Source organism: Ranitomeya variabilis, chromosome 1 (assembly GCF_051348905.1).
Source record: "Ranitomeya variabilis isolate aRanVar5 chromosome 1, aRanVar5.hap1, whole genome shotgun sequence".
In the NCBI taxonomy this organism is placed as follows: Eukaryota; Metazoa; Chordata; class Amphibia; order Anura; family Dendrobatidae; genus Ranitomeya; species Ranitomeya variabilis.
The window spans coordinates 24,233,337-24,289,711 of NC_135232.1; the positions used below are offsets into that span (position 1 = coordinate 24,233,337).

At 50.9% G+C, this 56,375-nt stretch overlaps 1 protein-coding gene across 2 annotated transcripts; it reads left to right on the forward strand.

Annotated features, from left to right (window-relative positions):
• Positions 1-20,464: 20,464 nt before the first annotated feature.
• MAP3K1 (mitogen-activated protein kinase kinase kinase 1) lies at positions 20,465-54,484 on the forward strand. 2 transcript variants are annotated; one of them, XM_077281398.1, is made up of 20 exons: positions 20,465-20,764; positions 39,288-39,438; positions 39,714-39,908; positions 40,179-40,379; positions 43,923-44,039; positions 44,837-44,985; positions 45,973-46,094; positions 47,269-47,350; positions 47,435-47,630; positions 47,746-48,030; positions 48,107-48,228; positions 48,313-48,404; positions 48,626-48,815; positions 49,053-50,313; positions 50,675-50,827; positions 51,105-51,267; positions 51,352-51,483; positions 51,595-51,737; positions 51,818-51,949; positions 52,059-54,484. In XM_077281398.1, the coding sequence occupies exons 1-20, from the start codon at positions 20,508-20,510 to the stop codon at positions 52,206-52,208; spliced, it is 4,293 nt and encodes a 1,430-aa protein (XP_077137513.1). In that variant the 5' UTR covers positions 20,465-20,507; the 3' UTR covers positions 52,209-54,484. The 2 variants fall into 2 exon arrangements, with proteins under 2 accessions (XP_077137513.1, XP_077137514.1); XM_077281399.1 differs by having other exon boundaries at positions 47,438-47,630.
• Positions 54,485-56,375: the final 1,891 nt, after the last annotated feature.

Sequence of the window (56,375 nt, forward strand, 5' to 3'; positions counted from 1 at the left end):
ATAGCACTTGGGCATGGCGTTGGTGTGTTATTTGTGCACTGTGGGGTAGCTTTGGACAATTCTCCCCTGTATAATCTTTTAATCCTTCTTTTCCTGTAGACTGTTTTTTTCACCTATGCTCCCTGTTCTCCGCACAGGCGCTCTGGCGGTTGTTATCCCCCTTCCCTATCAGCTCGCTTTCCTGTTTCACCTTTTCCATTGTCATATGATTTGTGTTAGAAATAATAATAAAAATATTCTTTTCTACCCCCACTAATATCGTGTGTGACCCCCTTCCCCCACCAACCCCGGGCTGCTGTGAAAATCTGGTGGGAGCATTAAACCAGGTTGCATTTTGCACATCAGTAAGCAATGAGAATGAAGGTAATGAATGTAGAAAAGTGGGAATTATATCCACCCTGATTCCAGTAAAACAAGTAAAGCTTCCTTATCCCTGCATAATACGACATGCAATGAAGTCTGCACAATCCCTGCATGGCTCTGTATGAAAATGGAGGCAGTAGGGTGACATGGAAATCTATGGGTGCCCTATTACGGCTCTGTAGGTTATGTGGTGTAATAATATAAGTGGGTGCATATGAGAATAATTAACTGCAACTGAGCATTATAGGAAGTGGCAATGCCTGACACACTTCATAAATTTGATGTTCAAAATGTTTTAAAGGAATATACCCGCTTGAAGAAAGTGATGGCTGTGGTCATGACAGTGACTGGACATTTCAACCATTCTTATGTGGGAAAACACGCTCTCCAGACTTTACAGAAGCAAAATGGCCTGCCAGAACGCCACCTGATTTGTGGCATGGCAACCCATTGGAATTCAATGCTGCCTATATACGAGCAGTGTAATGCGGTGAGGAGCTATGTAATGCAGCGAGCAAAGGGATCACTATGAAATCCACCACTGGCAGCTGACGAGGGACGCATGTTACCTACTGAAGCCCTTAGAAGAGGCAGTGAAATTTGTCAGTAGGAAGAACGGTGACATCAACTATGTCATCCTCTTCATATTTATAGTAGAGAAGTTATAGGGATGGAGAAAGAATAGCTAGCTCTAAATGTTCATCGCCACAGGGAGCTGCTGGGGACCCTCATGGTCAATGTTATATGCAGCAGGATGTGGAGGAAGAGGAGATAATGGAGCAGGAGAATGTGGACACTGAGGACAAAGCTGACAGTATGAAATTGATGAAGATGATCATGACCTTGTCCTAGTTCTACTGACTTGTCCAGCCTTCAGTGTACTATCACAAAGGGCATTCTGCATTGAATGTGGCTTTGTCAAACCTAAGCTTTGTCCTTCAAAACTTCACGTTCGTCAAAATGAATAAGGCATGCATCACTGAGGATTGTGATTTATTTAACAGCTGATAACAATGATTAGTTCCAGGAATAGCACAGATTTTTAGAGTAGATTCTCGTGATGCCGTTGCACCCCGGAACATCGATAAGAGTGGGTGGGCGGTGACAAAATGATGAGCCAGTGACTGAAACACAATGAGCCGCCACCCCTATGTCTGAGAAGGTACTATATAACTATACAAAGTGAATTTTGGAGACGATTCGAGCACCATTGGATTGAAAATAACGTGTTAGTGATGCACATTGCATCACTAACAACACACTGGAGTGAGGTTCCATTTAAACAGGCACGTCTCATCCGTGTTCACCAATGAACTGACTGTTCCAGGGATCATTCAACAAGGCAAAAATCAAAGTTCACCACCTAATATAACTAGTATAATAGAAGAAGTACGCCTGCGTCTGAGCAAATTAAACATTGATAACTCCCCTGGCCCAGATGGCATTCATCCACGGATACTGAGGGAGCTGAGCTCAGTAATTGACAGACCGCTGTATCTCATATTCTTAGACTCTCTTGTAAAAGGGTCAGTGCCACAGGATTGGAGGAGGCTCACGTGGTACCAATATTTAAGAAAGGTAAGAAGGTGGATCCAGGCATTATAAGAGATGACCTGCAGAAATATATTGCAGAGAATAATCTAATACTTGACAACCAGCATGAATTCATGAAAGATAGGTCGTGTCTAACTAACATGTTGGGTTTCTATGAGGTGGTGAGTGCAGATCTAGATGTAGGTAATGCAGCTGATTTATCTGGACTTTCCAAAGGGATCTGCTAATGTCCACATAATAGCCTTATACTGGAGCTACAGAAGCCGAGACTGGGGGAAATTATAGGCAGATGGGAAACGAAATGGCTAAAAGGCATGAAACAAAGCGTTGTAAATGGTAAGCAGTGGGGGCCACAATGATCAGTACTGGGAGCAGTGGGAACCACAAGGATCTGTGCTAGGACTGATTCCTTTAACCTCTTTATTATTGACCTTGTGGATGGGATTGAGAGTAAAGTGTCCGTCTGATTCTTATTCTTTGCTGACGACACCAAACAATGCAGGATACTAATATCTGACCTTGATAGTACAATGTTACAGAACGATCTGGATAAGACGTCTGACGGGCAAACACTTGGCAGATGAGGTGTAATGTAGATAAATGTCGAGTAATGCACCGAGGATGGAGGAATCCTATAGCTGCATATACATTAGATGGGAGAATACTCGGGATACAGAACAGGAGAAGGACGGGCGATTCTGGTTACAAGTAAGCTGAGCAGCAGCACTCAATGTCAGGCAGGAGCCGCTAGAGCAGACAAGATATTAGGATGTATAAAAAGAGAGATAAAGTCCGAACGTAGTGTTACCCCTTTATAAATCACTGGTGGGGCCACATCTAGAATATGGGATCCAGTGTGAGTAGTGTACAGCGCAGGGTAAGTATAGGGCTAGCTTTAGGATTGCATAAGCACGTATTATATAGTAAGTGGTATAGCAGCAGTATAGAATATAGGAAACGTACAGTAGGTTTAGTCTGTAAGATAGGAAATAGTTAATGATAGAACTAGCCCAGTGGTTGGGGACTAGTGCTGACAAAATGGTGGGCAAATCCTTCTAGTGTGTGGTTAGAGAAGTGCAGCTACAGGTGAAGTTCCAGTGCAGTGGGCTGCTACAAGTGAGTGTGATGCACCTCACACCCTACAGCATACTGGGACTGGGACACTGTAAAGTGCCAAAGCGTAACTGGACAGCGACTCGGTCATGACTACTGCTCTGCCGCACTTTATAGGACCATACTAAGGACCAGTGGGCACTCATAAGGGTGGAAGAAAGGAGATTCCGGCAGCTAAATAGGAAAGGGTTCTTTATAGTTAGAGCAGTCAGAACATGGAATACCCGAACACAAGAGGTAGTAATGGCCTACTCCATAATAAAGGGATAATTTTTGGACCATACATTGTTTAATAAAAAAACATTACTCCTTCCGCACTCAACGCCTGACTAATAAACACCTGCACGGTAGGCATCTTCGACCAAGAAAGGATAATTTTTTGATTTTGTTATCTTAAAAAAAAAATAAAGAAACAGCAAGAAGTCCTACAGTACGTTATGTTATGAAACAGGCTGCTAGTCACCATTCTTTTATCCATAACCATATAGCATTAAAAAGCTTGAAAGGGGTTGAATATAGCCCTAGGGGACCTCAGGGTCTTACACACTTGTTTTTAGGGTAATTGAAGGCTTTGCAGTGGGACACTCATTACAGGTGGAAGAAAGGCGATTTCGGCAGCTAGATAGAAAAGGGTTCTTTACATTTAGAGCAGTCAGAACGTGGAATGCCCGAACACAAGAGGTAGTAATGGCCTACTCCACAATAAAGGGATAATTTTTGGACCATACATTGTTAAAAAAAAAACATTACTCCCCCATACAACACCTGACTAATAAACACCTGCACGGTAGGCATCTTCGACCAAGAAAGCATAATGTTTGGATTTTTTTCCTTAAAAAAAAAAGGAAACAACAAAAAGTCCTACAGTACGTTATGTTATGAAACAGGCTGCTAGTCACCATTCTTTTATCCATAACTATATAGAGTTAAAAAGCTTGAAAGGGGTTGAATATAGCCCTAGGGGACCTCAGGGTGTTACACACTTGTTTTCAGGGCAATTGAAGGCTTTGCAGTGGGGCACTCATTACAGGTGGAAGAAAGGCGATTTCGGCAGCCAGAACGTGGAATGCCCGAACACAAGAGGTAGTAATGGCCTACTCCACAATAAAGGGATAATTTTTGGACCATACATTGTTAAAAAAAAAAACATTACTCCTTCCGCATACAACTCCTGACTAATAAACACCTGCACGGTAGGCATCTTCGACCAAGAAAGGATAATTTTTGGATTTTTTTTTCCTTAAAAAAAAAAAAGAAACAGCAAAAAGTCCTACAGTATGTTATGTTATGAAACAGGCTGCTAGTCACCATTCTTTTATCCATAACTATATAGAGTTAAAAAGCTTGAAAGGGGTTGAATATAGCCCTAGGAGACCTCAGGGTGTTACACACTTGTTTTCAGGGCAATTGAAGGCTTTGCAATGGGGCACTCATTACAGGTGGAAGAAAGGCGATTTCGGCAGCTAGATAGGAAAGGGTTCTTTACATTTAGAGCAGTCAGAATGTGGAATGCCCGAACACAAGCGGTAGTAATGGCCTACTCCACAATAAAGGGATAATTTTTGGACCATACATTGTCAAGAAAAATTACTCCTTCCGCATACAATGCCTGCTTATTAAACACCTGCACAGTAGGCATCTTCGACCAAGAAAGGATAATTTTTGGATTTTTTCTTTAAAAAAAAAAAAAAAAACACAGCAAAAAGTCCTACAGTCCGTTATGTTATGAAACAATCTGTTAGTCACCATTCTTTTATCCATAACCATATAGCGTTAAAAAGCGTAAAAAGGGTTGAATATAGTCCTAGGAGACTTCAGGGTGTTACACACTTGTTTTCAGGGCAATTGAAGGCTTTGCAGTATTTTCGATAATGGTGCAATTAGAATTCCCTGGCAAAATTTGGCAAAGCTCTATAGTCGACGACCACGAAAAATGTGACTGTATGGAAGCGAGCTGGACTACTTCTGGCTCACTAGGGAAGTTGAAGGTCAAACATCTAAGGTGCATACACGCTTTATCCGGGGCCCGGTTAGGGCTGAGGCCCGTTGTATGTCAGTCCTGTGCTCTGGTGGGTCAGTTGGATGTTGTCTGTATGCATCTTAGCAGATGTACATTTACATTAATTTCTGCATATATTGCTGAATGGTCCTTTTATATGTCAGACCCGTCTATTCTAGATCGGATCCATCCTGCCGCATATATTTATATCCCAGGAATGGCTGCAATGCTGAAATATAAATTAGGGTCATGCGAGGCGCGGAGACATTCATTGCCCTCCAAGGTCTCATTCAGCAGCTTTGCATTTACTATCCCTGCTGGATCTGCAGTCTGAGCCCTCGGGCACAAATGTAGGAACAATGGGGAATTAAAAGGGTCCATTAAAACGTGGTGACCTGTGTGTACAGAAGGCATTGCGGGCATTCTCCGGCTGTCATAAGCGGACATGTTATCACCTCCGCATTATGTCTAATGTTTATTTCATTACTATTGATCCTTGTGGTTAGAAGCTGCCAGACAATCCGGGTATCTTACACACAATGCAGTCACTGTAATGGGGCTGGATGCTGGCAGCTGGTTATGATCATGTTCTAACAATGTGCACAGGGTCTGTGCATGCCCTGATGGAGGGCACAAGAACTCTTACATTTTTGTTGTCCTTTTTTTCACAGGAGATATTTTTAATACACCTCCTTCTCCCTCTTCCTCCATAATGACCTACATAGAAGTCACAGCGCATGCCCACAATACAGTCCAATGGTAGCCAGTAGGATATGTCACAGCTCACTTCCTCGTCCCTGCGCAATAACCTCTGTACAGGTCACAGAGCATGCCCACAATACAGTCCAATGGTAGCCAGTAGGTTATGTCACAGCTCACCTCCTCGTCCCTGCGCAATAACCTCTGTACAGGTCACAGAGCATGCTCACAATACTGTCCAATGGTTGCCAGTAGGATATGTCACAGCTCACCTCCTCATCCCTGCGCAATAACGTCTGTACAGGTCACAGAGCATGCTCACAATACTGTCCAATGGTAGCCAGTAGGATATGTCACAGCTCACCTCCTCGTCCCTGCGCAATAACCTCTGTACAGGTCACAGAGCATGCTCACAATACTGTCCAATGGTAGCCAGTAGGATATGTCACAGCTCACCTCCTCGTCCCTGTGCAATAACCTCTGTACAGGTCACAGAGCATGCCCACAATACTGTCCAATGGAAGCCAGTAGGTTATGTCACAGCTCACCTCCTCGTCCCTGCGCAATAACCTCTGTACAGGTCACAGAGCATGCCCACAATACTGTCCAATAGTAGTCAGTAGGTTATGTCACAGCTCACCTCCTTGTCCCTGCGCAATAACCTCTGGTCACAGAGCATGCCCACAATACTGTCCAATAGTAGTCAGTAGGTTATGTCACAGCTCACCTCCTTGTCCCTGCGCAATAATCTCTGTACAGGTCACAGAGCATGTCCACAATATTGTCCAATGGAAGCCAGTAGGTTATGTCACAGCTCACCTCCTTGTCCCTGTGCAATAACCTCTGTACAGCTCACAGAGCATGCCCACAATACTGTCCAATAGTAGTCAGTAGGTTATGTCACAGCTCACCTCCTCATCCCTGCGCAATAACGTCTGTACAGGTCACAGAGCATGCTCACAATACTGTCCAATGGTAGCCAGTAGGATATGTCACAGCTCACCTCCTCGTCCCTGCGCAATAACCTCTGTACAGGTCACAGAGCATGCTCACAATACTGTCCAATGGTAGCCAGTAGGATATGTCACAGCTCACCTCCTCGTCCCTGTGCAATAACCTCTGTACAGGTCACAGAGCATGCCCACAATACTGTCCAATGGAAGCCAGTAGGTTATGTCACAGCTCACCTCCTCGTCCCCTCGCAATAACCTCTGCACAGGTCACAGAGCATGCTCACAATACTGTCCAATGGTAGCCAGTAGGATATGTCACAGCTCACCTCCTCATCCCTGCGCAATAACCTCTGTACAGGTCACAGAGCATGCCTACAATACTGTCCAATGGAAGCCAGTAGGATATGTCACAGCTCACCTCCTCATCCCCTCACAATAACCTCTGCACAGGTCACAGAGCATGCTCACAATACTGTCCAATAGTAGCCAGTAGATTATGTCACAGCTCACCTCCTCGTCTCTGCGCAATAACCTCTGTACAGGCCACAGAGCATGCCCACAATACTATCCAATGGTAGCCAGTAGGTTATGTCACAGCTCACCTCCTCATCCCTGTGCAATAATCTCTGTACAGGTCACAGAGCATGTCCACAATACTGTCCAATGGCAGCCAGTAAGTTATGTCACAGCTCACCTCCTCGTCCCTGCGCAATAACCTCTGTACAGGTCACAGAGCATGCCCACAATACTGCTCAGTGGAAGCCAGTAGGTTATGTCACAGCTCACCTCCTCGTCCCTGCGCAATAACCTCTGTATAGGTCACAAAGCATTCCCACAACTCTCTCCTATAGAAGTTAGTAGGTGATGTCACATATCACCTCATCCCCCTTCCTGCATAAAAACTTCTATACAGGTCACAGAACATGGCCACAATACTTCCTATGGTAGACGGTAGGTGATGTCACAGCTCGCCTCCTCCCTACACTATGACTACCTTCTCCTCCCCATTCCTGCATAATGATCTCCATACAAGTCACAGGGCATGCCCACAATACTGTCCTACAGAAGCCATTAGCTGATGTCATAGTTCACCTCCTCTTCCTCCCTATACAATTATATCTTCAACGGTCACTGCGCATGTCCACAACACTCCCCTATTGACACTAATAGGTGATGTCACAGTTCCACTCCTCCTCCCACTGCTTCAAATGGCTTCTATACAGGTCACAGAGCATGCCCACAACACTCTACTGTAGAAGCCAGGAGATGATGTCACAGCTCACCTCCTGCCTGCCCTCACTGTACAATGACTTCTGCAGCTGTAACAGAGCATGCCCACAATACACAGAAGACAATAATAGTCACAGCTCACATCCTCCCTCTCCCTGCACAGTAACCTCTGCACAGATCACGGAGCATGCCCACAGCACTCGCTTATAGAAGTCAGTGGATATCACCAGTCTATTCTTTCCTATGGCCTATGCGGCTGCCGTAAACAGCAGCTCAGGTACGATGCCCCCCCCCCCCCCCCCCAATTATGTGCAAAAAAGGAAGACTAAGTATTAGTATGGGGTTCTAATTAGTGAATACATGTGACACATTCCCTATAGCACCGATAAACACCGCATAACACTTTACCCGCCACTAATAATGGTGTTTATGGAGACGCGGCCGCTCTGGACTTTCCATGGCAGGTGCTGCTATCACCATGGGGGAGGTTACAGCCAGAACAATGTATCCTGCCCCATGTTTCCGCTTCTGCTGAAAGCCTCCAATTCCTTCATCAAATTCCCAAATGATTTGATTTTCACTGTTTCCGCTCATCTGTTTCCTGAACTTCTGCACGAGACGGGTATGTGCCCCGAGCACAGAGCGAAGGTGGTATAACATGGGTAACCGGCTGTATTCTCCTCACATGGAACTGCTATCTGCTGAAAAGATAGACAGGTAGATAATAGATAGATCATACGCGCCCACACAATAGTGCTGCTAGTGAAGCCCATTAGCATTCTCACACATGCCCACACACAGTATGATGTCCTCATGGCCCCCACAAAATGTAAAAAATTCACAGAAAAAAACTGGATATAAATATTGGAGTGAAAACTCAATCAACAATTCATAGAAATACCCCAAAAATAGCTAAAATACCCTTATTATGTAAATATTAAAAACTAGTGCGCACAAAACCATCACTAAAAGTATACATCATATGTATTAGAAAAGACGCAGGGAGGTGCCTATCCCTCGTCAGCTCCCTACCTGACAGCGGAGGTTGGCACCCTAGACCTGCGCAATGGCGCCCCCGCTCACCCTCGACTGTCCCTTCTAACCCTACAAATCCCTGTAGGGTAGAAAAAATGAATGTATTAAATGTCAGGACTAGGGAATGGTGAGGGATAAACTGTCCCTACTTCTGTCCCTGCCTTACAGCGGAGGTTGGCACCCTAAATGTTTACGATAAATGGCGCCCCCGCTCCTCGACGGCTCTCTCAAGCAAAAAATGACCCCAATAGAATGATGTCAGGGCAATACATAGACCTAATGTAAGGTGCTGAAGTACAGGAGAATATAGTATTACAAGAAAAGTATGGGAAGTGGGTGCCCTCTGTGTTATGCAAGGATAAGTTCCCTCAACAATTAACATAAGTCAAAAATATAGTAATAACCCCTCAATATATATTATAATAATCTCTCCAGACAACAATATTAGTGAAAGATTCCAGCTGCATATAAGAATCCTTAATTAGGGTAAGATATCATTCCCAATGCCCGAGTCATTCTCATAGATAATTAAGAAATATCATATGGTTTCACTCTATATTATGATCACAAAGGCACAGATAATGCTTGTGCCAGAAAGAAAAAAAAAAAAAAACAACACACGTCCTCCATACCAAAAAGGCCCATATATCAGAGCGAAGTCCACAAAATACTATATCTCCCCAGATAGCAATACACTTTCAAAATCGATAGGCATCTTTAAGAATCAAACTCTCCAATTCAAATCTCCATCAATATGTATATATTGATCAAGTTCACAAACCCCAAAGCTCGAGGCGTTTCCCCTCTCAAAGAGGTTCATCAGGAGTATATAATGCCATTATCAGAGTTTGCTACTTAGCTTTTTTTTACCGTAAGCACGCCATCTGAGGGGAACATACCCGACGTGCTGATGTCTGATATCGCTAATCACATCTGACATGAAAAAGCTAAGTAGCAAACTCTGATAATGGCATTATATACTCCTGATGAACCTCTTTGAGAGGGGAAACACGTCGAGTTTTTGGGAAAGGCATTGCTAGGCCCTGGTATACGAGAAATGCCTTATCGTGGCTACCAGGTACACATGAATTGGCCAATTTATAAGCTAAATTTTCTCAATTTTTCATATTTCAAGGACAGTAATGCAATTCAAGTACAATTTTTCATATTTGCAAGTTGCCTTTTTTGTTTGAGTTTGATTCAACACTGTATGATGTCCTCAAAAAACCCCCCACACACACAGTATGATGTCCTCACACAGTATGATGTCCTCATAAACCATCATACACACATTATGGTGCGCCACACAGTATGATGTCCGTATAGCCCCCCTCACATAGAGTATGATGTCCCCACAGCCTCCACAACATACAGTATGAGACCTCCACACTGTAAGATGTCCTCAAAACCTTTACACCCAGTATGATGTCCTCACACAGTAGGATGTCCTCATAAACCCTCACACACATAGTATGATGCCCCCACACAGTATGATATTCTCACACCCCCCCACAGTATGATGCCCCCACACCATATGAGGTACTCAGAGCCCCATCACAAACACACAGTATTATGCTCCCACACAGTATGATGTCCTCACAACACCTCACACACACAGTGTGATGTTCTCACAGCCCCCAACATACAGTATGAGACCCCGACACTGTATGATGTTCTCACAACTCCCCACACACAGTATGATTTCCTCATATAGTATGATGTTCTGACAGCCCCTCACACACACACAGTATGATGCCCCACAGAGTATGATGTCCTTACAGCCCTTACACACATCAAAAAATAGAGGAGAAATGGCATATCCCTATTCCTTAAAATCAATCTTCTTTATTGGATATTCATGATAAAATACATAGTAAAGAGCCTTCACATGATAAAGTCACTGACGCGTTTCCACCAGAACCGATTTTAAGGAATATGGAGGTGCCCATTTCTTTCTTAAGAGCAGTGCTATACAAAGACTTTTTTGACAAGATCACAGACATGGTACATCCATCCATGTTTTTATGCATGCCCCCAAACACAGTATGATGCCCCCCTACAGTTTCTACTTAGTATGATGCCCCCACACACAGCACAAAGACCCCACCCACAGAGTGATGCACAGTACGATGACCCCACACAGTATGATGCCCCCTAACACAATATGGTGCTCCCACACACAGGACGATACTCGACACAAAGTATGATTCCCCCACATACAATACAATGCTTCCACTAACAGCACAATGACCTCACACAATATAATGCCCCCACCCAATATTATACCCCCACACACAGCACAATACCCCCATACACAAGATGATTCCCCTATACACAGTATTATGTTCCACACACATAGTAGGATGCCCCCACACACAGGTCAATGCCCCCACATACAGTACGATGCCCCCACACACAGTACGATGTCTTCGCACTCAGTATGATTCCCCCACACACAGTATGATGCTCATGATGTGCCCACACACAGTACAATGCCCCTCGCAGCATTGTGTCCACACACACAGGACGATGCCCTCACATACAGAACGATGCCCCCACACAGTACGATGCCTCCACACACAGTACGATGCCTCCACACACAGTACAATGTCTTTGCACTCAGTACGATGCCCCCACACACAGTACAATGCCCCACACAGCATGATGCCCCCACACATACAGGACGATGCCCCCACATATAGTACGATGCCTCCACACAGTACAATGTCTTCGCACTCAGTACAATGCTCCCACACACAGTACGATGCCCACACATACAGGACCATGCCCCCATGCACAGGACGATGCCCCCACACACAGTACGATGCCTCCACACAAAGTACAATGCCCCACACATACAGTACGATGTCTCCACACACAGTACAATGTCTTCGCACTCAGTACAATGCCCTCACACACAGTACAATGCCCACACATACAGGATGATGCCCCCACATACAGGACGATGCCCCCACATACAGGACGATGCCCCCACACACAGTACGATGCCTCCACACACAGTACAATGTCTTCGCACTCAGTACAATGCTCCCACACACAGTACAATGCCCACACATACAGGACCATGCCCCCACGCACAGGACGATGCCCCCGCACACAGGACGATGCCCCCGCACACAGGACGATGCCCCCGCACACAGGACGATGCCCCCGCACACAGGACGATGCCCCCACACACAGGACGATGCCCCCACACACAGGACGATGCCCCCACACACAGGACGATGCCCCCACACACAGGACGATGCCCCCACACACACAGTACGATGCCCCCGCACACATTACGCTGCCCCCGCACACATTACGCTGCCCCCGCACACAGGACGATGCCCCCACAGACAGTACGATGCCCCCACAGACAGTACGATGCCCCCGCACACAGTACAATGTCCCCACACACAGTACAAATGCTGCCCCCGCACACAGGACGATGTCCCCGCACACAGCACGATGCCCCCGCACACAGTACGATGCCTCCGCACACAGTACGATGTCCCCGCACATAGCACGATGCCCCCGCACATAGCACGATGCCCCCGCACACAGCACGATGCCCCCGCACACAGGACGATGCCCCCACACACAGTACGATGCCCCCACACACAGTACGATGCCCCCCGCACACAGTACGATGTCCCCACACACAGTACGCTGCCCCCGCACACAGTACGATGCCCCCGCACACAGTACGATGCCCCCGCACACAGCAAGATGCCCCCGCACACAGCAAGATGCCCCCGCACACAGCAAGATGCCCCCGCACACAGCAAGATGCCCCCGCACACAGGACGCTGCACCCGCACACAGGACGCTGCACCCGCACACAGGACGATGTCCCCGCACACAGGACGATGCCCCCACACACACAGTACGATGCCCCCGCACACAGTACGATGCCCCCACACACACAGTACGATGCCCCCACACACACAGTACGATGCCCCCACACACACAGTACGATGCCCCCACACACAGTACGATGCCCCCGCACACAGTACGATGCCCCCACACATAGTACGATGCCCCCACACACAGCACATGTCCTTACACCAGGGTGGATAAAAATCAATGTTTTTTTAAAAAAATCAAAAAAATCGGATTTTTTTGATTTAAATCGGATTTTTTTGATTTAAATCGGATTTTTTTCAATAAACTGCTTTTTGAGGAAAATATTTTACCATCCAAAGGTTCTTCCATCATGAGATAAAGCTGAGTTGTTTAACTCAGTAGAATAAAGGCTGTATATGTGTAACATTCACAATGCCATGCTCTTCCAGAGGTTTCTGTAGGATGCTGACTATCCAACAAGTTTGGGCATGTCAACTGAATGGAAAAAGAAACTAAACCAAAAATGAAACCAAGCTAGAAGTGTGGAATTAAAGGGGCAGTATGAACAAAATGTGGAGGCTATTAATAGTTTATACAATTAAGACATGCTGCTTTTAAACACCTACCTATTGCCATATAGTAAAACAAAAAAGATTTTTACTTACTTTGGGGTCCCCCCCTCACCCTGGCGTTAGATCGTTGCCCCTAGTTTTGTCCGTGTAACTATGGGCGCACATGCGCACTGCTCTCACTTCTCATTTTAATCGTGATTTATATTAAAAAAAACCTTTTGATTTAAATCAGTGATTTAAATCATGATTAAAATCATGATTTAAATCGATCCGATTTAAATAGAAAAAAATCTTTTGATTTAAATCGTGATTTAAATCGGCGTGATTTAAATCAATCCACCCTGCCTTACACATGGTCCAGTAGCTGAGGGCGTTGTCTCCTCCCTGTCAGTTGGTTGTTCTCTGTGGAAGGCGGTCATGTTGTGTTGTGTGAGCACAATATGGTGGATTGTAATAGCAGAGAGAAATGTACACACAAGATCACTCACAGAAACACCTGACTGGTCATCTGTCTGCTTCTCCCTCCAGTAATGAGCTATATAGAAGGTGGAAGTGATGTAAAACAGGAACCAAGACTAATGTCAATAAATCAAACGTCCGTCATGACGAAGGAGCGGATTAGAGAAGCCCAAGAAAGTCGATATGAAAATGTGACCCTAGTGGGCGCACATCCGTGGGATAACATGGGGCCTTGTACTGACAAATCTCCTATTCTCACCTCTCTTCACCCCTCCCCACAGCTGCCAGGAATTCAGAGCGGATCCTCTAGGGCGGTCTTTCTCTTCTTGACACTTCTATGTCTTCTCTCTTATTGACTGGGCATCACTCTGTCATGGGGGACACAACCCATTTCAGCGCTCTCGTGGGGCACAACACACATCGATTCCATCACATGTTGTGCCTGTGCTCCATATGGGCTCTGGTCAACAACAGCTCCAGAAGAAAGACGACCCTGAAGTAGCGAGAAGAAGGCCCAACCGGAATTAATTAGAATACTGGGTGGTGCTGGGACACGTATAGAAAGGACCGAGGTGAGGATTTTTTTTTTACCACTTTTTGGCAGCTTCGATTTGCACCAAATAAAATCTCTTCCTCCAAAATGATTGAGACTGGAAATTCGCACAACTCAAATCACGTCCGATGGATCCTTATCATCGGATGCATTATTTCAGCGAAGATTCACATGATCTGCACCATAAGCTGAAAATTGGTGTTTACTGCTTGGTGATGAGAACACGGGTTGTCCGCCCAATTGTAATGCTGCCGTATCGTACCTCTTATACCAGGGGATGCTGTAGAGGAAAGATAGGTAGTACACGGCGTAATACTACAGTGCAGCAGCGCAGGCGCCACTAGGCAAGAGAGTGGTCAGACAAGCCGGGTCAAGAACAGACAGGAGACACAGCACCAGGGGAAACAGCAATACAAGTGGTCAGATACAATCCTCGGAACCAGTCGGGAGCAGAAATGCCAGAGATGTGAGACAGAAAAAGAAGTCAGAGGACAAACCGAGTCAGATACCAAAGGTCACAGCACGAGGCGCAAACAGCTAGACGAGCGGGGAAGCAGGAATGGGAAGGCAGGGGAACTGAGTAAACGGGCAGAGGACAAATCAGAGTGTAACAGGGTCAGTCACTTAAGCCAGGGGCAAGAACTATAGCTGACACTGCCTGCAGGCAGCCATGGACTGAAATAGCAAAACAGATCCCAAAACGAGGCAAGGAAGGTTAACCCCCGCATGACCAGACCAGGGGAAGAATAGCAAGAAACAAACCCCGGCCTGCATCATGACACCAATATTCTTGGATGAAAATTTAGCTTACAGAATAATTAGACTGAGCAGGCTTCGCTGTGGAGGACCCGGAGTAGCATTGCTGTTACTAGTGTGTCATCGCAGATCTTCCACTTAGCCTGTTTGTTTGTGCCATATTAAATGGATTTGGTTTCGTTTGGTGCTAAAGAGGTTAATGACCCTTTTTATGTTGGTCAGAAACTTGCATCTCCTTTTTCAGCTGCTTCTGATCTGGTCATTACCTCTCCCTATAAAACCTGGCCAGTGAAAGCTTTGCTTCCTAGCTCCGTGGAGAGGCTGTGCTGAATAGGAGACTGTTATTGCTTCTGAAGATTGTTGCGTGCTGTTTTTGGGTGTATGCTTTCCTCATTGTCCTATTCCCATTTGGTCGGTGAATTTCTATCCTTCCCTATATCTCTCTTTACCTTTGGGGAGTGTGTTTGTTTCTTTCTGTTACCCCTGTTTAGTCTTTGTGTCTTGTTTACCTTATATTTCTGTCCCATGCCTCATGGGGTGGTGAAAGGGACAGATCAGGGTTTAACAGAAGCATAATAAGGTCGGAGACTCAGGCCTCTCCGCCTTCAAGAGTACCCCCAGGACAGAGATAGTTAGGGTCCTAGTTCCAGGCCTCCCTTCCTTAATGAAGACCATCACAGCGTGACACTAGCATTGCACAGGAACACCATAGATTCTAATAAGGACCGGGTAATTCTACATTTCCCCTGCGGTGACGCTGAAGGGAAAGTGCACACCTGCTGCCATGCTTTAACAGATCACAGCAAGACCTCCTTTATTGCGTTCATTAAAGGAAGAAATGCCTTTAAATGCACCAAGAAGCCGCCGTGACCCTTGCTCGTGGCTAAATCTTCCCTGCAAACTGCCGCATTGCTATTTTTGTCTCCTCCTGACCATTACCCAATCAGATTGTGGTGTGTATCTTACAAGGAGGCAATGTGCAGGAGATGAGCCGGCTGCGGGGGCATTTCTTAGCATAAGAACTGAAGTGTACATAAGAAGAGTTAGATAACCGCCATCTCAGCCCGCAGACTCTCTGCCCCGCAGACATGTGGCCTACTTTCTTGTATTTCCTGCTGAGCTGAAGCCGGAATATATAAAACAGGATTTCTAGTCTCATCATGTATTCAGCCACAACACGGGCATGTTTGTAGCCCAGGTAGTGGCTGCAGGTGAAGCACAGAGAGTCCTGGAGCTTGTAGTGACTACATTGGGAAATGTACTGTGAATGGTTCTAATATTAGAAATGTGGGTACACCCAGGTAACGGAACGATCAACTAATGATGTGTTACTATGTATAACTATCAGAATAGATGTATAACTGCCGTCCTTATGATTGTTAACTAAGGCTACGTTCACATTTGCGGTCTGCGCCGCAGCGTCGCCGCATGCGTCATGCGCCCCTATATTTAACATGGGGGCGCATGGACATGCGTTGCACTTGCGTTTTGCGACGCATGCGTCACCCGCGTCCGGGTGCAGAGGACGCAGCAAGTTGCATTTTTGCTGCGTCCAAAATCAACCAAAAAAAGGACGCATGCGTCGCAAAACGCAGCGTTTTGCATGCGTTTTTGTTTGCGTTGTGCGTTGCGTCGCCGACGCTGCGGCGCACAACGCAAATGTGAACGTAGCCTAACTCGTTACTTCTGTACCTCAGGATGGAGTCATGCTTGTCATAGGGCCACTGCGACTGTAAAGACGAGTTGCTAACTTTATAACACTTGTATAAAACATATTTATATCTTTACATATATATGTACTGTATATGCACCATCATACACTGCTAGAATAAAACTATCATACAACACCATATTAATACAATCGTACAGTGCTCAAGTAATTAAATACTTTGTGACTATTATTGGAGCACTGTATTATTCTATTATAGGAGCACCGTATGACTGTATTATAGAAGCACTGAATGATTGTATTATTGGAGCACTGTATTGCTGTATTATACGAACACTGTATGATTGTATTATTGGAGCACCATATTACTGTATTATTGGAGCACTGTATGACTTATTGGAGCACTGTGTGATTGTATTATAGGAGCATTGTATGACTGTTATTGGAGCACTGTATGATCGTATTATTGGAGCACTGAATGACTGTTATTGGAGCACTGAATGACTGTATTATAGGAGCATTGTATGATTGTATTATTGGAGCACTGTGTGATTGTATTATAGGAGCACTGTATGACTGTTATTGGAGCACTGTATGATCGTATTATTGGAGCACTGAATGACTGTTATTGGAGCACTGAATGACTGTATTATAGGAGCATTGTATGATTGTATTATTGGAGCACTGTGTGATTGTATTATAGGAGCACTGTATCACTATTATTAGAGCACTGTATGACTCTTATTGGAGCACTGTATGATTGTATTATTGGAGCACTGTATTATTGGAGCACTGTGTGATTGTATTATTGGAACTGTATTATTGGAGCACTGTGTGATTGTATTATAGGAGCACTGTATGACTATTATTGGAGCACTGTAAGACTATTATTGGAGAACTATATGACTGTATTATTGGAGCACTGTATGACTATTATTGGAGCACTGTAAGACTATTATTGGAGCATTGCGTGATTGTATTATTGGAGCACTGTATGTCTGCATTATTGGAGCACTGTATGATTGTATTATTGGAGCACTGTATGATTATATTATTGGAGCACTATATGAATGTATTATTGGAGTACTGTATAACTATCATAGGAGCACTGTATGATTGAATTATTGGAGCACCATATGATTGTATTATTGAAGCACTGTATGATAGTATTATTGGAGTACGGTATGACTATATTATAGGAGCACTGTATGATATTATTGGAGCACTGTATGATATTATTGGAGCACTGAATGACTATTATTGGAGCACTGAATGATTCTATTATTGGAGCTCCATGTGACTATTATTGGAGCATAGTAAGTTTATTATTGGAGATCTACTGTATATGATTGTACCAAGTGACTGCATTATTGAAGCAACATCTGACCATATTATTTATGTACTGTTGTTGCATTAGCATTCAATGCCCAAATAATACAATAATACGGTGCCCAAATAACATTATTTAGACTGAGGGGCGATCTAACAACCATGTATAAGTATATAAGGGGACAATACAAATATCTCTCCGAGGATCTGTTTATGCCAAGGAAGGTGACGGTCACAAGAGGGCTTCTCTGCGTCTGGAGAGGTATTTCCACCAACATAGAAGAGGATTTTTTACTGTTAGGGCAGTGAGAATCCGGAATTCCTTGCCTGAGGAGGTGGTGATGACGAACTCAGTCGAGGGTTTCAAGAGAGGCCTGGATGTCTTCCTGGAGGGTAACATAGTAACATAGTTAGTAAGGCCGAAAAAGACATTTGTCCATCCAGTTCAGCCTATATTCCATCATAATAAATCCCCAGATCTACGTCCTTCTACAGAACCTAATAATTGTATGATACAATATTGTTCTGCTCCAGGAAGACATCCAGGCCTCTCTTGAACCCCTCGACTGAGTTCGCCATCACCACCTCCTCAGGCAAGCAATTCCAGATTCTCACTGCCCTAACAGTAAAGAATCCTCTTCTATTTTGGTGGAAAAACCTTCTCTCCTCCAGACGCAGAGAATGCCCCTTGTGCCCGTCACCTTCCTTGGTATAAACAGATCCTCAGCGAGATATTTGTATTGTCCCCTTATATACTTATACATGGTTATTAGATCGCCCCTCAGTCGTCTTTTTTCTAGACTAAATAATCCTAATTTCGCTAATCTATCTGGGTATTGTAGTTCTCCCATCCCCTTTATTAATTTTGTTGCCCTCCTTTGTACTCTCTCTAGTTCCATTATATCCTTCCTGAGCACCGGTGCCCAAAACTGTACACAGTACTCCATGTGCGGTCTAACTAGGGATTTGTACAGAGGCAGTATAATGCTCTCATCATGTGTATCCAGACCTCTTTTAATGCACCCCATGATCCTGTTTGCCTTGGCAGCTGCTGCCTGGCACTGGCTGCTCCAGGTAAGTTTATCATTAACTAGGATCCCCAAGTCCTTCTCCCTGTCAGATTTACCCAGTGGTTTCCCGTTCAGTGTGTAATGGTGATATTGATTCCTTCTTCCCATGTGTATAACCTTACATTTATCATTGTTAAACCTCATCTGCCACCTTTCAGCCCAAGTTTCCAACTTATCCAGATCCATCTGTAGCAGAATACTATCTTCTCTTGTATTAACTGCTTTACATAGTTTTGTATCATCTGCAAATATCAATATTTTACTGTGTAAACCTTCTACCAGATCATTAATGAATATGTTGAAGAGAACAGGTCCCAACACCGACCCCTGCGGTACCTCACTGGTCATAGCGACCCAGTTAGAGACTATACCATTTATAACCACCCTCTGCGCCCTCCCCCCACTCCTCTGTCCCACACAGTGCGCCCTCTCCCCCGCACTTCTCTGCCCCGCACAGTGCGCCCTCTCCCCCGCACTTCTCTGCCCCGCACAGTGCGCCCTCTCCCCCGCACTCCTCGCCCCGCACAGTGCGCCCTCTCCCCCGCACTCCTCGCCCCGCACAGTGCGCCCTCTCCCCCGCACTCCTCGCCCCGCACAGTGCGCCCTCTCCCCCGCACTCCTCGCCCCGCACAGTGCGCCCTCTCCCCCGCACTCCTCGCCCCGCACAGTGCGCCCTCTCCCCCGCACTCCTCGCCCCGCACAGTGCGCCCTCTCCCCCGCACTCCTCGCCCCGCACAGTGCGCCCTCTCCCCCGCACTCCTCGCCCCGCACAGTGAGCCCTCTCCCCCGCACAGTGAGCCCTCTCCCCCGCACACTGCGCCCTCTCCCCCGCACTCCTCGCCCTCTCCTGTGCTCTGACCGACGCTGCTCTCCCAGGTAGCTCCGAGCTAGGCTCTGACCGTTTGAACTACGTGCCCGGCCTCATGTGGGCGGTAGAGGACACGCCCACGCACAGATTAAGTACTCTACGTAAGTCTCTACCTGTACTCTACTCATTTTACGTAAGATTGTGCGCGATTTGCGTAACACCGCAGCACAGGTGAACGGAGGATCCCCTACAGACATCCTCCTACCATAACCTGGCGGCTTTGTACTCCTCCGCCCACACCGGAACCCACGGAGCGATTCGGCGGGCCAGTGAGCTGGGCAGTGTTACCACTGAGAGCTCTACGCCATTTACGTACCTGGCCGATCCCAGGTTACGTAAACTGCGTCCATCCCAGTGGCCGCCCCTCGCTGACTTGTAGACTCCGCCCCCTTCTCCTGGGCGGCCCACACACGAATGTAAACCTGGCCCCAGGAAGATGGCGGCGGCGGCGGGGAGTCGGAGCTCGTCGTCCGGATTATCCGCAGCCGCGGGCGGCGTCACGACCCCCGGGAGTCCGGAGACGGGGCGGCTGCACGGCGGAGAGGCGGAAACCGGGGCCGGGGAGACCAGGGCGGATGACTGGAGGCGGAAGCAGCTGCGCAGAGTGCGGAGTGTGGATGTGGAGAAGGAGCCCGGGGAGCTGGAGCCCGGAGCCAGCGGCGAGGCCGGGGAGCCCGGGAGCCTGAGTGCCGGGTACGTGCGGACTACAGCGCCCAGCATGGCCCGCTCACAGGGGGAGAGGGCTGCTGCCGGTCAGTGAGTGGTCGGTGCATCCAGCGCTGCTGCCGGTCAGTGAGTGGTCGGTGCATCCAGCGCTGCTGCCGGTCAGTGAGTGGTCGGTGCATCCAGCGCTGCTGCCGGTCAGTGAGTGGTCGGTGCATCCAGAGCTTGTTCACAGCTGAGGGGCCGTTACAGTTGTGTCTGGTGCAGAGTGACACATTGTAACCAGTCAGCAGAGATCGGGGGGGATCCAAGCTCCGTTCGCTGCCAGCAAGCAGGCTGTGGTGTCCCTGCTGTGTGCGCCCTCGCTGCGGTGTCGTGTCATTGTGTAACCTCGGGGTCCACACATCAGACTGGAGGGTGGGCGACCAGGACGGGTCAGGATCTCTGCTTGCTGTGGGGCGAGGTGTCAGTATTGTTTCCATTCTTCTGGTTGTTCGCTAGAATGTTTTACACTGGTGCAATTGTGACAAAGCTTCAGCTGAGGCAGGAGGAGCTGTGTGCAGGGTCACGACTCTGAATGGAATCGACGGTGTTGTCGTTCACTGCCAGCAAGCAGACAGCGCGGTATTGGGGCCTGGCGTGCTGCAACTTTTACAAACTTCCCCAGTTTAATGGTGGTGTGGTCAGGTTACCTGCAGTCCTGTGTAACGGGTGGCGCGCGCTCCACTCTGCTACATGAGTATTTTTATCTTTATGGATACTTCTCACATTCCGTGTGCGGCCCCTCAGGGTGGTCTGCAGGGGACAACTGCAGGAGGTGAAGCCTCTGGAGCTGTCACTCATTGATGCCTGGTGACGATGGGGGGGACCACCGGGGCATGGTGACGACGGGGGGGACCACCGGGGCATGGTGACGACGGGGGGGGGACCACCGGGGCATGGTGACGACGGGGGGGGGACCACCGGGGCATGGTGACGACGGGGGGGGGGACCACCGGGGCATGGTGACGACGGGGGGGGGGGGACCACCGGGGCATGGTGACGACGGGGGGGGGGGACCACCGGGGCATGGTGACGACGGGGGGGGACCACCGGGGCATGGTGACGACGGGGGGGACCACCGGGGCATGGTGACGACGGGGGGGACCACCGGGGCATGGTGACGACGGGGGGGGACCACCGGGGCATGGTGACGACGGGGGGGGACCACCGGGGCATGGTGACGACGGGGGGGACCACCGGGGCATGGTGACGACGGGGGGGGGGGACCACCGGGGCATGGTGACGACGGGGGGGGGACCACCGGGGCATGGTGACGACGGGGGGGGGACCACCGGGGCATGGTGACGACGGGGGGGGGGGGACCACCGGGGCATGGTGACGACGGGGGGGGGGGACCACCGGGGCATGGTGACGAAGGGGGGGGGACCACCGGGGCATGGTGACGAAGGGGGGGGGACCACCGGGGCATGGTGACGAAGGGGGGGGGGGGACCACCGGGGCATGGTGACGACGGGGGGGGGACCACCGGGGCATGGTGACGACGGGGGGGGGACCACCGGGGCATGGTGACGACGGGGGGGGGGACCACCGGGGCATGGTGACGACGGGGGGGGGACCACCGGGGCATGGTGACGACGGGGGGGACCACCGGGGCATGGTGACGGGGCGCCATGTGCATGCCACTGGTTATACGGCCGCTGCCGTGTGTACCACCTGTAATGTCCTGGTGGAGAGGGGTGTAGGTTCTGGCTGTCTGGGTCCAGGTGGCCCGCTGCCCGGGTCATTGCTGCAGGCCGTGCTGCCCTCCTATATTGTGCATTCATTAATTAGGTAAATGCCTGCTGATGCCAGGCCGGGCACAGATGGACGGTGGCATTTCAGAGACATAACTGCTGCCGTCTGTTTACGGCTTGAATTCGTCTTTGTTTCGCCTCCCGTGGGGTCGGTTTGTGTGCGAGCCCCAGGTTGTAGCAGAGCGCTGGCAAGGAAAGAGTTAAGGGAGATCAAACCGTCCTTTTTTTTATCTGCTTTATGTGTAGCTGTGCAAACATTGGGGTCCCAGCAGCCTGTTCCTGTCACCCGCCTCCTCCTCTGCTGCACACAATGCTGCTCTGTCTGCGGCGGCGCTCTCCTGGAGACCTTACCTGTGCCTGGCGGCGGGGGGCAATGGCGGAGGGTGTGCAGGTAAGGCGTAGAATACCGCCACACCGTGCATGTTGTGATCAGGGGGATCTGTGCACTTGTGACACGTGTCGGACTGTGGCCCCTGGCTGAGACCTCGGGGACCCCGGTAGTATTGCTGTGTCTGGTTTACGTACACCCCTCCGTAGGCTTCTGTATACACATTGCTCCTATATACTGTGTGTGAAGCGTCACTGAACATAGCGGGATTACCAAGTAAACCTTTGTGCTCCCTCGGTATAACATGAGCTTTGCTTGTAGTGGGGGGCGGGTCGGATTTTGTGGTGTTTGTTCCTCTGTGTCTAACTTTAGGTGGTCTTTGGACCTGGGCTATGATTTATGTATTTGTTTTGTTTTTAACCCCCCCCCCCCCCCCCCCCTCGCTCGGTATAACATGAGCTTCATCCACAGTGTGGGGATTAGTTGTGTTTGGTTTCTCCCTGTCCTCACATATTGACAAGTATGTAGAAACCTTAGGTGGTCTTTGGACCTGGACTATGAAATGTTTTCCTTTTTGTTCCCCATTCCCCTCCTTGTAGCACCTGGTATAACATGAGCTTCACTGCAGTCCTGGACAGGTTAGCTTTAGTTGTATTTTTTTTCTTCTATATTTCTTTTATACGGTCGGCATATCTATATATACGTATGTGTGACACTACAAGTCCCAGCGTTCCATGTAAGGAGCATGCTGGGCTTTATAGTGTCGCTGCAGAGCTTCCAGTTCTGGTGTATATGATGCTCAGGCTATAAGGCTTCATCCACAATGTGATGGAACTAGCGGCCGCCCGCTGCATGCTCCATCGCAGAATGCTGCACACATTATATGCCAGCTGGAAACATTGCTCCATCGCCCGATAGCTGCTGCAGGGTCATCGGATGGGTGACTATTGGGGGTCACCGCAGCAGTGGGGTCGGGGGGAGGGCGTTTGCTTCTTTTCTTAGTATGTGGGGTGCACTGTTAGATGTGTGCATGGTGCTGCTGGCAGCCACAGCGCTCCGGTAAGTGCTGACTGTGCCTTTAAGTGCTCCCGGTATAGCCGAGCCTCCAATGGGGGGTGGTGATCCTTTAAACATATGTGTCAGGGCAGCGAGGGGGTCTCAAGACACTGACACAAGCTCAGGAAATGGCCCAGAGCTCGGCCCTCTTGCTGCACTTTTCTCCGCTTTTCCTCGGCCACTTTGTGTCGGAGTTCTCCTTAATCCCCTGAAATAAACCCGGACAGAAATAACATCTGAGCCATTAATAGGATGAGGGGATGAGCCAGAAAGCCAAATAGTGCGGCTCATTGTGTCTTACCAGAAAATCAGGGAGCCTTGTGTTATCCCCCCTTCCCGCTGGTGGTGGCCACGTCCTGGCTATTTATAGCCCCCTCTGTATCTGTGTCCCCAATGATGGCTATGTGGCTGTGCCCCTAGTGTTAGGTCAGGGTGCTCAGATATTGCAGGGTCTCATACACTGAATCCCCCCCTCCCCGCAGGGTTTTTTGCTTTTTCCGTTATTACGCTATGATTTCTCAATGCTGCAGAGTTCTGGAGACGTCTTCCCTACCATAGTGTGCTGTACAGACCCGGTGACGTCCTTTGGGCTGTCAGGAGGTCAGAGCAGCTGATCCGCAGCGTTCACCAATACAGTAGAGCTGCGGCTTTGCACAGGATTTATCGCAGTGCGATCTGCACCAAAGACCGGGGTAGATGCAGAGTTCATACTGTGAACTCGATGTCTGCGCTGATTTTTAGCGACCGGTTTGACATCAGTTGCAGAAAATCTGCCTGGTCTGAATATAGCAAATGTTCTAAACTTCTGCCTGCTGCCACCACTAGAGGGAGCTAATGTGTTCCAATGTCTGAAAATAGTTTTAAAAGTTTGGCCAAACTTTTTCTTTTTGGATAAAGCTAGGCGGCATTTCTGTGCTTTGTGCAATTCACTATGAATTATATTAATATGAATCTGTATGGATAGATGTTGCCAGTCGGTAACGAGTGTTGGGTGACGGCACTCAGATTTAGTTTTGGTGCCTCCTTCGCTCCATTTGTAGAATGAGTGTATTGGTGTAATGGTGCATGATGTAATGTTAATGGAAAATACATGGTCAATGTGCCCAGAAGAGGAGGGTCCCTGCACTGTCTCCCCCAGTAGATGTGTCTAGAAAAGGAGGGTCCCCGCAGTGTCGCCCCCCAGTAGATGTGTCCAGAAGAGGAGGGTCCCTGCACTGTCTCCCCCAGTAGATGTCTAGAAAAGGAGGGTCCCTGCACTCTTGCCCCCAGTAGATGTGTCCAGAAGAGGAGGGTCCCTGCAGTGTCACCCTCAGTAGATGTCCAGAAGAGGAGGGTCCCCGCAGTGTCGCCCTCAGTAGATGTCCAGAAGAGGAGGGTCCCCACAGTGTCGCCCCCAGTAGATGTCCAGAAGAGGAGGGTCCCCGCAGTATCGCCCCCAGTAGATGTCCAGAAGAGGAGGGTCCCTGCAGTGTTTCTCCCCGTAGATGTGTCCAGAAGAGGAGGGTCCCCGCAGTGTCGCCCTCAGTAGATGTGCCCAGAAGAGGAGGGTCCCCGCAGTGTTTCTCCCGTAGATGTGTCCAGAAGAGGAGGGTCCCCCGCAGTGTTTCTCCACGTAGATGTGCCCAGAAGAGGAGGGTCCCCGCAGTGTCGCCCTCAGTAGATGTGTCCAGAAGAGGAGGGTCCCCGCAGTGTTTCTCCCCGTAGATGTGTCCAGAAGAGGAGGGTCCCCCGCAGTGTTTCTCCACGTAGATGTGTCCAGAAGAGGAGGGTCCCCGCACTGTTTCTCCCCGTAGATGTGCCCAGAAGAGGAGGGTCCCCGCAGTGTCGCCCTCAGTAGATGTGCCCAGAAGAGGAGGGTCCCCCGCAGTGTTTCTCCACGTAGATGTGTCCAGAAGAGGAGGGTCCCCGCAGTGTCGCCCTCAGTAGATGTGCCCAGAAGAGGAGGGTCCCCGCAGTGTCGCCCTCAGTAGATGTGCCCAGAGGAGGAGGGTCCCCCGCACTGTTTCTCCACGTAGATGTGTCCAGAAGAGGAGGGTCCCCGCACTGTTTCTCCACGTAGATGTGTCCAGAAGAGGAGGGTCCCCGCACTGTTTCTCCCCGTAGATGTGCCCAGAAGAGGAGGGTCCCCGCAGTGTCGCCCTCAGTAGATGTGCCCAGAAGAGGAGGGTCCCCCGCACTGTTTCTCCCCGTAGATGTGCCCAGAAGAGGAGGGTCCCCGCAGTGTCGCCCTCAGTAGATGTGCCCAGAAGAGGAGGGTCCCCGCAGTGTCGCCCTCAGTAGATGTGCCCAGAAGAGGAGGGTCCCCGCAGTGTCGCCCTCAGTAGATGTGCCCAGAAGAGGAGGGTCCCCGCAGTGTTTCTCCCCGTAGATGTGTCTAGAAGAGGAGGGTTTCCGCAGTGTTTTTATGTGGTCCCAATGATAAACACCCCCCCACCCCATCCCTTCACCCAGTGCATGTGGAGGAGTTTTTGGAAAATTGTCTGACGTGCCGCACCCACCGCGATATAAATAATGTTTCTCATTGTCAGGAGGCAGCGCAGCAGAACCGAGAGTCACAATCCATACATGAATAGGGCAGGAATTCAGCCTCGGTCGTGGCCTTCAGAACCGTCCACAGGATGGCACCCGGCATTATTATAGATATGGAGGGAAATGAATGATGTTTGTGAGCTGAGCGGCACATCGGAACACTCCAACTGCGCCCACAGACGTGCTATTCAGGCCTCTAGGGAAGCGGTCAGTGTGGCTGCGCAGCGGAGCAGGATGTGTTGCCATCGGGCAGGTAGCACGGACTCTGGGAGAGAAGAGTGTTTGGGCTTTATGTACAGTCGTGGCCAAAAGTTTTCACCTTTTGTCTCTTCAATGTTTTTCGGATGTTTCTACAGTTACTTACGATTATCAACATTTTATAAGATTTTACACTTCTATTTACAAATGCATGAAGTTTTTGTAAAGACTCAAAAGTCTGGAGAATAAGGCCCCATACACACGTTCAGGAATTGATGCAGAAAATTCCTGTGAAAATCCGGACATTTCTGCCAGATTTCCGCATAAAAACCGCATGCGTTTTTTTGCGCGTTTTTTGCGCGTTTTTGACGCGGTTTTGACGCGGTTTTGACGCGTTTTTGACGCGGTTTTTCCCAAACATTTCCCAATGCATTAGACAGTGGGAAAACCGCGAAAAAACCGCAAAATTAATGAGCATGTCCGGTTTTTTACTGCAATGCGTTTTTCATGCGGAAAAACGCACATCATGTGCACAGAAAGTGCGGATTTCATTAAAAATGATAGGATGCTTAATGTATGCAGATTATTTGCGGTTTTATAGCGTTTTTATAGCGCAAAAACGCTAAAAAACCGCAAATAATCTGCACTGTGTGCACATAGCCTAAGGCTATGTGCACACGTTGCGGATTAGGCTTAGGAATTTCTGGTGCTTATTCTGCCTTTCCTGGCAGAAAACACAGCTGCGGATTTATCGCGTTTTTTGTGCGGTTTTGCTGCGGTTTTCTTGCGGATTTGCTGCGGTTTTTACCCCTGCAGTTTTCTATAATGGAATGGGTACAAAAACGTTGCAGATTCACAAAAAAGAAGTGACATGCTACTTCTTTTAATCCGCAGTGTTTCCGCACTGGATTTTCCGCAAAGTGTGCACAGCATTTTTTTTTTTCTCATTGATTTACTTTGTACTGTAAATCAGTTGCGGATCTGCAGCGTTTCTGCGCCTCAAAAAACGCTGCGGATCCACAGAGAATCCGCAACGTGTGCACATACCCTAAGGGATAGCGCAAGAAATATTGAGGCTTCACAGAAACTTCATGGCTTTATCGCTATGAGCCTACGTTGCGGATTCGTGTGCAGATATTTCCGCACCGTTTTTGCAAAATCAACAGGTAAAACGCACTGCTTATTTACCACGGATTTACAGCATTTTTTGTGCGGATTCCACCTGCGGTTTTACACCTGTGGATTCCTATACAGGAACAGGTGTAAAACGCTGCGGAATCCACACAAAGAATTGGCATGCTGCGGAAAATACAACGCAGCATTTCCATGCGGTATTTTCTGCAGCATGTGCACTGCGGATTTGGTTTTCCATAGGTTTACATGGTGCTGTAAACTCATGGAAAACTGCTGAGAATCCGCACTGTGTGCACATACCCTAGAAGTGTAAAAAAAAAAAAGTTTAACATTGTACTTCAGTAACCAGAGAAACATCCAACTAAAAGGACAAAATTATGAAAGCCAAAACTTTTGGCCACAGTCACACTATATGGCTGCCGTGTGATTTCCGGGGCGGCCTCGTACAGCTGCAGGAGGCGCTGACCGCTGCCGGCTCGGCTTCCTGTGTGGGTTTTGGTGCAGCGTATCCTCTTGTCATAAGACGTTCCCGTCCTCATCTGTTGATCAGAATGGGGCATCCTGTAATGCAGTGTTCCCCAACTCCGGTCCTCAAGAGCCACGAACAGGTCATGTCTTCAGGATTTCCTTAGTATTGCACAGGTGATAATTGCATCACCTGCACAGGCAATAATTCCATCACCTGTGCAATACTAAGGAAATCCTGAAGACATGACCTGTTGGTGGCTCTTGAGGACCGGAGTTGGGGAACACTGCTGTAATGGATGGGTGCTGGCGGAGCCTGGATCCACGTCCTGCTAACCAGTGCTACCGGGAAGTGACAGCCCGCCGCAGCGCTGGGAGTCTGTTAATAGATCAGGGAGTCGCGGGTGCATGCCTGGAATATTTGGTTGCTGTCCCAGTTTCAGCACCGGGACCCGAAACTGACCTCGAGGTTATGTAAAGTTGATTAGTCCGTCAGTGTTCAGCACCTAACCAGGTGCTGGACTCCTTCCAGGAGAGAAATGCGAGGGCGTCCGGCAGCCCCGGGGGGCAGCTTGTGCTTTCTCTGAATGTAAAAGTCACTGGCCGATGACCTCCTGAAGCTGCCTTCATCTCTCCGGTAAGATGGCCTGGGAATCTGCACGCTGCGCCCATAGCCGCAGTCACCCCTCTATCGGGGGGCCGCCTCACTAAAGAGGATGATGGCAACTTAATTAGTTTAATTTCCTCACCATTTTCAAGACCTCTGCTTGCCGTCGGTGAAAGTAACACTTCTGTTCATTCAGAGGCATAACCCTGGACATAACTGGTCCTGTTCTCAGTGGATACATTTTATCCAGTGTAGATAATGCTCTGTGAGCGAAATGTAGCAACTGCACAGATCTCTGCTGGGTTGTAACAAAGGGCGAGCTGCCCACACACCCTGGATAGCGGGCAGGTCATCCCCTTTTGAGCAAGACATGGCCGGACCCTCTGTGCCCCACAATGTAGACTTTTATTGTTTGTCCTGGTCGCATTATGGCCACTTGTGACATATTGGCACTTCACTGCTCTTCATGGATTACTTGGTGACCGCTGTGGCCAGTCATCATAGATCATAGGTCATCTGTAGCGCGTAGAGCGGGAAGATTGAGCTTTTTCCGAACTACATACTACCTCTGAAGAAGAAAGGCTCAGGGCTATGGTAGATGACCGACCAACCCGCCACATTCACTGACTTCACCCAACTTTAGTGTTGCTTTATTTCCTGAGAGCATTATGGTGCTTGTAGTTTTGCACAGGCTGGAGAGCCACTGCCTAATTTCTCGCCTTATGGATCATTGCTTCAGCTCATGTAGGACCAAACCCCCCCCATCCCCGTTCCCTATAATGTCTGTCTCCTATGGCCATATCGGGGAAGGGTCCTCCTTCCAGATATTGGAGACCCTTCATAGTGTGCACTGACTATGCTCCCGGTCTGTAGTAGAGCCATGTATTAGCTAAGCATGTGCCAGCAGGAATGCCCCCTGGCAGCGCTGTTGCAGGGACACCTGGTTTGGGACTTAAGTCCATGCCTGGCATCTGCAGCACAGTAATACTTCTGGCAACGTGTCGGTCACCGTGCTTCGGCCATGTCCTCGTGTGCCCGCTGCACATTTACATGGATGCTTCCACTTGGATTCTCTGGTTTGTTTGCAGCGATGCGCGTGACGTCCTCTTGTGATTCTGCCGCTCTGGCTGCAGCTCAGACATGTGAGACCCCCGCATGGTGAGACCCTCCATATATGAGCCTCTGACATTATCTCAGAATTCAGCAAGGGAAGTGTATGAGCATGCGTCTTCTAAATGGGATCATCCATGTAATATATGTCTGTGGTCAGGTTCTGAGCGAAGACCCCACTCACATCCTGTAGTAGGGTATATGGACGGGGGGTCCGTGCCTTTTGTGGTTAGGATATATAAAGAGAATTTATTCTTGGTAGCCGAGTGCAAAACTTGGATCAAAATGTGTCACTCGTGTCTATTCTTAATGCAGAAGGGACGTTATTAGCGTTAATGAGCCTCTTGCCCCATGCCAGGGGTCTGTCCTGGGAGCGGGGTCACTTCAAGACTCCTATATACGGGTGGGCTCCATGAGAAGCTTATAAGGGAGCTCCTATAGATCCCGAGATAAGACATGTAGTGTGTTCTCTTCACGTGTAGATAAGGACGTGCTTGACGTTCAGTCATTTGTGAAGTAACAGGATTTACTTTCCTACCGAGTTTGCAGCGCGGTTAAGCTGTACGATTACGGTGACGCCGGCGGACGTGTGACCAGAGACCTAAAATGTCACTTGCTCCAAGCATGTGACTTCCCGAGCCTTCTGTCAACAAGCGTAGGGGGTTTCCTTCTCCTGGGGCGGCGAAGTGTGCGACAGAAGAGGAAGGGGCTCCCAAATGTGGGAGATGTCATGCAGCCTGACGACATATGAGGTGACCCGCAGAGACATCCCTGAATATGATCTATCTGACTGTTTCTCATTGGAATATATAATGAAGAGGGGGGACGGCGCCACAAATAAGCCTACAAGGCAGTGGTGTCTTACTGGTGCTGACATGGCAGGAATCTGGCACTGCTGTTACTTTGGCTGAGAAATACAGTGGCTTGCGAAAGTATTCACCCATCTTGTGATATTACAAACTGTGTCAATATTTTTGTAATCCGACTTGTCTGTGATGCATTTGCACTAAATAGTCTTAAGTTGGTGAAGTGAGAAAAATATAGGCATAAATTAAATTTATGGGATCAAATAACTAAAAATTGGCATGTGCATATGTGTTCACCCCGTTTGCGAAGAAGCCCCTAAAAATTTCTGGTGCAAGCATTTCCCTTCATAAGCCCCATGCTTTGTGACAGGATGTCCCCTGTGTGCAATCTAAGTGTCACATGTCTGTCACTATATACACTTAACTTTTTCTGAAAGGCCACAGAGGCTGCAACACCATTACCTAGAGGCTCCACTAACCAGACACCATGAAGACCAAGGAGATCTCCAGACAAGACCACGAAAACCAAGGAGATCTCCAGACAAGACCATGAGGACCAAGGAGATCTCCAGACAAGACCATGAGGACCAAGGAGATCTCCAGACAAGACCATGAGGACCAAGGAGATCTCCAGACAAGACCATGAGGACCAAGGAGATCTCCAGACAAGACCATGAAGACCAAGGAGATCTCCAGACAAGACCATGAAGACCAAGGAGATCTCCAGACAAGTCAGGGACAAAGTTATTCAGAAGCACAAGTCAGGGTTGGGTTATTAAAATAAAAATATCCCAGTCTCTGATGATCCCTCGGACCACGATCAAATCCCTTATCATCAAATGGAAAGAACATGGTACCAAAACAAACCTGCCAAGAGAGGGCTCTCGCCAAAACTCACAGCCCGGCACGTAGGGCATTAATCAGAGAGGCAGCACAAAGACCAAAGGTAACCCTGAAAGAACTGCAGAGTTCACAGGCAGAGACTGGAGTATCTGTCCATAAGACCACAATAAGCCATACACTCCACAGAGGTGGCCTTTATAGAGTGAGCAGAATAAAAGCCTTAATTTACTCAAATTGTAAGGCTTGTTATCAGTTTGCCAAAACACATGTGGGAAACTCCCCAAATGTACGGAGGAAGGTTCTGTGAACAGATGAGACAAAAATTGAACTTTTTGACCACCAAGGTAAACGCTATGTCTGGTGCCAAACCAACACAGCTCATCACCCCAAGAACACCATCCCCACAGTGAAACATGGTGGTGGCAGTATCATGCTGTGAGGATGTTTGTTGGCAGCAGGGACAGGGAAAATTGTCCGAGTCAAGGGGAAGATAGATGGTGCGACATACAGGGATATTCTAGAGCAAAACCTGTTTGTCAGTGATTTGAGACTGGGACGGAGATTCACCTTCCAACAACACACTGACCCAAAGCATACTGCTAAAGCAACACTCGAGTAGTGTAAGGGGAAGCATGTAAATGTTTAGGAGCGGCCGAGTCAAAGCCCGGACCTTAATGCAATGGAGAATCTGTGGTCAGACTTGAAGATTGCAGTTCTCCAGAGGAAACCATCTAACGTCAAGAAGCTGGAGCAGTTATGCGTTGAAGAATGGGCAAAAATCCCTGTAGAAAGCTCAGAGACTTAACCAAAGTGACTTGCAGCTGTAATTGCTACAAAAGGAGGCTCTACAAAATACTGACTTTAGGTTGGGTGAATAGTCATGCACGCTGAAGTTTTCAGTTTTGTCCTATTTGTTTGCCTAATGTTCCCAGTTGTCGGCATGTTCTTTACATGAACTGATGCTAACCCTAAAAACCAGTGAAATTCCAGGTTGTGAGGTAGCAAAACATGGAAAATGCCAAGGGGGTGAATACTTTCGCAAGCTACTGGAACACAACTGTGAACACGGCCAGAGCTGTACGTGAAAATGCTAGTGTAACAAAGCAAAGGGCACATGACTAATCCATTGTAACCGGTGCAAAGTATACAAGCAGTTCCACGCCATTGTCTGACTTTGCATCACGTCTTGGTCGGTGCCAAAGTTTTGCCACATGTTTTATTATAATTCTATTTTCCTTTTTGTCATGTCTCATCTACTGTCAAGAGGGAGCTAAAAAGTGTGTGAGACACATAATAAATGTGGTACAAGGCACAGGAGGCAGTTGTTGGTTTTTTGTTTTTTATTAAGTGAATTGAACCAGAATTTTTTTCCAGCTTTTCTAATATTCCTATGGCTCCATGTGGGTGCGAGACCCCGCGCCCCTCACCGTACTAACAGCAACCATCCTGATCAGCAGGCTGCCATCCCAATATTATCGGAGTTCCTGCTGTGAATTCCTGCCCAGCCTTCTCCTATATGTGGCCGAACGCCCCCTGCTAACACTCAGCGCCACTTATGGCGACTCTCACAAGTTGTCTGTTTGAAAAGTTTCTTATCCAGAAATCTGGAACTGGGCACAACGTGGAATTTCAGTGGGGCTTGCTAATCATTTTTTTTTGTTAAGCTTCTTGCTGGAAATCCTGAGCCTGCAGCGATAGAGGAGCGGTGCGAGATATCACAGGTCACAAGGAAATGTCTGCGGCTCTGAGATACGGACGACGAGCGAGCGGGGAAGTAACGCCACCCTCGTTGCTTTGCCCTCTTGCCCCCTCCTGCTTTAGGGACGTATTTTTAATTTGCCCTTTAGTCAGAGTCGCTCCGGATCAGACCCCATTTGACTGTTTTGTGTTGCAGATTCCTGGCTTTAGCTGATGTTTCAGGGCTCTGGGAAAGCTGTGTGACTGATTCTATTCAGAAGGCCTTAAATTTTGGGGGCTGTTTCTAGACTTTTCTGATTCTGGCTGAGATGGGTCACTTTAAAGCCATTCTGCGATTTCTAGAACGGGGGCGACTGGCAGGAGCCGTAAAAGTGGTGGCTGAATAGTGAGAATTGTACGCAGACTCTTCGCTGGCCACTGCTGCCTCCCCTGACGTTCAGGGAGACTGATGTGCGGTGACAGCTGTCAGGGTTTGTAGGATGGACAAATCCCAACCTATGGTTTGTGTGGGATGGTGAGACATCATTGACCTGACATTACGGCCCCTTGGGCTTCAGAGCCCCTCCTAAGGCAGATCGGCTACACGCTGCCCGTTCATTATCACTGGCCATGCATGTGAGAGGAAAAAAAACAAAAATCTGCCAGTCCTTAAAGGAGTTACCCGGGGTCGGCTCGGTCGGAATCAGCCATGTTTTTCTGATCTGCACACCCTCTTTAAGCAATGGTTGATTGCAGATTATGAAACTGCAAAGCTGGAAAGATGTTGGGTCATGCCCAGTCACGAGTGGGATTTCGTTATTACCATGATTACTATGAAGCATTGATTCTACAAGATGGGGGGAGGTGTAGTAGAGGCACTTGGGGAAACCCTGCGGCTGACCCCTCTAGTCACGTGATCCAAGTTCTGTCCATACACGGAGGGATCATCTTCCTTCTGTGCCATTTCTGCAGCAATCAGCAGCCTAAACCTCTGCCCTATAAATATGACTTTGCTCCATGTGACTGGTGATTCCTTATGGTAATGAGGGCGCCATTAAACTGTGTGCGCTACTGATCACCAGCGAGAGACCAGGAGGTACGTGACTCCACCCAGAGCATGATGGGACCGCCGCACTGCACATCCCAGCATGCTCATATATTGCGCCGTCTCGCCACCTTTCTGCTTGCTCAGCGATTCCGTCGGTTTTCTTGCCCTCGCCTTCTTTCATTATTAGTGTGTCCCGTTCGTGAACTTACAATTTGCTTTTGTTTTTTGTCCCTTTTTCTTCCCTCTTCACCTGGAGGTTGACGAAGACTGCGCAGGCTCAGGTCGGAGGCGCTGCATGTTCCCAGCCAAAGTTTCCATTTGTGTGTTGTTTTTTTTCCCTTATTTGTTTGCAAGAATGGGCCTTTGTGCGTCGCGGTCCGTAAGGGGAAGCCCTATTGTAAGTGTCTTCTGCTGCAAAGGTCACAAATGGAAAATCTCTGAAAAGACAGCAGCCTAAGAGGAAACTGGAGATTAGTAGTGCGACTTAAGACTTGAAAGACGAAAAGGCAGGTCAGGGGGTGGGAAAAGAGGAGAGCGCCCCGGCCGGGCGCAGGACTCCACGGATCTGGCTGATTAAGGAGCGGTGCATGAGTTAAGAGCAACAGAAAGGATCAAACACTAAAGCCCTGACCACCTGCAATTAGAATTCCTTTGTGAAGGTTCAAGACTACTTCAAACAGGATTTTTTTTTTTTTTTTTTTAGCCAATTTAAAGCCTGAGGTTCTGCGTTAACCTCTGCGCCGCCGGCGGAGCCAACGCTTTGTCTCTCCACCATCAACGGCTCAATTAAAACTCCTTGTATAGTAATTTTCCTGGAGGATAAGTCAGGTTCCCTCTTGTGTACGAGCCTCATTAGTTAGTGCACCCTCCCACCCCCCACCCCCCCAAAAAAAATTTAGTCCATGGTGGCCTTTCTTGTTTACAGCGTGCCCCAAATGCAAGTTGTCACGTCATAATGCTGCGTCAACACCACCGCCACCTGTAGCCCCTGCTCTGCGGGGTCCTGCGCTCCTCTGCGGGGTCCTGCGCTCCTCTGCGGGGTCCTGCGCTCCTCTGCGGGGTCCTGCGCTCCTCTGCGGCGTCCTGCGCTCTCTGCGGCATCCTGCACGCTGTCCCTCCACCTCAGACACAACCCCCATCCTACCAGAGCCATTTTATTTCCTCAGTTTATCGAAATCTCGACACCGTTCCCATCTGCATGAGGCGAACAAAAGGGCTTTGTGTGGAGAGAGAAAGTAAATTGTGCTCCTGTCACCTGAGAGGACGGAGCCTTCTCCATTATTCTCCAGGTCCTCACATCGCCTTTTTCTTTTTCCTGTTGAAGTTGCAAAATGTCTGCTCAGCCTCTGTTCTCACCGTCTCAATTTCTTTGTCTTGTCATGCATTCACTCTTCTTTGATTGGCCTTGGCGGGTGTGCCCCCTCAAATGTTTGGCCTCAATATGCATACCATACATGCGCACCCCCTTGACTGCTTGTCTCATGTTTGTGTGCATGCTTGTGCGCCCCACTTGGCGGACATGCTTGTGTGTACATACTACTCAGCGGGCTTGCCTGTATACCTGCGGACTTGCTTCTGCGTCCCGCTCGACAGGCGTGCTTGCGTTTTTACCTGCACAACCCACTCGGCAGGCTGGCGTGCGTGTGTGTGCGCCCCGTTCGGCAGGCTGGCGTGTGTGTGCGCCCCGTTCGGCAGGCTGGCGTGTGTGTGCGCCCCGTTCGGCAGGCTGGCGTGTGTGTGCGCCCCGTTCGGCAGGCTGGCGTGCGTGTGTGTGCGCCCCGTTCGGCAGGCTGGCGTGCGTGTGTGTGCGCCCCGTTCGGCAGGCTGGCGTGCGTGTGTGTGCGCCCCGTTCGGCAGGCTGGCGTGTGTGTGCGCCCCGTTCGGCAGGCTGGCGTGCGTGTGCGCCCCGTTTGGCAGGCTTGCTTGCGTGCGTGTGCGCCCCGTTTGGCAGGCTTGCGTGCGTGTGCGCCCCGTTTGGCAGGCGTGCGTGCGTGTGCGCCCCGTTTGGCAGGCGTGCGTGCGTGTGCGCCCCGTTTGGCAGGCGTGCGTGCGTGTGCGCCCCGTTTGGCAGGCGTGCGTGCGTCCCGTTTGGCAGGCGTGCGTGCGCCCCGTTTGGCAGGCGTGCGTGCGCCCCGTTTGGCAGGCGTGCGTGCGCCCCGTTTGGCAGGCGTGCGTGCGCCCCGTTTGGCAGGCGTGCGTGCGTGTGCGCCCCGTTTGGCAGGCGTGCGTGCGTGTGCGCCCCGTTTGGCAGGCGTGCGTGCGTGTGCGCCCCGTTTGGCAGGCGTGCGTGCGTGTGCGCCCCGTTTGGCAGGCGTGCGTGCGTGTGCGCCCCGTTTGGCAGGCGTGCGTGCGTGTGCGCCCCGTTTGGCAGGCGTGCGTGCGTGTGCGCCCCGTTTGGCAGGCGTGCGTGCGTGTGCGCCCCGTTTGGCAGGCGTGCGTGCGTGTGCGCCCCGTTTGGCAGGCGTGCGTGCGTGTGCGCCCCGTTTGGCAGGCGTGCGTGCGTGTGCGCCCCGTTTGGCAGGCGTGCGTGCGTGTGCGCCCCGTTTGGCTGGCGTGCGTGCGTGTGCGCCCCGTTTGGCAGGCGTGCGTGCGTGTGCGCCCCGTTCGGCAGGCTCTGTGCGCCCCACTTGCTGTGTGTACCCCCTTCCCCCTCGGCTATTCGGCCTAGTCTGTGGCTCTCAGAATAGATGCCTTTGCTCAGCCTGGCTGTCATGTGTCACATCGTGTCAGTGTATCGGTGCGGCCGGAGGCCTGACTTTCATGTGTGACTGCTGGCCGTCCATCCCTCGCCCCAGTTCCCCCACCTCCGGCGGCCTCCGCTGTGCGCGGCTCTGCAGCACTTCCTTTTCTTGTGTTGCGCTGACAGGATCTGTGCAGCTGTCTCCTCGCTGTGTTTTCTCTGTGCAGGAAGTCTGAACAAGAAAGGAAAACAATGTCTTAAAAAAGAAAAAAGGAAGCGGCGCGGCCATCTATTTCACTTTTTATAACTGTTAACCCCTGCACTGCTGCTCCTTCTGCCCGCAGCATGAAATGCGTCGTTACCGCCATGTCACCAGGGATCTGACTAATGCAGAGCGACACAACGTCCCCCGCGGCTCAGGGAAAGCATCTGACCATTACACAACTCTGCAGCTAATCTGGATTATGGCCATTAAGTGCAGGCAGCGCAGTGACTGCAGGGGAAAGGCAAAGGGACGACCTTAGGGCCGCAGCCACACACCGGACTTCGGTAGAGTTTAACTCTTTATCTGCAGCCGGGATGAACACACAGTTTTATATATTGAAATCTCAGCACCAGAGCGTTTAGCCCTGGACGGGAGTCTCCATTGTTATTATTGTGCATGGAGTTCCTCAGTTATTCCTCCTGGAAATGTATCACAGCTAAAAGTCTCCTGCCCATTGTGACACCGGACAGTCAGAGCAGACAGTGCAAGGAGACTGGTAATGCCCAGCGGTCAATCAGTTATGTCTTCAGGGGACATAACGGAGGAAGAGCACGAAAAGATGCTCCAGAATTTGCTGAAACCGGCGGCAGTGGAGACATGTGCTCTGTAACCCTACATAGCCGGGAAGTGCACCCATCCCCGAGGCGCAGACCAGTGTGCTCCCGGGGCGCAGACCAGTGTGCTCCCGGGGCGCAGACCAGTGTGCTCCCGGGGCGCAGACCAGTGTGCTCCCGGGGCGCAGACCAGTGTGCTCCCGGGGCGCAGACCAGTGTGCTCCCGGGGCGCAGACCAGTGTGCTCCCGGGGCGCAGACCAGTGTGCTCCCGGGGCGCAGACCAGTGTGCTCCCGGGGCGCAGACCAGTGTGCTCCCGGGGCGCAGACCAGTGTGCTCCCGGGGCGCAGACCAGTGTGCTCCCGGGGCGCAGACCAGTGTGCTCCCGGGGCGCAGACCAGTGTGCTCCCGGGGCGCAGACCAGTGTGCTCCCGGGGCGCAGACCAGTGTGCTCCCGGGGCGCAGACCAGTGCGCTCCCGGGGCGCAGACCAGTGTGCTCCCGGGGCGCAGACCAGTGTGCTCCCGGGGCGCAGACCAGTGTGCTCCCGGGGCGCAGACCAGTGCTCCCTATCCAGTTCCTCGTCCCAGTTTATTGATAGGGATTTTCTAAGGATTTCTGTCTCTCCAGGGCGATGGTGTTCAGGGGCCGCTGGCCATATGCTGCATCTTCTCCGTGCTGCTCCCATTGTGCGTGTTGCTCTTTTTACACCCCCTGAAGATGTATCGGGCACATACTTGGGTGCTCAATAGACTCACTGTTTGTCAGCGCAGCACACCCTGCAGTGCTCAGCGGTGGGGGTGTCCCGGACAGGGTAGGGGGCTGCGGTGCAGCGCTTCTGCTTAGCTGAATAGATGTGTTTATCTTTCCTGGGAAAGCTGGGTGATCCGCAGTGGATGTGGCTTGTCTGAATGAGAGCTAATACTGCCGCTCCTGTCTGCAGGTTTTGGCCGGTACTGCCGCTATATTCACTTTATAGGCGCACAACTGTAATACCCCACACTAAGAAAGTGTCCGTGCCTGGGAGGCCGTGGACTCCGGAATGGCAGAAAGAGCTGTTTGGCTGCAGCGTGTCGCCCCTCGGAGGGGCTGCAGCGTCTCGTCGCCTGTGTTTTCTGGCCGCTGGATCTGGTTATGGATGTGACAAGTTTGGGTTTTGCGCTCTGACTCTTCTATAAAGACTTTCTGGAAGGTTTTACCAAGTCTCTGCAGATTGAGCCGCGTCCGTATATTTGGAAAAGTTATTGATTTCTCTGGCGCTCGGTCTCCTCCGCTTCTCTGCGATGCCCGCGGCACCTCTGCTCTAAAAAGCAAATGTTTGGTCGCGCTGCAGACGTGCCGCTCCGGCCACTAGGCAATAATCTCCCAGTAATGTGAGGCGGTGGAGGAGCCGGGCGCTGTGTGCTGCACGGGACGTCCTGAGTAGTCACTTCTCCCTGTGTTTTATTTCTTCCTGCAGCCGTGACATGGAGAATAAAGAAACACTCAGGGGGCTGCAGAAAATGGATGACCGCCCGGAGGAGCGCATGATCAGGGAAAAACTCAAGGCCACGTGTATGCCAGCCTGGAAGCACGAATGGCTGGAGAGGAGGAGCAGGCGAGGCCCCGTGGTAAGTGCCCTCTGGGGTCGGGAGTGCGCAGGCGAGGGCAAAAGTCAGAACTAAAAGCACTTTACTTTCCCAATCTCCTGCCGCTTCCTTGGTCTCCTGCTGATCTTGCTTTTACCCGGCTTCCATTGATGACATGTCGGGTGGGAATAGCGGCCATCCAGGAGACCAGGGAAGGTCCAGGGTTTTTGCAAATTTCCCCTGCGTATTTTTGCTGCAGCGTTACCCTGTAAGAACCCGTCCTCATTTCTGTATTTTGTTTCCTTGCACGTTTGCAGGTTGTAAAGCCAATCCCCGTGAAAGCTGATGGCTCGGAGGCTTCCAAATCGGACTCGTCTGTGGAGGGGACGGTAAATGGGACCGCACAGACGGTGAAGGGCAGGCGCAGTCCGTCCCCCAGCAGCTCCTCCAGTTCTTCAAAGTCGAAGCCGGAGTCTCCGGGAGTGCGGCGGAGAGGAGTGTCTCCGGTCCCTGTAAGTTCCTCCACACTTTGTACCTCCATGTAGACTATTGCAGATGTCATAGTGGCTACTGAGGGTCTCGTGGGGTCTCGCCGTAACCTATTATTGGTGATGACCCCATGTAGATGATCAATCACACATCATGTACAGTGCATTGTCCAAATCTCCATGATCCCTTTAAGCTGGAAAGGAAATAGTTATAACCACAGTTTTGTGGCACTAATGAGCCTGGTGGCGGCTCTACACTCAGAGCCGTGGAAATATCTTGTGTGTTTTCCCCAGTTTCAGAGCGGCAGGGTTACGCCGCCCCGGAGGGCTCCTTCTCCCGATGGCTTCTCGCCGTACAGCCCAGAGGAAACCAGTCGACGCGTCAACAAAGTGATGCGAGCGCGGCTGTATTTACTGCAGCAGATTGGACCCAATTCCTTTCTGATTGGAGGCGACAGCCCCGATAATAAGTACAGAGTGTTCATCGGACCCCAGGTTTGTGTGTCGCTTTATCATTGTTGCCATTTGTGGAAAGTTATAGAACTGACGGTGGAGATGTGAGCGGTGTACGATATAGAAGTGTTACACGTGCACTACTGTTATCAGACGGCAAAACATTACCCTCTGTCTCCACATAGGAAATGGTTAATGCAAATCCTAAACTCCAATGGCGCATGCTCCAGCTCATGGGCCTGACATGCATCTGCTGCACTTAATGCTTAACTTAGCCCTCCTCCTCCGGGCTTCCCACTGATCCTCCTCCTCCTCCTCCTCCTCTGGGCTTCCCACTGATCCTCCTCCCTCTCCTCCTCCAGGCTTCCCACTGATCCTCCTCCTCCTCCAGGCTTCCCACTGATCCTCCTCCTCCTCCAGGCTTCCCACTGATCCTCCTCCTCCAGGCTTCCCACTGATCCTCCTCCTCCTCCAGGCTTCCCACTGATCCTCCTCCTCCTCCTCCAGGCTTCCCACTGATCCTCCTCCTCCTCCTCCAGGCTTCCCACTGATCCTCCTCCTCCTCCTCCAGGCTTCCCACTGATCCTCCTCCTCCTCCTCCAGGCTTCCCACTGATCCTCCTCCTCCAGGCTTCCCACTGATCCTCCTCCTCCTCCTCCAGGCTTCCCACTGATCCTCCTCCTCCTCCAGGCTTCCCACTGATCCTCCTCCTCCTCCAGGCTTCCCACTGATCCTCCTCCTCCAGGCTTCCCACTGATCCTCCTCCTCCTCCTCCAGGCTTCCCACTGATCCTCCTCCTCCTCCAGGCTTCCCACTGATCCTCCTCCTCCTCCAGGCTTCCCACTGATCCTCCTCCTCCTCCAGGCTTCCCACTGATCCTCCTCCAGGCTTCCCACTGATCCTCCTCCTCCTCCAGGCTTCCCACTGATCCTCCTCCTCCTCCAGGCTTCCCACTGATCCTCCTCCCCCTCCAGGCTTCCCACTGATCCTCCTCCCCCTCCAGGCTTCCCACTGATCCTCCTCCTCCAGGCTTCCCACTGATCCTCCTCCTCCAGGCTTCCCACTGATCCTCCTCCTCCTCCAGGCTTCCCACTGATCCTCCTCCTCCTCCAGGCTTCCCACTGATCCTCCTCCTCCTCCAGGCTTCCCACTGATCCTCCTCCTCCTCCAGGCTTCCCACTGATCCTCCTCCTCCAGGCTTCCCACTGATCCTCCTCCTCCAGGCTTCCCACTGATCCTCCTCCTCCAGGCTTCCCACTGATCCTCCTCCAGGCTGATCCTCCTCCTCCTCCAGGCTCCCCACTGATCCTCCTCCCCCTCCAGGCTTCCCACTGATCCTCCTCCCCCTCCAGGCTTCCCACTGATCTTCCCCCCCCCCCCCCTCCTGCAGGCTTTTCACTGACCCCCCCCCCCCCCTCCTGCAGGCTTTTCACTGACACCCCCCCCTCCTCCAGGCTTTTCACTGACCCCCCCCCCTCCAGGCTTCCCACTGATCTCCCCCCCCCCCCCTCCATGCTTCCCACTGATCTCCCCCCCCCCTCCTGCAGGCTTTTCACTGACCCCCCCCCCCCCCCCCCTCCTCCAGCCTTTTCACTGACCCCCCCCCTCCTCCAGGCTTCCCACTGACCCCCCCCCCCCCCCCCCCCCCTCCTCCTCCAGGCTTCCCACTGATCCTCCTCCCCCTCCAGGCTTCCCACTGATCCTCCTCCCCCTCCAGGCTTCCCACTGATCTTCCCCCCCCCCCCCTCCTGCAGGCTTTTCACTGACCCCCCCCCCCCCCTCCTCCAGGCTTTTCACTGACACCCCCCCTCCTCCTCCAGGCTTTTCACTGACCCCCCCCCCCCTCCAGGCTTCCCACTGATCTCCCCCCCCCCCCTCCATGCTTCCCACTGATCTCCCCCCCCCCTCCTGCAGGCTTTTCACTGACCCCCCCCCCCCCCTCCTCCAGCCTTTTCACTGACCCCCCCCCTCCTCCAGGCTTCCCACTGACCCCCACCCCCCTCCTCCTCCAGGCTTCCCACTGACCCCCCCCCCCCTCCTCCTCCAGGCTTCCCACTGATCCCCCCCCCTCCATCTCCAGGCTTGCCACTGACCCCCCCCTCCTCCTCCAGGCTTCCCACTGACCCCCCCCCCCCCCCTCCTCCAGGCTTCCCACTGATCCCCCCCCCCCCCTCCTCCTCCAGGCTTCCCACTGACCCCCTCCTTCTCCAGGCTTCCCACTGACCCCCCCCCCTCCTCCTCCAGGCTTCCCACTGATCCCCCCCTCCTCCTCCAGGCTTCCCACTGATCCCCCCCCCCCTCCTCCAGGCTTCCCACTGACCCTCCCCCCCCCTCCTTCTCCAGGCTTCCCACTGACCCCCCCCCCCCCCTTCTCCAGGCTTCCCACTGCCCCCCCCTCCTCCTCCAGGCTTCCCACTGATCTCCCCCCCCTCCTCCAGGCTTGCCACTGACCCCCCCCCCCCCTCCTTCTCCAGGCTTCCAACTGACCCCCTCCTCCTCCAGGCTTCCCACTGATCCCCCCTCCTCCTCCAGGCTTCCCACTGATCCCCCCTCCTCCTCCAGGCTTCCCACTGATCCCCCCTCCTCCTCCAGGCTTCCCACTGACACCCCCCCCCCCCCTCCAGGCTTCCCACTGATATCCCCCCCCCCTCCTCCAGGCTTCCCACTGACACCCCCCCCCCCCTCCAGGCTTCCCACTGATATCCCCCCCCCCCTCCTCCAGGCTTCCCACTGACCCCCCCCCCCCCCCCTCCTCCAGGCTTCCCACTGACCCCCCCCCCCCCTCCTTCTGCAGGCTTCCCACTGACCCCCCCCCCCCCCTCCTCCTCCTGGCTTCCCACTGACCCCCCCCCCCCCCCCCCCCCCCTCCAGGCTTCCCACTGATCCTCCTCCTCCTGCAGGCCTCCCACTCATTCTCTTCTCCTCCCTTCTGAGTTAATTGGATGGCGGAAGTTTTTCTCCCCTAGCACTCGGGAGATCCTGGAACCTTAGTGGCAGCGACACCATTTCCTGCCGGGATGTGGCGGCGATGTCGCGATATTTGGCCATGCTCTGTTGTCACGGGGTATCCCCGGCTGGTTCTGCGCACAGATGCGGCTCTGGTGGTTTTTCTTTTCCCTTGTGAGTCGTCTGTTGATGTTTTGTCTGATCGTTATGTGCTTCATCAACTCGTGGGAAAACCAATGTGTGCACACAGCGATTGCCCAGCGGGCAGCACCGGCACCCGATCTCCTGTACTCGCCTCATAGGACCCGGCCCCCAATGCCAGCTGTGCCTGGCGGCTGTGTGCCCGTCTGATCTGCGGGTGCGGGCGGACCACCTGTCCTGACTCGTTCAGGGTTTGTGTCTTGTAATGGAGGCACGGTGATAATGGACGGTCGTGACTACATGTCATGGGGCAGACACACGCCCGGTATAAGCCCGTCGTCACCCGTGGGGATTCCTGGCTGGGATAACTGCGCCATGCAGAGCAGCGCTACGTGCATTAGACATGCTGTGACGGTGACGCAGGTGTGCGCCCTGTTTTCCCGATGTGCTCCATTATATCCCCCAGGATGACCTATAATTGCGGCTTCTCTCTTGCAGACCTGCAGCTGCGGCCGAGGCACGTTCTGCATCCATCTCCTCTTCGTCATGCTGCGAGTCTTTCAGCTGGAGCCCTCCGATACGATGCTGTGGAGGAAAACCCTGAAGAACTTTGAAGTACGCAGCTCCTCTGCTCATTGTTTCAAGGAAATGATTGTATTGTAATTATCCTCCCCTCCCCCGTCCTGCGCTGAATAGGAAGGGAGAGCTGGGAACTGGGGGCATAATTACTCCGCAGGCTGTAAAATGAGCTTCACATGGAGCTAGAGCACAGATTCTGGAGGGATGTACAGTCCGAAAGTTATAGCCCACGGCTAAGGACGAGCGCTAGACGCTCCATGTGCCGCCATGTGGTGCAGTAGATTTCAGAGAGCCTTCCCTAGAAGCGACGTGATATGGGGGTAGACGGCACAGTTTATACATACAGATGCCGTGCGGCCCCTTGTGCTTCTCCGGCCCGTGTACTGTGCAGCTGTCCTAGAACAAGTGGCCCACCGCCGGAGACTCTGCCGATCCTTCCACAAAGGGATGGGCATCCTGCCAGAGAAAAACTGCAAATGGCTGACTAATAAGTGGTAGCATATCTGAAAAAATTACTTTCCATTGGGAAATTTTTTTTAAAGGGGTTAGTCCACTCTTGTACGTTCATGGGCTATCCACAGAATCTTATGGAGACCAGAAAGGGATACTCCATACTGTCCTGTTAGCACAGCGACGGTTTCTCCGGCTCTGCTGCATCGTCTCCAGGTTTCCACCCTGCACAGATTCCGTGTTCCCCTTGTTGCAGTATCGTGCTCATTTTCACCTTCTTCTCATATTTCAGCCGCTCCATCAGATTTTCCTCGCCGAGCATCGTACAATCTTCATGGTTATTTTCGTTTATTTTTTTTTTTTGTTACTTTCTTTTTCGTCAGGTTGAAAGTTTGTTCCAGAAATATCACAGTAGACGTAGCTCCAGGATCAAAGCTCCATCTCGTAACACCATCCAGAAGTTTGTGTCACGCATGTCCAACTCTCATACATTATCCTCATCCACCACCTCCACCTCTAGCTCAGATACCAGGTTTGTACCAGGCGGAGCGCCCCCCGCAGTCACGGGGATGATTGTCTGCACCCTGTGTGATGGGATTACTTGTGTCTGCGCTCATCTGATCTCAGAAGAATTCATTACAAGACATCTTTCCTTTATTAGACTCCTTTTATTTCGAGACCCTCAAAGTTAGGGGTTTTCCATTTTCAGGAAAGTGGCTCTAGTCTAATACCACCGCCGGCCCTCGCCCCTTCCCTGGGCCTTGTCGCCGGCCCTCGCCCCTTCCCTGGGCCTTGTCGCCGGCCCTCGCCCCTTCCCTGGGCCTTGTCGCCGGCCCTCGCCCCTTCCCTGATCATGGTGTTGAGAGCGCGGACCACCACTGTAGCCAATCACTGAGCTCAGCGGCTTGTGCTGAAAACGCCAGGACCTTAGCAGCAGCAGGGAGGCAGCACAGGAACCAGGGAAAGTCAAGGACCTGCTCAGTTTTAGGTGGTTGAGGTCCACTTTCCTGAAAGTGTAAATTCCCATTTAATACCGCGCAACTCCATTTCTTTAAGGGGCAGGTAATGAGTATTGATCACTGATGGGCTAAGTAATAAGACCTGTATCGATCACATGGGCAGAGGTCCCGTGTTCCCTGTCGGGATTTAGCGGTGGCCACGCCTGCACTGTGCTGCTCATACACATAGATCTACCGTTTTGTGCCTGCAGCTCCTTTACAGATGTGTCTCCATGGTAACAGACAACAAGCCCAGTGTAGTCTGACTCTGCTTTTATGTTGCTCTCTACTAGGATGGTAAGACATTAAGACCGATGAATTGGTGACTGCAGGATCAGACTACATAGGGTTTGTTGTCTGTTACCATGGAGACACACAGCTCTGCAGAAAAGCTGTAGACAAAAAAGTGCACCTTCCATTAGGATGTGTGACTTCTGCTGTAGGTTGTGATAGGATTTGCCTCTTCTGCCCCCATCTTATCGCACCGTTTTTTTCACACTCCTCATTTGTTTTATCTTCAGCATAAAGGATGAAGATGAGCAGATGTGTCCGATCTGTTTGCTGGGGATGCTGGACGAGGAGAGCCTGACCGTATGTGAAGAAGGCTGCAGAAACAAGCTCCACCACCACTGCATGTCCATCTGTACGTCACCGGCCCCTGTGCATGACACTGAGGCACACACACCAGACTGCACCGTGCACCCCCCAGGGGCGGCAGGATAGGGAGACCGCCAGGCGTTTCATTAATCGAACACCCGCTTCATTGTAAAACAAGTTTCCACCTTTTTAACAGCAGGAGTTTAACCAACTCAATGATTCTGGATCCTCTGCAGCGACCGGATTCCATCAGGACAGTGTGTAGTCACCACTAGGGGGAGCTCCGCTGCATACACTGAACTCGGAGCGGTAGTCTCCCCCTAGTGGTGGCTGCAGGCATGAAACTGGCCCTGCAGGAGATCCTGTGTCAGGGAAAGCTCTCGCTGCTAAAGGCATATAATGGGAAACAAATCCGCACAGAACTGACACAAACACATTAATGAAGCAAGTAATATGGAGTTGTTATAAATAAACACATGCGCTCAAGGGGACCGGGCTGCTGGGATTTATCTGCTGATAAAAGCCACAAATATTGCACATTGCTCGTGTATCGCCCACTTATACTGCAGCGCTGCATAGAGGCGACGTGTAATCTGCGTGCAGACAGCGCCATCTAGTGGCCACATTCATCATCGCTCCTGAATCATTCTTAGGTTAGCGACGTGGTGGGAATGAATGAGCGCAGGCAGACTGCAGGCTACGGAGACCGTTACTACAGTAATGATGGGAAGCGTCCTCCCGCTGGTTCCTGCACCATCACATTCACGATTAATACCTTTGCAATTTTAACACCTTGACAACTCAGCCATTTCTCATGTATTTTTTCCCCTGTTTTAAAAGCCATAACTTTTATTTTTCTGGCTCCGTACAAGGGGCTTGTTTTGGGGGACAGTTTATGGTTATGAAAGATGCAGTTTACTGAAAAAAGGGAGGAGGAATCCAAGTCGTGGCAGCAGCCGTTTCGTTGGGTTTTGTTATTGCGACGCTCATTTTGTATACAGCACAAACGACCCATGTCCTGCTTTACCCCCTCAGCATAAGCCTTTAACATTGCTTCAGTTTCCTGCCGTAAAACTCAAATCCACGGATAAACGACCCTATTTGCTACAGATGATTAGTTCCTTTAGTGACCAGCGTGAGGCGCTCTCGAGCTGAGCAGAGCTGCTGGTAATATGGCGGCATTGGGCTCTTACTTAGGACGTTCTTGTCTCTACTTTTAGGGGCAGAGGAATGCCGGAGAAACCGCGAGCCTCTCATCTGCCCCCTCTGCCGCTCCAAATGGCGATCTCAGGACTTCTACAGGTCAGTGGTCATTTCAGGGGTCGCCCTCGTCCCTGGGGATCCGGGCTGCCGGCATTGTGGCTGACATTTTGTTCTGTCTGTTAGCAGTCACGACCTGCCGGGGCCTGTGGATTCTCCCCCCATCCTCCGCGCTGCGCAGCAGCCGCCCCTCCAGCAGCAGCCGACGACGCCGACAGCTGGATCCCAAAGACGATCCCAGGATCCCAATCTAAACCTCACTCATTATGGCGTGCAGCAGATTCCTGCCTCTTACAAGAGCATGGCCGAGCCGTGGATCCAGGTACCGCGTCTGCCCTCTTATAGGGAAAATGCCCCATTTTGGCTCCATCGTTGAATTGGTTGTGGAGCCGGAGAGAGGCATTAACCCCTTATCAGAAAATGATTTTTCCATGCAGGTTTTTGGCATGGAGCTGGTCGGCTGCTTGTTCTCCCGGAACTGGAATATCCGAGAAATGGCGCTGAGGCGGCTGTCGCATGATGTCAGTGGGGCCCTGCTGTTGGCGAACGGTGAAGGCACTGGAACATCCGGCACTGGCAGCACTCCGGGCAGCTCCGCGCCGCACCCTGCCGGCGGCTCATCTCAGTCCAGTATCTCAGGGGACGTGGTGGTGGAGGCGTGCTGCAGCGTGCTGTCCATGGTGTGCGGAGACCCCGTCTACAAAGTCTACGTCGCTGCTTTAGTAAGTCTCCTACGTGAGCGTCCGTGCGTTTTTCTCCCACTTTACGTCCAGCTAACCCAGACTGTCCCGTCTGTAGAAAACCTTACGGGCCATGTTGGTGTACACTCCCTGCCACACCGCGGTGGAACGTCAGAAGCTGCAGCGACTTCTCAACCCCGTGGTGGAAACCATTTTGGTGAAGTGTGCCGATGCCAACAGGTGCTGTAGAGCAAGGAGCGCTGGTATTCATGGAGGACGGGTGACGGATCTCATATACTGACACCATGTGTTCTTCTCTTGCAGCCGCACCAGTCAGCTGTCTGTGTCCACCCTGCTGGAGCTATGCAAAGGACAAGCCGGAGAGCTGGCGGTGGGGAGAGAAATCCTCAAGTCAGGTCAGTAACGATCCACACTCGTGGGTAAAGGTGCATTCACATGATGTGGAAATCACGACAAAGCCTCGCAGTATGTGAGCCCACCCTGATGAGGGGAATCTGACCCTAGTGCTGTGTACGGGCTCATTACCATTGGATGGTAGACACAATGGTGCACACGTCTTGGCGGGTCGTAACGTTATCGGAACCGCTCTAACCTGTCACTTTCCCCTGGGTTTTAGGCTCCATCGGCATCGGGGGTGTGGAGTACGTGCTGACCTGTATCCTGGCCACCCAGCCGGAGTCCAACAACTGGCAAGCGTTACTGGGCCGCTTGTGTCTCATCGACCGGCTGCTGCTGGAATTTCCTGCTGAATTTTACCCCCACATCATCAGTGGAGACATCGTCCAGGCGGACGCCGCGGTGGAGAGGTAACTGGGGCGTATGCTCATGTGTATCACACATTCTATGGGATGCAAGGTCACCCGGGCCCAAAGGCTTATGGAACACCATTTTCCAATGCGGTCCAGGAGTTTTATGTTCTATGGAACATCACCAGTCTCCATTGGACCCACATGAGGGCAGGAGGTCGGCGGCGCCACGTTAGGTAACCGTATTAATGGGGAGTTTGTGTCCGTGCGGCACTGACGCCTTTATTTCTCTTGTAGGTACAGGAACCTGCTGTCCTTGCTGAATTTCGCATTGCAGTCCATTGACAATTCACATTCGATGGTTGGAAAACTGTCACGCCGAGTGTTCCTGAGTGCCGCACGGATGGTGGCCCGAGTCCCCCATGTGTACGTCAAGCTGCTGGACATGTTAAGCGCCACGAGCTCCACACATTACAGCCGCATGCGGAGGCGGTTAATGGCCATCGCTGAAGAAATGGACATAGTTGAAGTCATTCAGCAGGGACTGGAAGATGCACAAGCCTTCGAAAGCCGGCGGGAAGCTTTTTTGCAGCCACCGGCCCCCGCAAACTCCCCCGTCTCCTCACAAAGTAACTCCCCAGAACATACTATGCAGCTATCAGGGAAGGACGTTGGTGTCTCAAAAGCGGCTTGCAGCCCAGTGGACTTGGCTGAGACCCTAGAAGTTCTGTCCCTGGCGCCTCCACTGTCCACTGCACCAACCGAACAACCAAAGCCTACCATCCAGACGAAACGCAGACCACTCAGTCAATGCTTGAACTCTCCCTCCTCCTCTCAGCCCCATTCCTTATTCCAAACGTTGCCTTCCCCTTCCTCCACCCCATCAGGGACAGCTGGCCCTGTCTCGGATGCCACCAAACCCAAACCTCAGGGATTTGCTCCCTGTAAGCTTTCCTCCGCTTCCCCTCAGACTCAGAGGAAATTCTCTCTTCAGATTCAGAAGCATGCAGGGGCTAAAGAACCTGAAAAACTCTCGCCCGTGTTAACCCAAGCTAGACCATTGCCATCTCCTCAAATACACAGGCCAAAACCATCCCGGCCCACGCCGGGGGACATGGGCAAAGCCGGAGAATCTCCGAAAGGAAACTTGACTCTGGAGCTAAATGCCTCCCACTGTGATAATGGGGGTAGTAGTACCAACGCTGTTATACCGAGTGACGACACGGTGTTCACCCCCGTAGAGGAGAAGGGCCGCCTGGATGCCAACACCGAGCTCAACTCCAGCATGGAAGACTTGCTGGAAGCCTCCATGCCAGCGTGCGACAGCACCGTCACCTTCAAGTCCGAGGTGGCCGTCCTGTCGCCGGAGCGTGCGGAGATCGATAACACGTACAAGGAGGACGTCAGCCATAATCAGAAGTGCAAAGAGAAGATGGAAGCCGAGGAGGAGGAGGCGCTGGCCATAGCTCTGGCCATGTCTGCTTCTCAGGACGCCCTGCCGGTCATCCCACAGCTACAGGTGGAGAACGGGGAGGACATCATCATCATCCAGCAGGATGTAAGTGATCAGCACTGCCGGGGGGTGGTACATGTTGGGGGTCCAGCTCCCTCGCCACATGGGGTCCTGTCCAGGTCTCTTTCTTCTAGCTCTGGGAATGTCTGCATTCAGGTCTCGGCTGGAAGAGAACAAGTGTGGGAGCAGCAAGTGACCATATTGTCCTCCTGTTCTGGAACGGAATCTGTTATGAAGCTTCAGTTTGTGACTTGTGCGGAGACCTCACGGCGGTTTAGGATTTTTCTGTTGCTTTGTGAATTCTCTTATAATAGAAGTCCTGATCCCTCTGGTACCACGAACGCCGGCCGGTCACAATATTTCACAGCTGCGACCAGAACCCAACATTGTGCTCTTCTCCTCACAGACCCCGGAGACGCTGCCCGGACATACCAAAGCAAAGAACCACTATCGGGAGGAGGTGGAATGGCTGAAGGGGCAGCAGATCGGACTGGGAGCCTTCTCCTCCTGTTACCAGGCCCAGGACGTCGGAACCGGCACCTTGATGGCTGTTAAGCAGGTGAGACTGCGCCCGGTGTATCAGTGGCTAACATGACGGCTCATGTCCCGGGTGATGGGGCAGCTCTGATCGTGGAGGGTCATGTTCTGTGCCTATTGGGTCTACGGCTGCTCACTTATGGTCATGTTTGCTGTACTTGAAGATGGCAGGGTTTGATCACTAGGAATCAATCACCTTTGGGTTGGGGGTCCTGCATAGATCTAAGTGAACCAAAAGCCCATGGGATGGGACTGGCCGGCCCTCCGGCATCATTGTACCGCTCTTCTGCCTCCTGCAGGTCACATACGTCAGGAATACGTCCACCGAGCAAGAAGAAGTGGTGGAGGCTCTGCGCGAGGAGATCCGCATGATGGGTCACCTCTGTCACCCCAATATCATCCGGATGTTGGGGGCCACCTGTGAGAAGAACAACTACAACCTGTTTGTGGAGTGGATGGCCGGTAAGGAGGGTCCTGGCGCCCCGCGGGCGGCTCATCCTGCTGTGATCCCGGAGTTTTTCCTGACGGTCTTCTTCTTTTTTCCAGGTGGCTCTGTCGCTCATCTGCTGAGCAAATATGGAGCCTTCAAGGAATCTGTGATCATCAACTACACAGAGCAGCTGCTGCGAGGCCTGGCATATCTGCACGAGAACCAGATCATCCACCGAGACATTAAAGGTAACGTGTTGATGTACAATGGGGGTTGTAGTCCACAATTTAGCATGTGTACCCCATGACTAGAGATGTCCCCCGCTGACCACCGCCCGCCATCTGCTTGGTTTTTTGCAGGCGCCAATCTACTGATTGACAGCACTGGACAGCGGCTGCGCATCGCTGATTTTGGAGCAGCCGCCAGACTGGCCTCGAAGGGCACAGGCGCTGGAGAATTTCAGGGCCAGCTGTTGGGGACCATCGCATTTATGGCACCAGAGGTACGGGCGCGACGTTGGCATGGTGCGATTACAGGGTCGTCAGTGACGGCACCATCTCATCATGTAATGTCTGTGTCCAGGTGCTGCGGGGGCAGCAGTACGGGAGGAGCTGTGACGTCTGGAGCGTCGGCTGCAGCATCATCGAGATGTCCTGCGCCAAACCTCCGTGGAACGCAGAGAAGCACTCCAACCACCTCGCCCTCATCTTCAAGGTAAGGAGTTGGGGTCCCCAGCTTCTTGTATGGTTGTACCCCACACATGCCCTCTCCACGAACACACAGATGCGGAGCTCACGGTTTTATGTATTTACTTTGCATTTAGATTGCGAGTGCGACCACCGCCCCGACCATCCCGGCTCATCTCTCACCCGGTTTACGGGATGTGACCCTCCGATGTCTGGAGCTTCAACCTCAGGACCGGCCTCCATCCAGAGAACTACTGAAACACCCGGTCTTCAGGACGAAGTGGTAGAGAAGCCGAGAGGCCATCGTCTTCCACGTGCTACTGACCCCGCGGGGGGCACATGACCCCGCACCGGCCCCGCCGCAGACCGTACCTGTGCACCATGCAGCCGTGCCTCAGTACCGGGTGACCTCGGGCCGGAGGCCGGGCTCAGTTCCAAAAATGAGGCCGTCGTCTTCCTGTTTATTTATTTTACGTGAGATTTGCGTCTCTTGGAGCGAGCGTCCGATGGCGGCGGAATCCTGGAGTGACGGCGTGCGGCCATAGAGACGACTGCAATGTGTAAATACTGTCTACACTGTACAACCCCCGACAACTTGACACCCCGTGTTCTACATCTATAGATCAGGAGCTGACGGCATTTCATGTTTTGTTGGGGGAGTTTTTAATCATTTTTTGTTTTTTTACTTTTTAATATATTTCCCTCTGAGAAGAGCAACCTGGAAATTACAAATCAGGTTTTCATCCTTACAGTCTTAAACCCCCATGCTTTACACTGCAGCTCATCTTATTCAAGTTGGCGCCGCCCCGTAGGATGAACCATCATCTGATCTGTCTTCTCTCGGCCCAGTGACATGCTATCCCCTACTGGTGAAGTGTGGTACTACACAGCAGCTATTTCTTCTTACAGAACTGTCGTCCATATGCCCAATTAGTCATAAAGGGGTGGGTTTCATATGACAGCCCTTTATGAATTCGCTGTGAAGTCATATTATTCAAAATACATCTCCGGTGAGGGACATTGGCTGTTCCTGTGTCTGTCCCCCATGCTTTACTGTGCAGGCTCCTGTGTATGAGACCTTCGTTCCTGGAGAGGTACATGGCACCACGTAGAGGGAGCTGGTCCCAAGACATGCTGTACATTACCTTGCCTCTCTGCGCTGCACAGACTTGTTTAGGGGGCGTTCGTTTCCAGGTTGCTCTGCAGAACGGGACCCTTGGTGCACATCTCCTTCCTGTTGTCGTGTCTTGGTTAGGACGGGTCTTTCGGGTGACTCTTCTTCTAGCACGGATCGGTCTCAAACCAAATCACAATGATTGAGTTGACTACGATCTGTTATGCCTTTAATTTGCCAACTTGCTGGTTTCCTTCTGTAACACACGAGGATCACAACGTGAAATTTCAGAAAAAGGCACCTCCTTGGCCACAGGTTGTACCTGGTGTCGCGGGGGGGGCCTGGTCTCCCACTGTCGCGGGGGGGCCTGGTCTCCCTGAGTGTGGGGAAGGGCAAGGCAGCGCTCCGCTGGTGGGCTGCACGGTGCCCTTTCGGCATCACTCACGTGTACTACTGAAGGAAATCAGCCGCCCGGCAATCGTCATTCCAATCAATCCAATGATTTTAACTCCTTGGAAGCCAGGTGAGGTTGTTGCACAACGAAAAAGAAATCCAGAACTTCTGGAACTCAGGATCAGCTCTCGATAAGCTACTGTCCGTCTCAGCCGCCGCTGCCGAGAGCGCGCTGAAAGTGGCGTCAATGTGAATTTTCGTGACACCGGACATTCCTTTTCGTGCGACAGACAAGCAAATTCCAAAGAGTTAAAGTGACTGTTCCTTAATGTGAAGTCTCGTAGCTCTGACTGTCTCGTACTTGATTCCTATATATATATATATATATATATATATATATATTATGGTCTTGCACTCTTTCCAATGTACTGGAAGTTGGATCGTTGTGGCCGCTGCCCCTCCCCGCCCGAATCAGTATTACCCCCTAGCTCTCCGCTCCTCCAGGGCTTGTGCTTCGTTTCCTCGCTTGCCACCATTGTGGTTGCGTTTTTTGTTTTTTATTTTATGCAGATTTTTGGTGTAACCTTCTCTCCTTTTGGATCAAAGCTGGACTGCGACCGGTGCCGGGCGGAGATTAATGTTACTGGTACTTGTGAGTCTGTACATAGCGCTCCTGCTCCGTTTGATTTCAGCCTCTACTACCTCAGGTCTCCTATAGATTTTCTTCTACCAAAGTTTTGACTATTTTTTTTTTTTTTTTTTTTTTTTTTTGCTGTATGACTGATTCCTAAGACTTCCAGGGCTCAAGGGCTAAAAAAATGAAAAAAAAAAAAAAAATTGTCTCTTAGCACCTTACCTGTGCGAGCGAAATGTTGCCGAAATCTCTGGGTTAAGATGAAAAAAAGTTTTAAATTTGGCTTCAATGTATCCAATGTTATTTTAAATATATCGAGATATTTTAATTATTAAAGGTTTTTAACCCTTGAAGCGATTTTCTAGCATTTGTACGGATTTCTGGCGTTCTTGTCTTTATAGTAAATAAAAGTTTTGAAGAAACGTCTGCGAGTCGTCTGTGCGCGCAGCGGCGGCCGAGCGTCGGATATAGCGGAGCCCTTCAATGTCTACAGCGACAGGACAGAGACCCCCACAGATCTGATTTTGATGCCCTATGCTAAGGATAAGTCATCAGTCTCATGAGGGTGAACAACCCCTTTAAATCGCAAGGGGTAATGAGTGTGTTCTCAATGTTTGGAGGTTTCTGTGGAGAAGCTGCAGCCGAGGGTCTCTCCATTCGGATCTGCTCCACAAATTACACATGGCCATAGACTCCCCCCCCCCCCCCACTCACGTGTCTCACATCTTCAGCACCGTGCGGTGTGAAAAAGCCGAAGCACAGAGAGTCTGTTCTTCACCGCTATCTATAAAATGCTTTATGAATGTCCCCCACATTCTACACAACAGTTGCCTGTCTGAGGGGTGAAAAGCGGCTTGTCTTGAGTTACTTACTGTGTAAAATCAACTGATCTGCACGAAGCCGCCGACGGAAGAAACGAATCCACACTATCCATAAATAGAGAGCTGGTAAGAGAACACTTAGCTAAGTTACATCTCCTAGTCCAGATGAATTACATCTTAGGGCACTGAAAGAGTTAGCAGAGGAAATTGCAGAACCACTATCCTTGTCTTCAAAAAGGGAAAGAAGATAGAACCAGGAAATTACAGGCCAGTGAGCCTTACTTCTATACCAGGAAAGATATTTGAACAAATTATTAAAGAGCATGTATGTAAGTACTTGGATAAGAATACAGTAACTAACCGGAGCCAGCATGGGGTTGTGGCAAACAAGTCATGCCAGACTAAACTAGTTTCCTTCTATGATGGAATCACTGACTGGGTGGATCAGGGAAATGCGGTAGATATAGTATATCTCAACTTCAGCAAAGCATTTGATAAGGTATCCTACTATTCTTACTGAAAAGTTAGGGAGTGACAAGACTACAGTTGGGTGTATTAATAACTGGCTCAGTGATCGTACTCGAGTGGTAATAAATGGTTACACATCCAATTGGAAGAGTTTTTCAAGTACCACAATGCTCTGTTCTGGCCCCAGTGTTAACATTTTTATAAATGATCTAGATAAGGGAACTGAAGGTAAACACATTTGCGTATGATGCAAAGCTAGGAGGGATAGCTAACACTAGAGAAGACAGGATTCAGAAGGATCTAGAGAAGCTTGAACAATGGGCAGCGACTAATAGAATGGTATTTAACGGAGAAATGCAAGATTCTACATCTGGGCAAGAAAACCGAAAATTACATCTACAGAATGGGAGGAATAGAACTAAGCAGCAGCAAGTGTGAAAAAGACTTGGGTATACTAATAGATCACAGACTGCACATGAGTCAACAGTGTGATGCAGCAGCAGAAAATGCAAACAGGTCTAGGATGTATTAACCCTTTAACGACTGCCGATATGTCTTAACGGCGGCAGTTAAGGGTACTTATTCCTCAGCGCCAATTTTAACGGTGCAGAGAAATAAGTGTATAGCGCCCCCCAGCGTTGAAAAATCACTGGGGTCTTGACTATTGGAGGTAGCTGAGACCTCAAAGAACATGATTCGGGTGGGTTTTTACTGTCCCCTCCATGATTGCCATTATTCACTGAATAACGGTGATAACAAAAAGGCAGATTTTCCATTCATTTCTCTCTCCTCTGATATGATCTAGCATACCAGAGGACAGAGAAATGGGGTCCCCTCCCCCGGTACCTCCTCCATCCCTGGATCCTCTTGCTAAGGCCCTCCACATCATCTTCCTGGAACAAAATGGCGGGTGCATGCGCAGTGCGCCTGCCGATATCTGCCGGCCGGTACCCGGCAACAATAGATTTTTCCTATTGGTTCCTTTAGATCACTGTGATACAACCTATCATAGTGATCAAAAATA

Excerpts from the sequence above, each read along its gene's own strand:
- MAP3K1 (XM_077281398.1), top strand. The coding sequence starts at position 20,508 with ATGGCGGCGGCGGCGGGGAGTCGGAGCTCGTCGTCCGGATTATCCGCA. Across the intron at positions 48,405-48,625 it reads GAGAGAAATCCTCAAGTCAG|GCTCCATCGGCATCGGGGGT; the intron begins GTCAGTAACGAT and ends CCTGGGTTTTAG. Across the intron at positions 51,484-51,594 it reads CATCCACCGAGACATTAAAG|GCGCCAATCTACTGATTGAC; the intron begins GTAACGTGTTGA and ends GGTTTTTTGCAG.